At 47.3% G+C, this 72,089-nt stretch overlaps 2 long non-coding RNA genes across 4 annotated transcripts; one reads left to right on the top strand and one right to left on the bottom strand.

The window, feature by feature from the left end:
- Nucleotides 1–17,035: 17,035 nt before the first annotated feature.
- Nucleotides 17,036–42,528, bottom strand: LOC137205207 (uncharacterized). 2 transcript variants are annotated; one of them, XR_010934047.1, is made up of 9 exons: nucleotides 42,310–42,528; nucleotides 40,885–41,006; nucleotides 38,105–38,191; nucleotides 36,846–37,011; nucleotides 34,029–36,326; nucleotides 26,374–26,504; nucleotides 23,150–23,285; nucleotides 19,957–20,065; nucleotides 17,036–18,573 (listed from the first exon to the last, which is right to left on the bottom strand). It is a non-coding gene; the product is annotated as an uncharacterized lncRNA (long non-coding RNA). The 2 variants fall into 2 exon arrangements; XR_010934046.1 differs by having other exon boundaries at nucleotides 34,029–37,011.
- LOC137205208 (uncharacterized) lies at nucleotides 41,620–56,985 on the top strand. 2 transcript variants are annotated; one of them, XR_010934048.1, is made up of 3 exons: nucleotides 41,620–42,002; nucleotides 46,353–46,483; nucleotides 55,005–56,985. It is a non-coding gene; the product is annotated as an uncharacterized lncRNA (long non-coding RNA). The 2 variants fall into 2 exon arrangements; XR_010934049.1 differs by lacking the exon at nucleotides 55,005–56,985 and adding an exon at nucleotides 49,145–49,846.
- The last annotated feature ends 15,104 nt before the right edge of the window (nucleotides 56,986–72,089 follow it).

Raw genomic sequence — 72,089 nt, 5'->3', positions numbered from 1 at the left:
ACACATGACTGCATCCATTATGTGTTGATTTTCTAGTTTCATTCTCACAGGCCAACCTTATTCCCCAGTTCTTAACAACTCCTTTATATCTCACCTATACAATCAATGAGGGAGCTGATATTTTCTGGTAATGAATCAAAAGAGTGAAATAATCCAGAAAAGGTGAGAAGGTGTGGTCTCTGCTCTTGAGAAACTTAAAGTTAAAATGGCTTAAAAAAATAATAATAAAGGGGGCTTCCCTGGTGGCGCAGTGGTTGAGAGTCCGCCTGCTGATGCAGGGGACACGGGTTCGTGCCCCAGTCTGGGAAGATCCCACATGCCGCGGAGTGGCTGGGCCCGTGAGCCATGGCTGCTGAGCCTGCGTGTCCGGAGCCTGTGCTCCGCAACGGGAGAGGCCACAACAGTGAGAGGCCCGCATACCGCACACACACACACACAAAAGTACCATGGAATACAGAATAAAAAACCCAATCCCTCACATTTGCATAATGTTTTGGCCTTTCTAGGAATCATCAGAAATCACATGATTTTCCTTCAAAGCATCTAAGAGCAAACAGTTAACACTGGCTGACCATTTCCTATCTGCCTGGCACTCATCGAAGCATTTACATGTTATAATAATGAAACAAGTTGTACTTTCCAGAAATGGCTGCCATGGGACTTCCCTGGCAGTCCAGTTGTTAAGACTCCACACTTTCACTGCAGGGGCCACGGGTTCAATCCCTGGTCAGGGAACTAAGATCCCACAGGCCACGCAGCACAGCCAAAAAAAAATCAAAAAAAAAACCAACAACAAAAATGGTTGCCACAATACATCCCATCCTACATGCTCTTCTTATGACATGATGTTGCCATTCCTCTCATTGAGGTGGGATCTGTGTCCCTTCCCTTGAATCTAGACGAGCCTTTGTGACTGCCTTGACCAGGAGACAATGTCACAAGTGAAGCCAAATGACTTTCAAGTTTGTCATAAAAATGCCATGCTCTTCTGCCTTGCTTTCTTGTTTGGGAACCAGTTGCCATGCTGTGAGGAAGCCCAGGCCACATGAAAAGACGACATGTAGGTGTTTCAGCCGACAAGTCCATCTGGGATCCCAGCCAACAGGGCAGGTATGAACAGCCACACATGTGAGCGAGGAAAACTTTGAGATGCTTCTAGCTCTAGCTCCAGCCAATGCCTGGCTGACACTGCATGAGAAACCCTGAGCAAGAACCACTAGCTGAGACAGGGAATAATAAAATGCTTGTTGTTTTAAGCCACAGAATTTTGAGGTGATTTGTTACACAGCAATAGATAACAAAGACACATGGTTGTTTCGATGATGATTTGATTCCCTATGTCCCCTACTGAAGCGTAAGCTAAAAGAAAGTGGGAACTGAGCTCCTCTTATCCACGGCTGTATCCCTAGGGTCTAGCAGAGAACACTCGCTCATTAAGAATTTGTTAAATGAAGGAACATGTCATTGCTCTTGATTCTTACAAACCACTGGAAGAGGTCAGTAAGGTAGGCACCCTTATATTTGTAGATAAGGAAAACAGCCCAGAGACATCAAGTGACTTGCCTAAAACTACACATCCAGTAACTGTAAGAGTAAGACTAGACCCCTAGGACTTCCCTGGTGACACAGTGGTTAAGAATCTGCCTTCCAATGCCAGGGACACGGGTTTGAGCCCTGGTCCAGGAAGATCCCACATGCTGCAGAGCAACTAAGCCCGTGCACCACAACTACTGAGCCTGCACTCTAGAGCCCACGAGCCACAACTACTGAGACTGTGTGCCACAACTACTGAAGCCTGCACGCCTAGAGTCTGTGCTCTGCAATAAGAGAAGCCACAGCAATGAGAAGCCTGTGCACCGCAACGAAGAGTAGCCCCCGCTCTCCGCAACTAGAGAAAGCCTGTGCTCAGCAATGAACACCCGATGCAGCCAAAGATAAATTAATTAATTTTAAAAAAAGACTAGATCCCTAGTCTCCTGACTCCTCCAACTGGTGTGCTTTCCCCTGTGCCATGCTGATTTCAAGCAGATCCCATGTACATAGCTCTGTGTAACTGTCCTAAAGTGGGTGGTACCCTGGAATGATGGCGACCAGATGAATCCAAGCCTGGCATCCTTCCTGGAACAGGTAGTCTTTACATTAGATGTTGAAGCAAGCATGGAATATGGCATGACTCTGAGAACTGAAGAGCGAATTCCAGGGGGAGAAGAAGCATTTTGAATGACTTAAGAGTCTAAGTGAACTGGGCACGTGTAGAGTTGGCAGTGGCTTTGCTAGTTAAAAGAGAATGGGCATGAGAAGTCTGGCATGAGTAAAGATAGGGAATCAAGGGCTCTAGATTGAGGGGGGGCTCCTCTACTGAGCTTGACATCTGCAGAAACCCCGAGTTGTCCTCCTTCTGGCCCAAAGTAACTGTCTACTTTGGGGGGATGCTGGCCCCAGAAAGGGATCTCTGTTCCTAGCGCACCACAACACAGATGAGGAAGATGACATGACTCCATCCGTCCTGAATACAGAGGTGAAAGACCAGGGGAGGGGAGAAATGCTCTGCGTTTTCTCCGCTATTCCTTCTCTTCTAGGCTTCCTGAATTTGACAGTCTCCATTTTATTACCAATGGAGGGAAAAATGACAACTAGGATTTCTTTTGAATCTTGGCAACAGAGTTCAGGCTTTTATTAGCATGCAATAAAAATGGCATTGACCTCAGGAACAATCAAATTAAATCCTGGTTGGCTTGGAGTTTAACATCTTAGCCTTTGGAAGTTCACTTACCAAGTGATTTACTTCCTCAGCTCCTTTAACCCAATATACTCAGCAGCTGACCTTCCAGTTGTTGCCATTTATCTTACCTCAGTGATACAGATCACAGACAGACCTGAACATGGGTCTCAGAAATGATTCATTAAAGATTAAACATGTTTTAGACATGCACACCATGGAGCAGTGAGAGGCAGCTTGGGGGATAAGAGTGCTGGGGTGGTCTCAGGAGTTTGGGAGGCCAGTCCTGACCGTGCCCTAAACTTCTTGAAGCCTCAGTTTTTCCATCTGTCAAAATGGGAATTGTGTCACATTAGCATGGAGGACTACTCCCTAAAAATAAAATTCCATACTAAAGTATTTAACTTGTCTCCATAAGAACGTACTGAGTACTTTCCATGAAGAGATTGAGATCCCCAGTGGATTATACAATGGAGTCCCTGTTCTCAAGACTCCCTGTCTACTAGGGGAGATAAGACACATATAGAACAGCAGCCAATAAAGGCAGGCAAGAGTAACAGAATGAATTGTAGAGGCAATAAATGCTGTGATCAGTAAAGGAGGCTGCATGGAGGAGGTGAGACTTGATGTGGGCCTTGAAGGTTAGGCAAAATGTAGGTGGACAGACAAGAGTCATATGGATTTAATCTACAGCAAAATCTGCGATACTTAGTTTATTATTACATAAACATTAGTATATTTACAGCCATAGCATATTCAAAATATGAAACTGCTATGTGGGTAGATTACTGTTTGTTTAAAAATATTTGCTACCACCCCTACACTGCCCCTTCCTGGTTCTCTTCCCTATAGGAAGAGTATACCTCCTGCCCCACTGATGTCAGCGTTGAATGTGACTTCATTTCCCAATGGAAGTGATGTACATCATAAAGCTTTGAGAGCCACTGAGTGGTTCCTCATTGTTCTTTTCCTCTCCCAGAAGGTAAACATGCCCCAGAGAGGTTCTGCCTCTATAACCCGAGTCTAAGAATGAAGACATGGAACAGAGTTGAATAATGAACAAGTAATATGAGCGAGAAATCACCCTTTGTGATTGGGATTGCCTGTTACACAGAATAATTTAGTCTAAGCTGACCAACACAAGCTTCGTGCAGAAAAAGCTGACATCGTCAGTGTAAAATAAAACATGTGCTCCTCCTGCATGTCTCTTATACTCTCAATACGCCATTACAACACTGTTACACTTCTGACACGAGGTGTGTGGGTTTTCTGCACACTAAACTATCTGGATTTGCAGGGGAGGGATAAATTAGGAGTTTGGGATTAACATATACACACTACTATATATTAAATAGATAACCAACAATGACCTACTGCATAGTACAGGGAGCTATACTCCTATAAGGGAAAAGAATCTGAAAAAGAATATTATATATATATATATAATATATATATATATACACACACAGACATATATATAAAACTGAATCACTGTGCTGTATACCTGAAACTAACACAACATTGTAAATCAACTATGCTTCAAAAAATGTATATATATATATATATATATATATATACATATACATATTTACATAAAAGATTTTAAAAAACCAGTTCTGTGACACCAGCAGGGTATCCTTCAATTTAATTGAATTCTGACACTATTTACCTGGAGATAGTATCAGATCCCACAGGCTAAAGGCTCAGTCCCACAAGATTGTCCCCCATTCCTTTTTCAGATACCAGTTGCAAGTCCAGGCTGTCACTGTGCTTCTGAATGACCAGCTATATAGATCAGAGATTCCCACAACCCCCTCCTCAGGCTTGATTCATTTGCTAGAGAGGTTCACAGAACTCAGGCTCAGGAAAACATTTTACTTACTAGATCACTGGTTTATTATAAAAGGATATAACTCAGGAAGAGACAGATGGAAGAGATACACAGGGTAAGATACATGGGAAAGGATACAGAGCCTCCTTGCTCTCTGGGGGGGGCCACTCTCTCGAATCTCCACGTGTTCACCAACCTGAATGGTCTCTGGACCCTGTCCTTTTGGGTCTTAAGGAGTTTTCATTACAGAGGCACGATTGATTAAATTATTGATCATTGGTGATTGAATTCAGTCTCCCCCTGAGGTGGAGGGGGAGCTAAAAGTTGCAACCCTCTAATCACATTGGTTCCCTTGGCAACCAGCCCCCATCATTAGGTTACCTATGGGCTTTCTAAAAGTCACCACATTAACATAAACTCAAAAGTGGTTGAAAGAGGCTTGTTATGAATAACAAAATGCACCTTTATCGTTCTAATCACTTAGGAAATTAAGGTTTTTAAGGCGTTCTTATCCCAGAAAAGGAAGAAGAAAATATATTTCTTATTATAAATTACAGTATCAGGATTAGTTACTTATTGACCACCTACACTGTATGAAGCCCCTCAGGAGGAGCTGGAAATGATAATGATGATTTTTTTTTAAATCAGTAAAAGTATTCATAACTACCCTCAGTATTGAACTTCACAGTTCACAGAACACTAGCGTACATTATCTCAGCCAGACCCGAGGACAGCTGAAGTTCAAAGAGATTAAAGGCTCACCCCAGTTCACACAGCCCAAATGTAGACCAGCCCCAAGCCAAGCTGGATCTTGGGACTCCCAATCCTATGCTTTAAAAGCACCTATGATGGGACTTCCCTGGTGGCACCGTGGTTAAGGTTCTGCGCTCCCAATGCAGGGGCCCCAGGGTCCACCCCTGGTCAGAGAACTAGATCCCACATGCATGCCGCAACTAAGAGGTCTCATGCCACAACTAACGAGCCCGCATGCCGCAACTAAGACCCAGTGAAACCAAATAAATACATATTTTAAAAAAAGTAACAAACCTAGTTTAAAATGAAGAAAATATTTGATTCTAAAAACAAAACATAAAAAAAGCACTTATGATGTACACATTGCTACATTTAAAATAGATAACCAACAAGGACCTACAGTATAGCACAGGGAACTCTGCTCAATATTCTGTAATAACTTAAATGGGAAAAGAATTTGAAAAAGAATAGATATATGTATAACCAAATCACTCTGCTGTACACCTGAAACTAACACAACATTGTTAATCAACTATACTCCAATATAAAATAAAAATTAAAATGAAAGAAAAGAAAAGCACCTACGACCCAGTCCCTGGCCTGAGGGAGCTTAGAGCAAAGGTCGGAGTTGAGACCGCCTCACAGGTGCTCCAGCACCACCAGGAAGCTTGGGCTAAAAGCCAGCCTAGCTCTCAGGACCTAGTTGGATCTGTCTCCAGGGGCCCTAGAGCTCAGCCAACAGCTCTGGGGCTACAGGCTCCCCTGGAAGATCTCCTTCCTCTCCAGTCCACTTTACAAGCTAATTCTGAAGGGTTTACTTACCTTGGTGAGGGGGTCAAACCATTTCCTTGAAATGGTCTCTGCAACTGCCCCCTCCCTTCAGTCTGATTTATTTTCTGTGATAAGCTCTGGGGTTGGGATGCAAGGAGTGAGGGACTTAACATCAGAGGAAGGCAGAAAATGAAGGAAAGGAGAGAAGGGGGAACAAAGAATAAAGGAAAAAATAAACAAAATGAGCTCCCTACATGTAACCTGGGAGGTTCCTACGGCTCTGAGGAAACGGAGGTCCTCTGCCCTCTTCCACTCCCATACCACACCTTTACCTTTCTGGGGTCCTCCATCCTGAGTGAGGCTCCCCAGTTATGAAATGCAGAAGTTGCAGAACCAAACCTGGTAAGTGAGGCCAGCACCCAAGCTGGCTTGATATGAAAGTGTGAGTGCATCAGCCACTGCTCTCGCTCTCCACTCCTGCACCCCACAGCCTCAGGGCTGGGCTTCACGCTGTGGTGTGGTTTGACCAGAGCAGGTGACTGGGAACTATTAGGGTACTATTAGGTCCTAGCTTCTGGGACCACTGACTGACGGACGAATGCTGGGGATCAGAGTGCCTTCCCCACTCAAATTTGACTCTTACTGGATTGCAGCCTCCTTTGGGCACAGCCTTTCATACATAATGAAAATGAGTTGAGTTCACATACACCCTGTTCTGAGCACTTGTTATGTGCCACACACTGTTCTGAGTTCTTTACATGGAATTAACTCAATTAATAATCACCCCTCCTACTATTATCTCCGTATTACAGATGAGAAAACTGAAAAATTCTGGTACTATCTGTAGTGAAATGATCAAAGGAGGTGTCCTTAAGACTCCTGAAGGAGCGTAGGAGATTGGAAGGACCAAACCTGACCAAGTGTTTGGCGATCTGGTAAATAAAGGGCAAGCTGGCTGGATGTCCTGAGCCAGCCCCTTTTTCTCCAGCGAAAAAGAAATTCACCTGAGGGGGACTTCCCTGATGGTCCAGCAGTTAAGACTCCACCTTTCAACGCAGGGGGTGTGTCTCACATGCCTTGTGGCCAAAAAACCAAAACAGAAGCAATATTGTAACAAATTCAATAAAGACTTAAAAAAAAAATGGTCCACATCAAAAATATCTTAAAAAAAAAAAAAAAAGAAATCGGGCTTCCTTGGTGGCACAGTGGTTGAGGGTCTGCCTGCCTATGCAGGGGACACGGGTTCGTGTCCCGGTCCGGGAGGATCCCACATGCCGCGGAGCGGCTGGGCCCGTGAGCCATGGCCGCTGAGCCTGTGTGTCTGGAGCCTGTGCTCCGCAACGGGAGAGGCCACAACAATGAGAGGCCCGCGTACCACAAAAAAAAAAAAAAAAAAAGAAATCCACCTGAGTGATGGGCTATCCAGAAAGAGAGTTGAATTAGGAGTTGGGGGACCTAGAACCCAAGTCATGAACCTGTCCCTGATCAATAGAGTGACCTTGAACAAGTCATGTTACCTCTCTGAGCCCAGGCTCCCTACCAGTGAAGTGGGAGTTGGAGTTGGGGGGCCAGCTCACCTCCTTTGATCATTTCACTGCAGATAGTAATGGCCCCAGAATTGGTCAGTGTCCTCATCTGCAGTAGGGGTGGGAGTTATGACCTAAGGTTCAATGACGCCTCTAATTGCTGGCTCTGAGCTCTGCAGAGCAGCTGGCAGTGGCGTTCCTGGGAAATGAGCTGGAGGCTGCTACAGTTTGGCAATTTCCCTGAACAGCTGGTGTGGAGAGCAGGGAGGGCAGGACAACCTCTGAGACTCTGGCCAACTGCAGTGTATATTAAGGGCAACCCAGATGGCCGCTAGCCAACAACCCGTGCTGTGTAATTTGCAAGCCGTACTTTCTCCTTCTGAAGGTCTCTCTCTCCAGGATATGGGGAAGGAAGTCTGTCCCTTTCCACTTCTGCACCTGCGCACCTGAGCAAGGCCTCAGCCCGAGCCTCTATCGTCCCCTGGATCCCATGAGTCTCCTCCTTCCCCAAGGCCAATCTGTGGCCCCTCACGTGGGCTCCAGGACCACCATGCCTCCTTGAACAGGTTTTAGAGTAGGGGGTCGAAAGGAAAAGCACATTCTCCTGCCCCACCTTTGTTCCAAATGTGGATACGGGCTCTTTTTTTTTTTTTTTAAGGCTGTAAGGTTAAGAAAACCGCTGAAGGCTTGGGGTTGACAAAAGAGAGTTAAAATTACACAAGGAAAACAATTAAGTTGGAGATTGCCTACAGACTCTCCTAGAGTCCACTGACCCATGGCCTGGGGTGCCCTGCATGCCTCCCCCCAGCCCCACACTGCCTGCCGGCCACCATCAGACTGCAGAGCTAACCCAACTCTCACGGGCAGGAGGGCCACTGGCCAGATCTCCCCTGCCTGGAGTTCAGGCCCCAACTCTGTTTTCCCCAAGAGAGAAGAGGAAAGCCTCTCTTCCACCACGTGAAATTCTGCCATGAGTGGTGGTTCTGTCTGCCCACTAGAAAGAGAGCCTTCTGTATTGGTATGCATAACCATTGCTTTCCTCTTGTCTCAACCTGTCCATGCCGGAATAACGCCAACCTTCCCTCTGCATGATCAAAAAGCCCAGTGTTTTTCCCAAAATAAAAAGCAGTCTATTCCCTTAGGTGGATTTCCTTTTGTCCTCTTGCTAAACAGAAAACAGCTGAGGCTTTGAAATGACTGTGTCCCCTGCTTCAAGCCTTCTAGATTGCAGAGTCTGATACGAGAGCACCCCATCACACAAGTCATAATCAGACATGAGGAACCACATTTGGACCAGTCATGGTTGAAGGCAGAAGGTGCCCCGTAGCCTTCAGAAGCAGATCCTTCTAAGAGTCAAGGTTTTAAACTAAGCATAGAATTAGAATGGCCTGCAAGTCTGTAGCACATGGCTTCATCAGCCAGCAGGACCAAATTACCCCTGTGTTTATTTTTTTAAAAAGGCATTGACCTATGAATAAACAGCACTTGACATTGAAAATTGCCACTTAAATACCCAGCTCCTCTTCCCGATTACAGCAGCCTTAGGAGCTCTTCCAAATTGTCACCTAGCATGAATATGACAGCAAACAATGCTTTAAAGGTAAGTAATCTGCTCTATAATTATTTTAGCTGCTGCAACTGCCAACCAGCAGGATCACTTATGAGAAAGGCTGCAGTCCTCCCTTATTAAAGATGCATGAATATACAGTCTCTTGATTGTGGAAATAATCAGCAGACTATCTAATGCAAGAAGACTTAGCCACAGAAGAATTAATTCGGGTGAAACTGATTAAGGAAAAGAGGGTAAAAATCTATCTGTGATGATTCAGGCTCCGATTAAACTTAAGCATTAATTCTCACATTCTTTTCAAATTAAGAGCCTCATCTAAATACTCTGCATTAATATTCCAACATACTCCGCTCTCCCTTAACCAAAGAGAAACACAGGCGTTTCTAATGAAAGCTAAAGATCCTGCTCTTGTTACCCATCAAGCCACTGCATCAAGATTTCAGGAGCCTGGAGCTTTTATTATTTAAATAAAAGACAGCTGGGGACGGGGAGTGAACTCAAATTCTTTGTGGTCTTGAGCACTTAGGACTTTCGTTGGGAGATTCTCTTAAAAGCTAAAGGAAGCATACAACACAACTAATTATATGATAGCTGCCAGAATTCTCTTTGTCTTGCGGTAACCTGCTTTGGTACAGATAAGGGGGCCTTGAAGGGGGTCATATATTCCATCCCTCTCCCTGAGACGGAGCTGTGTCAAACCAGAGACCCGTCCGTAATTATCTGCCGTCTCGTGAGAGGCGGCCGGGCACTGGGGCTCCACAACTCCCTTGGTAACGCGATCAGGCAGCTAATACATTCCCAGATCCTGCGCGCCCTCCCCCTCTTCCCCCAGCAGCCGTTTGAAGGATGTGAGGAGGAGCTTCCCGCATCATTGATTTTTCTCTTTTCACCTTTCTTCCACTAGGAGCCCGCTCCGTGCTTCCTGGCTCTCCCTGTCTAAACCTCCAAACAGTGTTTCGGTTTCACAGGGTCACTGACCTTTCCGTGCTCCTCCAACGACTTCTATCTTTGCAGCTCTGCTTCCACCTGCCGCCTTGCCTTTGGTCCCATGGGCGTTATGGTTGAGTACATCCTTTGTCCGAGCGGGAACTCGAGGCTGAGAAGCAACCCAGACGGCTCGGAGCAGTCCCTCTGCCTGGGATGCATGCCCTCAGCACCATCCGGGGGACCCGCTGGTCCAGGTGCTCTGAGATGGAGGGCTCCGGGTTGCCAGCCTTATCGGAGACATGTGGGGAGACAGAAGTAAAGCAATTTCAAGCCCTTTGTTTGGCCTGAATAAGATCTGGTTTTCCTCTTTCGCAGCCCTGGGAGACAGTCATGGTTCCCATTTCACTCAGGAGACAGACCTGCTTACAGAGGCCTTCAAGCAGAGTCTTCCTCCACCGTGGGGAATCCAGCCAGGTCCCCCCGGGGAGTTTACCAAGCATCACCCTGGGGAGAGGGCGGTCCAGACAGGGAGCAGCCTAAGGGGACCTGGGAGCAGCATGAATGTGGCAGGTTTCCCCTTCCTGGGCCTACAAGGGAGATCCCGTTTACATTTATGATAAAATGTCCACAGTGACCCTCTCCCCACACAGCCCTACTTGCTGGTCTCAACTGCTTCTAGCATAGCTGGGCAGACGTCGGTGGAGGAATCCCAGGTAGGTCACCAAGGAGCTACAGGACTGCTATTACTGAGAGCCTCAGGGAGAAGTCCAGTTACTCAGGGGAGCAGCCATACTATTCGGCAACCGGGCTCCACTGCCCACACCTCCAGGTCCAGGTTCACCACAGGTGACTTTGAACAACAAAGGAGGAAAATGGCAAGGTGGCCAGGCCCTGCCTCCTCTAAGAAAGCTCCTTCACATCTATGTAAATTCCTGGATGCAAATTGTTACGAGGGGGAGGGGCAGAGACCCCCCCCAAAGCAGCCCAGCCCCAAATGCAAATAGTCATGGGGGAGGGGAGGGATGGTCACCCTAACAACATCCATCCACAGAGCCTGGAATCCCAGACTCAATGGAAGTGGCCATGCCCTGCATGAAAACTGCTACAGCTGGAGCCCATCTTCTCCCTCCCCTTTCTCCCCTACAGCCTCTCTTTCACACCGTTCTTCTCCCAAATTTCCTTCAATTCGATTATTAGCAGCCTGGTTCTGAGGACCTACCTGGGACTTTAACCTTGTCCTAGGAACTGAGGAGGATGCAAGAGATAAAGATGGGATCCCTGCCCTCGAGAATTTCACAGGGGCTTCCCTGGTGGCGCAGTGGTTGAGAGTCCGCCTGCCGATTCAGGGTACGCGGGTTCGTGCCCCGGTCCGGGAAGATCCCACATGCCGCGGAGCGGCTGGGCCCATGAGCCATGGCCGCTGAGCCTGCGCGTCCGGAGCCTGTGCTCCGCAACGGGAGAGGCCGCAACAGTGAGAGGCCTGCGTACCGCAAAAAAAAAAAAAAAAAAGAAGAATTTCACAGGTTGGCAGGAGGATGACGTTAACTCAACCAAAGCAAGTGAAAACCATAGTAGATAGTGTATCATAAAGTATTAAATCAGGTGCCACCAATTTCACATTGAATGAAATCAGAGAAAGGGAGCAACCCTTGGGACGTGGGCCGGGGTGATCATGGAAGCCGGAGTTGAAGCTGAATTGGCATCACATGGATTGAGGGGAGAGAGGAAGGATTCCAGGGAAGCGTGGGTCTGCGCAAAGGCCCAGGCTGGAGGGGAAAGTAATCCTGGGGAGTAAGAGAGCCAAGCTTTGCAGGCCTTGAATGCCAGCTTTAGAGGTTTGGGTTTTAGCCTAGACTGTTAGATCTCAAACTTTGGTGCGCTGCAGTGTTGCCTGCGGTGCTGGTTAAAATAAGTTGCCCTGGCCCTTTATGTATGGGGCATTTTAAACAAGCATCCTAGGTGACTCTGATAGTGGCCCACAGTCGAGGTGGCTGCAGGTCCTCTCCTCGGCATTTTGTCCCTCCTGTGGGTAAAGATGGGCTTTGTCAGCACCATGGAAACCATGAGGCTACAGAGGATTCCCAGCTTCTGTTAGGGTGTTGATCCTTGTCTCCTAGGAACCTGGAGGCTGGGGCAGTGGATAATTTTGACTACACAGTAGCCAAAGGGAAAGCAGTCCTGATGAAAAACAAAATAGAAGAGTTACACCTGTAGAACAGTGGAGAAGCTACCTTAGATCCTGGGACCCTGTGGGCCCCCTCTTAAGCTATCCCACTGAGTAAAAAGTGGAGCCAACAAAGAAGTTTGGTGGAGATATTTTTTATATGATAAAGGTGTTCAGCTCTAGGTTTCTTTCAATAGCCATCGCCCCTTACCGTCGTAACATGCATCGGGTCCCAGACCTGCCCTTTAATTCATGGATTTTATGGTAAGTTACTGGCCCTCCCTATTAAACCTACCTGCTCAACTTCTCGATTTCTACTGGGAAATTTTCAAACCTAGAGAAAACTTGAAAAGATAATGCGGGAAAACCTATAAATCTTTCATCTAGACTTACCGAGTGTTAACATTGTCATTTGTTTTTTTTCTGTCTTTATACAAGTATATAAATATTTATATAAATATGCACATATTTTTTATATACTATATACATACACTTTCTTTTTACAAAAGCATTTAAAATTCACAGATATCCTGACACTTCATCCTAAACACTTAAGAACCATTCCTCCAATAATTCCTCCTATAAGCACAATATCCTTATCACACCTAAGAAATTTAACGTTGATACAGTAATATTAGCTTATAGAACATATTTAAATTTCTTTGATTCTCCCAAAATATTCTTTATGGCTTTTAAAAAAAAAAATCCAGGATACAATCAAGATTCACACAGTATATTTAATTGTCATGTCTCTTTAGTTTCCTTTAATCTAGAACAGTCTCCCTGCCTTTGTTGTTCTTGTTTATGACATTGGCATCTTTAAAGAGTCTTATAAAATGTCCCACAAACTGGATTTGTCTGATTTGATCCAGGCTAAATATTCCGAGGCAAGAATATACTACGAAAGTGAGGCAGTGGCCTTCCCGTGGCATGCCATGGTGTCAGGAGTCACGCCATGGCTGTTTGTCCCATTGGTGATGATGAGAAGTTGGATCACTTAGCGAAGGTGTGCACTAGACATTTTGACACCTGGTTTCATCTAAGCACCGCACAGATCTTATTGATCAGTTCTGCCGGATTATAAAGTGCTTGAGGGCAAGAACTGAGTCTTCTCCTTTGGAAAAGAATGCTTTCCAGTTTACCAGACTCTTTCATATAGATTATCCTATTTCCTCTTCAGACACACTGATGGAGAGATTTTTACTCCCATTTACAGGAGCGCAAAATTTCACAGTGCTTGGGAACCCTGATGTGGAATCCCAGACCTACCCTTTAGTTAATGGGTTTTATGGCAAGTTACTTAACCTCTCTTTTAATTCTCTGTTTGCTCAACTCTAAGATGGGGATGATAATACCTTCCTCCCAGAGTTGTTGTGGGGACTAAATGAGGGTACCAAAAAGAAAGTGTTCGACATAGGTCTTAGCACATAAAGAATGCTCAAAAAAATGAAAGTGTTGTATGGATAGAGCTAAACACATCACACACACAAACACTCAACATGCGTGTCTACACCAATACTCGGGGAGGTAAAGGTCTGCCTTGTGGTCACTCGGCTGAGCAAAGAGCAGAGCCTGGGTTCAAGCCCCATCCCCCTGACTCCAAATCCAAATTGTATCCCCATACTCCACACGCCATCCTGCGGCAATGCGCTAGCCGGCACGGCCGCCTAGGAGCCATAGGATCAAAATCATACGAGTAGGGCTTCCCTGGTGGCGCAGTGGTTGAGAGTCTGCCTGCTGATGCAGGGGACACGGGTTCGTGCCCCGGTCCGGGAAGATCCCACATGCCGCGGAGCAACTAAGCCCGTGAGCCATGGCCGCTGAGCCTGCGCGTCCGGAGCCTATGCTCCACAACGGGAGAGGCCACAACGGTGAGGGGCCCATGTACCGCAAAAAAAACAAAGCAAAACAAATCATACGAGTAATGTGTGAAAACTAGACTTGATTTCAAACGTCTTATTCACACCTAATTTCAAGATGCATGCAGCCAGGCACTATTGCTCTGATCATCCAGGGTTGGCCAAGGGGCCCCTCACTGATGCCCCTTCTTCTGCCATGTATGGCCTTCAGCTCATCGCTGTGTCACTTGGCAATCTCATAACATCCCCGAACTCACCATATTGAACAGCAGTCACCGTGCTCCCGGATGCAGTGCATTGTGGCTGGAGATCACTGTGTGTTCAACCAAAAGGTTTCCCCTGCCCTGCCCCTGCAGAGCAATTGGTCTAGAGTAGGGGCAAGACTGGAGAATTGTCCTTGGTTAAAGTGGGGAGGCTTTAGGGTTCCAAGCCAGGCAGAGGTCCCTGAAAGTCCCCTATTGTTTTCACTGGAAATTCCCCTTCCTTCTTTCTACCCCAGCCCCAATCCCAGTCTACAGAGGGGAAAGGCAAGCAGCAGCAAACCATCGTTTTGAGCCAAAGGTCTTTATCCCATACGAACTAGGATGCGTCCAGTTAGGAACTAATCCCACCTGGCTGGGATGGTGAAGTGTGTGTTTGCTGTTCAGATGTGTGTTTGGGGTCCAGGGGAGGGAAAGATCACTTCTAATGAAGATTTCACGGAGATGGTGGGCCGTGGGGAAGAGTGGGTTGGAGCTGGATAGGGAGGAGAAGGAGGAAGGGTCGTCCTTATTTGGGGGGGTGACGCTTGGGGCACAGAGCATCAGTAAAGGCACAGAGGTAGGATAACAAAGGGCCTGGTCTGGGGATCGAGGGCAGGTGTGTGCTGGGCAAGAGTGGGAGACAGGCACTGAGCAGGCGCGAGCCCCTCCCTTTCAGGCGCAGAGCAGACCGTGGCTGTGGAGTGGCTGAATATTTCATTGATGGAAAATTGGATGTGGCTGTAGTACCTGGGATGCAGATTCTGATTTCATGGCCAGTGTACCCAGATGGCTGATTAGGCCATCTCCTAATGGAGGGGGAGACACTGCCACCCTCCTCCCCCAAATTTCCCAGCCCAGGAGGGCACAGATACTGACCTTCCTCCCCAACGCCTCCAGACCCACCTTGGCTCCAGTTACTCAACAGACATTATTTAGCACCCATTGTGTGCCAAGCATGATGTTAAGCACAAAGGAGACACAGATGCCTCTGCCCTGGGTGGCAGCTTGGGGACACAGACCCCCTAACAGGTCTCTAACTGTGGGAAGAACAAAGCACTGTAGAGTTCTGGGGGTGATTCAATTCCCTGGGCCTGAGACTTCACAGAGGACTGGCCCCCTGTGCTGATGGGTTCCCTAGACAGACAGGAAGGGAAAGGATGCTGACCAGCATTTAGCGAGGACTTCATTTTGGCAAAGCACTGTGCTAGGAGTTTGTCCTATACTACAGCCTTCAATCCTCACAGTCATGGTAAAAATAGATATGCTAATTCCTAATTGTGTACACAAAAGGCATTTCTGGTGGGAACATGCACAGGAACACACGCGAAAGAACTTGGGAATATGGGGACCGTTTAGCAATTTGGAGAGGCGGAAGCATTGGAGGCTTAAGGGGAGGCTGGCAAGAAATGAGCCTAGGAAGGCAGACTGGGGCTTTTCACGTCAGGATAACAAATCTGGACTTTAGCCACTTGGCCGTGGAAAGCCTCTGAAGAGTAATGAGAGGACGGTGCCAAATGTCCCTCTAACTCTTTCTGCACTGATGGCCTCCCTGGTCCTGGTCTCCTCTCCAAATCCTAACCACTGCTCCTCATATCAACAGATACTGACTGTACACCTCGACTGTGGGCCAGGCGCTGTGCTGGTTGCTGGGCATGTGGCAGTGAACAAGACAAGGCCTAATGGAAGAGGGGGCAGTAAAGGGAGACAGACAATAAGACAATACCTAGTAACCAAATACACAAATAAATAAAAGACCATGATAGGTGCTATGACAAAAATAAAACACATAAAGGGGACAGAGAGAGTTGGGGGCAGGGAAGGGAGGCTGCTTTTAGTTGTTTTCTGTCCTGTCCATGGAGCTCCGGTTGTTACGGAGAACAGGGGTCTTAGAACAGGGAACTGGGTGGGGGGTGGTCAATTTCCCCCATTGCAAATTCTCTTCTGAAAGGAAGTTAAGTTCTTAGAGAACCATGGTCCATGCTTCCAACATTCCTGGGCCACTGATGCTGCCTCTCCCCAAGACCCAGGCAAAGAGCACCTAACTTTATAAACCAGCGAGAGGCGTGGGCTGGGGCAGCCAGGGCGAGCAGTGCCTGAATCCCAGAGCTGGAAAGGAGGACCGCAGAGACCACACAGAACAGATGGTAGATGTTTGGAACCCATTTCCAGAGATGGCTTTCTTTCCCTTCACCCATGAGCCGCTACAGAATTTCATCTTCTTGGCAGCCAACAGGGTTCTTCTTTCTCTGAACCGACCCCTCTGCTTCAGGGCCCAGTCTTGGCCATTCCTCACAGGCAGGGAGAAGACAGACTTAAACCCAGGCCAGTGGTCCTCAGAGAAACCAAGTCTGTCTGAGTCATCTCTTCACAAGCTCACAAAATCCTGAGCCCTTTCAACATCTCTGATTACCCGCCCTTGGTGGCCAGACCGATGTTTGTCCTGAGAGTGAGGGAGGAGTACGTGGGATACTGGCGGGGGGGTGGGAGGGGGAGCTTACCATGCCCCAGTTTCTGGAACATGGAGCTGGAAAAGCCAGGAGGGCTACGCTGTGGACCTAGAAAGCCCAAGGAGGGGCCCTCAAAAATGAGCCGAGTGTCAGAACTGGAACAGACCTGATGGGACGGGGGTCTACACGCCTGAAGGGGATGGCGAGCAGGTCAGACTGGTGGGGCTGGATCCCAAGCAGGGCCATCCCGGAAGGAGATTGGGAAACCAGCAGATGCTAGGCGAGGCTTGGAACAAGAGCCTAGCTCATGACTGCATCAACCTGGAGGGAGGAGGGAACAGGTTGGGGAAGGGAAGGGTGAGGTTGGGCCCTGGACAGCCTGCGGGCCCGAGGCTGTGTCGGGGTCTGGGCTGAAGTTAAGACGTTCTCCTAAATACAGAGAAGGAGGCAATCCATGTTGGCCGTCAGTGTCTTTCATCCCTCAGAATAATCCCGCTGGGTCTGGTCTTATCACAGCATTTTTGCCCTCCTGCAAACATGGAGACAATCTGGGGCCCTGGAAAATAATTTGGTAGCCCCCTCACGTGCTTAGAGGACCTCTTTCCACCTTTCCACTCTCCCTGGGGGATTTCCTAAAGCCCAGCCTTCTGAGAGCTGACAAGAAAGGAGAGCGTTTTCTTGATTTCACAGAGCAGAGCATTACGCCTACCTACCAAAGCTCAAGATGATGCAGAATTTGAGGCCGTGTGTGTGAAAGAGTGCAAATCCATCCTCACAATTTTTCTGAGATTCCATCTCAAGCATCCTTAGGCTGAATAATGAGGAATTCAGCACTCTTCCCTACCCACTTCTCTCTCTCTCCACACACACACACACACACACACACACACCCTCCCCCGCACCCATCTCAGAATCTTCTCTTTTTTCTGCCGCAGTCTCTGCTTCCTTCTCCTCCTTCCCACCTCCCATCTCAGCAGGAACACACCAGGACCAGCAGCCTCCCAACCACAGGAACAGGTTTCTCAGAAGGAGTAGTTAATGCAGACCTGACCACAAAGTCAGTGCTGCCCTAAGCCCATGCCTCAGTCTCACCACGTCTAATGTAACCCAAGGAATGACGCAATTGCATCCTGCAGCTTTTACCCAAACAGGGCCTGGGGTTGCCCTGGAGAGCTGGCTCTGCTGCTGTTTTAGGAGCCGACCTCACTTCTTGTGGCAGGAGCCGCTTGGTCCCTTCCCAGGGATCAGCTGCTCCCATGGGCTTGGGAAGGGCACTTATAAAATGGGGATTCATAAACAGGCTGCAGAGGGTCCCCAAACTGAATGCACACGTGTGCGTTCTGTCTGATTCTCAAAGGAATCAGAGACCCTCCGAATGGTTTTACTAGTCTGGGGCAATAGGTAAAACAAGGATTTGAAATTCGCCTCCTCTCATTTCGCTCCCCAGTGCGTGTGAGTTTTATGCAATTCCTCATCTAAAAGGGAAGCCTGAGCCCATGGAAGTCGGGGGTTTAACATCCTGAATATACAGTTCTTTGGATAGTCACCAAAAGAAGATCTGAGTAGGAGACATGAGGTCACCTTCAGGGAGGAGACTCTTGAGCTGTCTGGAGTGAGGGGACGAGGAATGAGGAGGATCGGCGGCCTTGAACCCCACAAGGAGAGGCCAGAGAAACTTTCTGGGATGCAGTCCAGGCTCTGCCTCGAAAATGCAGCTCCAAAAGAGACGCTGTGCAGATTCCAAGCTGCCAAATCCCGGAGGCCCTATTGGACAACCCAACCTCCATCAACCCAGATGGTACTGGGCATTCTGGGCCCTACCCCCCAAGATCAGGAGCCCAAAGTGCAGAGCCACTGCAGAGTCAGATGTGAGAAGCTCAACACCAAGCCCCAGCTTCCCTGACCTCCCACGGGAGGCGTAAGAGAGAATGGGAGCCTCCACCCACCCACTCACCAGCCTCTGAATCTCTTTAGTCCTTGGCATTGGTAATTAACAGCCGGGAAGTTATGCATCAACCTCAGCGAGCTAATGTGGCAGGAGCTCCCTCCTGACAGCAGAGCTAATAAGAAATTTGCTAATGCAATTGATCACTTTAAACAGCCATATGTCAGCGGGGATGAGTGCTTCTTTGCAGCAGCTCGTCTAATTGTCAGAGCAGAGCAGCGAGCTGCTCTCCAAAGGGGGTGAGGATGATGTCTTCACTGAATCAATGGTGCAATGCAGCAGGCAGGGCCTGGGAGGAGGGGGTGTGGTGCTGAGCACGAGGCCCCCAGCTCTTGCGGCTCCCAGGAAGCCAGTCTCTGCAGGCCTGTTCTAAGGACATATTAAGAGCCCTGAGCTGCAGCCCCTGCTGGAAGCTGCACTTGCAGTCTCTCAGTTTATGCCGCAGTATTAAAATAAGAAACAGCTCTGTCTGCAGTGACAGCTGATCTCAGCCTCAGCCCGTGAGTGTCAACACTCCGGACCCCACTCAGGCTTCTGCTGGGGGCAGGGCTGATACCTCCGGCGAATTTGCTTTTTCTCTCCCACACCCTGCAATGACTCCATCCACCAGTTCTGAGTCAGATGCAGGCAAAGAAGATTGAAAATCCACCTCAGGGGACTTCCCTGGTGGCGCAGTGGTTGAGAATCCACCTGCCAATGCAGGGGACACAGGTTCGAGCCCTGGTCTGGGAAGATCCCACATGCCACAGAGCAACTACGCCCGTGCACCACAACTACTGAGCTCGCGTGCCGCAACTACCGAAGCCCGCGCACCTAGAGCCCATGCTCCACAACAGGAGAAGCCACCGCAATGAGAAGCCCACGCACCGCAATGAAGAGCAGCCCCCACTCATTGCAGCTAGAGAAAGCCCGGTGCAGCTAGAGAAAGCCTGGTGCAGCAGCAAAGACCCATCGCAGGCAAAAATAAAAATAAATAAATAAATTTATTTATTTTAAAATAAAGAAATCCACCTCAGGCCCACCAAAGTCTGCTCCCAGTTGAGACAAAAGGCAACTTTCTCTGAATACCTGGTGTTTGACAAAAACAAAGTACGTTTTCCAGAAGGGGGAGAAACCTCTGCTGTGGGATTTTGCTTCCAACACTCACTCCAAACCATTTGCCCTCCAAGCAAATCCATAGAGAAGCAAGAGAATCAACTGACCTCTGTGGGAATGGAGCTCAGGGCTACCAGGAACACTGTTGGAGGGATTAAGGATGTCCACGTGTCTGGATCCCCACTGCTTTCTGGAATAGTCCTCACTCTCAGTTATCTGTGGGAATGAGGGGAGGGTGGGGAGAGGGATGAGGGAGGACAGGCCACCAACATGCAGAGAAACGTCATACCCAGTCTCGATCAGTTCAGCTTTCCTCTGAACCACATGTTGATCCTGATTGTTCCCCATCCTTTACATTAACGCTTTGAATTTTGGGTGGAGACAAAGAAGACAAAACACAAGGACCCAGGTCATAACCAGTGTGTGTACCACACCCAATAACCCAGAGGAGCCTAGTTCCATGTGTCGGCAGTGCCTGACGCAGCAGGCTGCCTTCCTACTCAAGACCTTCCTTGGCCTGATGACTCCCCTAGCCTCTGGGGTGAGGGCGAGGCCAGGTACCAGGAACTGGTGCAAATTTCTTTATGAGTCTCATCTGTAGGAGAGGAGGTTTTGCAACAAGGCCCCCCAGTGAGTTGAAGCCACCTGTGTGTCTGTGAGCAACCTGAAGGCAGTGGGCAGTGGGCAACTCCTCTGGCTTCCCAGAATGCCCTGTCCAGCACCGGGGCAGAGCAGCCAGGGCGGCTTAGGGTCTGAGCAGCACAGCCTCCAAGCCCTGGTCCAGGGGCTTAGCGGCCAAGGATACAGGAACAAAGAGGACCATCCTCTGGACCTGCTAAAGCTAAGGGTCCCAGGGGCCCCTTTATGTGCCCTTGAAAATGTACTTTAATATCTAAAGTCCTATTCTCTTATTAAAAAAATTATTTTTTTATTTTCTCCTGGTTCTCCTCCCAACTTTATTTTTCCCAAATCAATTTTAATACTATTTTGGCCAAATTTAAAACACTGATTAGAATGACACTGAATTAGATTTATTTAGGGAAAGATTTTCACTTTTACAAAATTGAGTCTTTCTATTCAAGAGTATGGGCATGTTTTGCCATTTAAATAAAGCCTTGCTATCCAAGGACTTTTAAAAACTCCACATTGGCTCTGTATTACCTCCCTTGAAGGCTCATTGCCAAAGGTCCCATAGACTGTTTCTCACCAAGGCGGTAATGTGTTACTTCATCCTTGGCACTGAGGTGAATTACACTCTAAAGAGAGCTTCCTGGGTGCCTTAACTGAAACCAAAGGCAATGGGACAAACGGCCACCTCAGGGTGTCTTGGCTCTGTGACCTCTAACAGAGATCCCCTCGACACACAATCTCTACTCCAAGGCCAACAAAACTAAAACACCCCACACTTTCACCTGGTCAACAGTGAGCACCTCTGGGTCCCAGGAAGGAGACCTAAGGGAAAAAAGGCCCCTTCCTTTAAACCCAGGGTTGGTGGTTAACTTGTGAACAGGTGTTAGTACAGACTCTCCCCCCACTCACACTTTTCTTCAGTAACCCCTCTGTAGGGCCAGCTTCACGAGGGCGACCTTGTTGTTGCCCAGGGGCTGGTGGTTAGATGGACCCTGCGCTTGGCTTCAGGCTATCCTGTCACAATCTTGGAATTCTTAATCATTTTGAATAAGGGACCCCACATTTCCATGTTGCACTGGCCCCGGAAGTTACATAACTTGTCCTGCTCCTCTGCAACACTTGCAGGCTCAGAGACGGTCAGGACCAGCCCAGGTCACACTTGGAGGTGGCTGGCATTCGAGCACAGGCCAGTCCAGGTGCTAAGCTGGGCCCCCGGGGCCAGGATCTGTGTCCGGTCGCAGGCAAGTCCTCACTCCCACCTGTATATAGGCCTGGCTGATGGACTTTTAAGGGACACATAACAGGGGACTCGATGCTTCCTTCCTGGCCTCCTCCTCCCTGCCCGCCTCCCAGGGTCCGGGCTCTAACAGCCCACTTAGATAATCCTCGGCAAAACTTGCTGACTGTCATCTGGACTGCTTCAGGTACGGGCCTGCTCAGTATTTCCAGAGTTTAGACCCCAGGAGCGAGTGAGCAGTCTGCGTTCTCTCTCCAGACTTCTGCCTCTCTCAAGACCTCCTGGGAGTCTGGGTCAGCAGGAGAGAGCACTTCCAGACCATTAGCAGGAGCACATCCGGTCTCCTGGGCCAGAGGAAGCCACCGCAGTGGGAAAGAGAAGGGCCAGAGCTCCTGGGACATAATCCATGAGGGTTACTCAGCCACCAGTCAGTGCAGCTGGGAAGGAGGATGAGGTGGGGCTCCAGCCTGGAAAGCTCGGGGTCACATGTGCCTGGGAACCCTAGGATCTCCCCTCCTTCAGATCCCTCAGCCAGGAGGATGGAGCTAGCTTGGGCAATGAAGGAGTCAGGGTACCACCGGGAGGGAAGAGGCTCAGGGAACTCCCCATGGACATGCACTTTTGAAGGAAGCCTTTCTTCCTGAGGCCCAGCCATGAGGATTCTGGCAGCAAGAGAAGGATTCGTCTGTAACCTCCCAACTGGAGAGGTGGAAGGAAAATGTTTAAGTGTTTATTTAACTCCATCTCTCCATTTACACATTCATCCCTTCATTAATTTAGCACTTATGTGAATGCTTATTTAGGGATCAGTTGTGCCAAGTGCTATGAGGACTATCGACTCACACGGTGGAAAGAAGGCAAGAGTACTCTCTAGGGTCCCTTTTATAAGAGCACGAATTCCATGCATGAGGGCTCTATACTCATGACCCGCTTAATACCTCCCAAAGACCCCACCTCCTAATACCATCACATTGGGGGGTCAGGATGTCAACATATGAACTTGGGGGCAGACACAAACATTTCATAACAGATTATAAGCTCTGTGGGGTGGGGACCATGTCTGTCTTGCTCACTGCTGTATCCTCAGCCCTTGCCCAGAGGGTGGCACATAACTGGGGCTCAGTAAATACTTCTGGAATGAATGGATGAGAGATCTGACTGCTATTTGGAAGCTCTATAAGAACTCAGAGAACATCTATGTGGGCTGGAAGAGCTGGTGTTGACTTCATAGATGAGACATAAACACAGAAAAAGTTAAATAACGACACAAGACGACAGTACAATAAAGACGACAAGGCAGTATGTGACACACGTCAGGCAAACAGTGCAAATACTGTGCGTTAAAGCAAGGAGAGTGTATCAGCTATGTTTTTGTCAGCAAGTAACAAAAAACCTCAACTCAGACTGTCCTCAACTGCAAGGGGATTTATTACCCTTCATAGCGCAGGTTCAGAGGAAGGGCAGGCTCAGAGTGTTGACACCGCAGCTCACGGAGTCCTTTCCCTCCTGCTCTGCCATCCTCGAGTGGGCTTCATCCTCATGTTGGGTGGCAGGATGTCCACAGCAATTCTAGACATGGAAACATCCTACTGAAGCAGGACAAACTGTCTCTTCCCATGTCTCTTTCCCAGGAGCTTTCCAGCAATTTCTCCCTGCATCTCACTGGCCAGAGCTGGGCCACATGCCCAATCCCAGGCTGACTATTGGTGAGGGGAGTAGGATTCTGTGACGAGCACAGACCAGCCACAATCCACTCTTGGAGCTGGGATGGGATAACTGTCCACTGAGTTTAAATGGAGGAGTAAATATCCCATAGAAATTAGAATCTGTTAGACATGAATAAATGGGAAGATGAATGTCGGCTAAAAATCAACAGTATCCACTGCAGCCCACCCCTTTGTATATCTAACGTCTACTCGCACCATACAAAGAGGTCCCCCTGTGCCGAAATTGTCTAAAAAAGGCTTGATGGAGGAAACAAGATTAAGTTACGTCTTTACAAAAAAGGTAGGACTTGTACAGGTGGAGAACGGGCAACAAGAAATGTGAAGCTGGAGGTGAGAATTAGCCAAGATTGCACCCAGAAAATGCTCCCCCAAGAGACCAAGAGCTACTTAAACCCAGGCAATTCTGTGTAATGGAAAGAGCTGGACTTTGGTGGCAGAAAGGCTTAGGTTTTGGCTCTGCTACTTGAGTTTCTTAACGTCTTGGAATCTCCATTTCCCCCAGTGACGTAGGACTGGAGGGTCTGCCTCCCTGGAATGTGATCGGGATCACACCAGACTGTTCAGGACAGAATCTTGCACACAGAAAGTGCCCACCACATGTTTTTCTCCTACCTTCTCCTTCCTTGGAAAGGAAGGCTGTTCTAGAGAACACTGAGTTGCCAACACAAACTTCAGCCCTACTGTGAAACAGAGGCACCAGCCTGTGCTCTGATGCCAAGAATTGAAGCATGAGTTTTCACTTCTCACTTTAGTCTTAGATGAATGTTGGGCCTCTTCTCGCCTTCTTTATTTCTAATCCTTGACACCTTGTGGTGTAAAATTTGACTGCAAAAATCCAGATGAAAAGCAGAGGACCTTGGAGGCAGAGATGAAAAGAAGGGTCCACCTCAGTGCCTTGGTTAACAAAGGATCTAGCTAAGGGCCTGACTGCCCAAGGAGGTTAGAGCTGTGCTTCAGGACCATTGGGGCCATCACACACCCACGAGAGAATCAGAGAATGTTGTAGACGCTCTTATCAGAGAAATGTACATATGTAAAAAGATTATTGTACATATATTATTACATATTATTGCATATAATTTCCACAGGTTCTGGGACACTCTAAAGTATCTCTTTAAACTCCAGAATGAGAAGTCCTGCATTAGTGAGTTTGTTTGGGATGGTCCAGGCCTGGTTTCTGCAAGCAAATGGGAGAAGAACTGGCTTTGCACCAGTATAACCCCACAGAGTGACCTGCAGCTTCAGGATGGGGACGCCGCTGCCGGCTCCTTTGTTCCTGGCTCCACACTCACACTGGCCTGAGCACAGTCTGGGGGATGGACTGTGCACCCGCCGACCCTTAGGGAGGGTTCGGGTGATGCTGACACTCTTGCTGACTTAAAAGAAACCAGCTCAATGTGTTTTGGATGACGGGTTCTTTGTCCTGAGAGTGATGATTACCTCCCTAAGAGCTCTTAAGAATACAGGGACAAAGAGGCAAAGCCGAAAAGACAAAGACGCAGATAGATCAAAAATGGCACGGAGATTTCAGAACAAAAGCAAAAAAACATCGGGAGAGCTGCCTCGGAACTTGTCATTGTGGCGGCGGGGGAGGGGTGGCTAATCAGAGCCGGGGTCCGGGAAGGGGCAGGTGCGGGGTTTAGGGCTGCGGATCTGGACACCGTGAGCAGCACTTACGTAAGACTGAGAAAACATCGGTTGTCCGGATCAGAGAATGGGGGAGGGGTGCCTTCCGGAGTTTAAGAGGAGGCTGAAGCCGTCCCCGGCCTCCCACCATTGGCGCCGCCTCTGCGGCTCCAGCTCTGCAGCCCCGCGGTCTACAGAGGCCCAAGGACGCCGGCCGCCCTGGCCGAGGGTTAGCTGCTGCGAAGATGGCAGCCGGGCCCCTAAATGGACCTCCCCAGGAGCCCAACTCGATCGGCTGCGTGCATTATTAATGCATTATGTCATCCTTCCTTGCACTCGCTCTCAGCTGCGGAAATTTTATAGAGCAGTATTATTAATTGAAGCAATTAGTGCGGGGGATATCAGCACAGCTACGTCAGAGGGCTGCGGACGTGCAAGGCCAGGATCTCTCCCTCCCTCTCTTTGTGCCCCGCTCTCCCTCTCTCCCACCTCCTCCCTGTGCCTCCCCAGCCCCTCCTCCCTTGTTTCTACCCGCCCCCACTTTCTTCTCTCCTGCTCTTCCAGTTCTCTCTCAATATCCCTCTGGGGAGACTCAGGGTACCCACCACCCTTCCCAGGCTGCAATCATTCCATCTCCAACCAGCACAGGCAGGCAGACAATGACAGCATCACCGTGGCTGACTCCTGGCCTAGTTGAATTAGGATGGAAGACCATCCCTCATGGTTCTTATCTTGGCTCAGAGCCCCTAGTGGGGGTGGCGGGTGGCAGGTAGAAAAAGGAGGGGCTCACTACCTGTCAGACCCATTCATTCATTCATTCATTCATTTTTCCTCTGTGGGTACCCAGCCTTATAGTAGGTGCTGTGGGAAATAAAGAGGAGATAACAGAGCTTAGGCCCCGGAACTGAGGTTGTAACCAGAGAGACCAGACTGGCCACTGAAACAGAGCAAAATAGGGTGCAGCACAGGGTCTCAAGGGAGTGATCCCCGACGGGTTGATTGCCCAGCCCCGTGAAACACCCGCTGTGGCCCAGGAAGTGAGAAGTAAGGCCTAGGAAAGCAAAGGAGCCCTGAGAGGTGAGGAAAGCGAGCTACCGGCAGGCTGCAGGAGGGTGGGAGCAGATGCAACTGCAGCGGAAGGAAGGAAGGAAGGAAGGAAGGAAGGAAGGTGCAGGCTGAGCAGGTTCAGGGCAGAGCTTGGGAGGGACTCCAAGCTGTGCTCCCTGCCCCCCCGGCCCCCCCCCCCCGGCTCCCCTACCCCCCCCCCCGGCCCACCCCCCACCCCATGATACTGAAGCTCTCACCAGCTGAGGCCGAGACCTAGAAGCAACTGGAAAACCTGGCCAGGGGCCAGGACACCAGGATACCAGGGCCCACACCCCAGATCCTTTCATCAGGAATCGGAGACACCTGAGAGGCCACAGGCTCAGGTTCCCTGTAAAATAAACAGATACCAGGATGGAAACATACAGGATGAACATTCACCCTCTGCCCCTCCCCACTCTCCCTGCTCCCCTCCAGGCTCATGGGAACAGGTGCACCTTGTGTTACAGAGAGAAACCTCCTTGGAAATCTGGGGGCAAGTGGTCTGCTTGGATATATTAAGTTTTAGTGGCAGAATGCTCTTAGCTTTTAAACTTGTTTTCTTATGGAAATTTTCAAGCATACACAGTGAGAGAAGAGACTAATGAACCTTCATATTAATATAGCTCAGCTTCAAAAATGATCACCTCATGGTCGGTCTTCTATCCACCTTCCCCCAACTTTTGCGGGGCAGGAGCACGCGCTTTAAGGTAACATGCTCTTGTAAAAAATGGTCTGCTCGGGCTTCCCTGGTGGCGCAGTGGTTGAGAGTCCGCCTGCCGATGCAGGGGACACGGGTTCGTGCCCCGGTCCAGGAAGATCCCACGTGCCGCGGAGCGGCTGGGCCCGTGAGCCATGGCCGCTGAGCCTGCGGGTCTGGAGCCTGTGCTCCGCAATGGGAGAGGCCACAACAGTGAAAGGCCCGCGTAACGCAAAAAAAAAAAAAAAAAAGGTCTGCTCATTTTTCTTCTTTTTTTTTCTTTATTAAAAACAAATGCACGCACACCCCCTCTGACAGACAGATTTTCATATACAGTGCTTATTTAAATGTGAGAAAAGGATCTATCATGGGTTAAACTCTCCCAATGTGCCTGGGCAGGGGTAGGGTGTTAATTGTTTACTCCTCCCAACAGCTGGAGAAGTAGAGATAATTAAACGGTGAGAGGAAGTTCACACACAGTAAATTACAGAGGCCCACAGGGTCCAAGACCCCTGCTGCTACCCTCTACTGCCCCCTATCTCCTTACTCTCCAAGGGCACCCCTGGAGAGGCTAAGGCCAAAATGGGGGGAAGAAAAGAAAGATGTTGGGGAGTGAGGCTATTGATGGCTACCCCTGTGATCTGACCTCAGTTCCCTGAGCTCTGTTTACTCCTTTTCCTGGCCTGGTGGTGCCCACTCCCCACCTTCCAGGACCCTCGTGCTGACCACTTTCACCCCATACCTCTACTGAGACCTATTCCAAGGAAAGGGGCTCAGATTAGTGAGTGAACTACAGTATCACCTACATCAGGGCTGCCCAACAGACTTTCTATGACGATGGAAATGTTCTATTCTGTGCTGTCCAATATGGCAACCACAAGCTACATGTGGTTGTTAAGCACTTGAAATGTGGCCCTACATGGAAAGTCTTGAAGAAGGCAGGATTTTGTCCTCGGGGTGGTAGGGAATTTTAGGAGGTATCTGAGCAAAGGAATGTTTTATGGGAGCAGGAAGGCTTTATGGTTTTATGTGCTTACTGGTTTGATTGCTACCGTTGACCCATCACGGCCTTCCAGGTGATGGACCCTGGTCTAAGCTCATGCACAATCTCATTTAATTCTCAAATACAGCCCTCTGAGGTTGATGTTTTACAGATGGAGAAACTGAAGCTCAGTTATGGTGAGTGTCATGCAGTTACTGAGTGGCAGAAGACATGAACCCAAGTCTGTCTGATTCTGAAGCCTCAGAGCACTGTGCAGCGCTGACTTTAAGAAAATTCAGCTGCTATCAGGACGTGAAAATGGGCTGGAAGAGGAGAGAGATGAAGTGCTCAGAAACAGCACCGGCACTCAGAGCGGCTACGTAAATCCTTGCTCACTTAAATTGAATTGAGTGAAGGTTCTGGAAAGTCTTTAATCCCAACCAGGTTGCCAGGAACTAAATATGGCCCAGGCCTCTAAGAAACCAGTTTTCACCTGGCAAGCTGGGGCTCCACAGCCCTTATAGGCTCTCACACAATTACTGTCCATTAGAGAGGCTAACAAGAGAAGCCACTTGGCAGGCCTGTTCCTGGGGGCTGTGGCCAAGCCTAGGACCGCCTGAAGGGGACAGGTGTGAAGACTTGCTGTGTGAAGGTGGCATTTCCGCTGGTCCTATCCTAGGGCCCTGCCAGTCCCCAGTTCCTTTCCAGGGATATCTGAGCTAACCTCCCCAGCTGGGAAGAGGGGCCTGGACCAGGGGCCTGTAAGGCCCAAAGACAAGGTCAAACGCAGAGATTCAGAGTTCAGGGAAGCAGGATCAAGAGGCTCTGATCTCCAGAAAATCACTTTAAGTGAAATTTGTCTTCACACCCTGGTTCAGCCCTGAGTCCTCTCCCAACCTACCCTCAACCAGAACTTCAGTTTCTCATACCCCCGAGGTCCTCTTGTCAGAAAACTGTCTGCAAAACACATTTATCCTAAGATGTTAGGACATTATAATCATCTATTCCCCTTACAGGAAAGTTGTTCCATGGTGGAATTCCAGGTCCTCAGTTTGGGAGGATGGAATTTGAGTTAAGGTCTAACCTGTTTGTAGACAAGACCAGTCTGGCTGATATGGAAGCAACTGGGAGAGAGTTTCTGAGAAAACAAGTAGGCATAACTAGGCACATCAAATTAGATGAGGTAACTCCTTCAGTCTGCAAGTATTTCCTGAACGCCCCATCATATTCCAGGAGCTGAGAGGCAAACAGAACAGTGAAAGAGACAGCAGGTGAAAGAGCTTTGGACTTGGTGACAGAAGACATACCTGAGTTTTGAATTTGAGCTCTACCACTGATGAGCTGTGTGATCTTAAACAAATGATTGGCTTCTCTGAGTCTCATTTCCAGTTTTCTTTGATTTGGTAGACAGAGCCGAGAGGTTAAGAGCTTAAGCTTTGGCAATAGACAGACCTAGGTTTGAATCCTAGTGTTGTCACTCACTGGTGGTGGGCCTTGGGAAAATTCCTTGATCTCTGCCTCAGTTTCCTCATCTGGAAAATGGGGACAGCAGTTATACATTTCCTGGTTGTTGTAAGAATTAAATATAATAATAAATCTACAGTGCTTCATATACTGTCTCAGATAGAATCTGAATATGTTAATTATTATTATATTCATTGCTTGTTGCCCCAGGATTAGGTGTCAGACGAGGAGGAACAGGAAATGCTGGGAAACTGGGGGATGGATATCAGAAATGAAGCTGGGTCAGTGGGAGGATGAAGCCAAACAGAGATGGCCCAGGCTCAGGACCCAGGCAAACTTACTCAGAGTTGTGCGATCATGCACAAAGGTGATGGCTGAAGGTGGGGGTGGGGGCTGAAATCCCACCTAAACCCCACTCCCTAAACAAGCTTCGCCTGTGCTGGCAGCATCCTGCACAGGGCCAGGCAGGCAATAGGACAAGACCTGCTCTAAGGGGTGGGAGCAGGCCAGCCTCTGGGAAAGGCAGAGGCAGAAGGAAGGCAGTCTCACAGCTGAAGGAGTCTGGTGGCAGCAGCTGGTGTTCCAGGGACAGGACTCAGCTGCAAAGACCTTGCATGAGAGGGAAGGGCACAACTCAGTTCCCAGAGCCTTTCAGGGCTGGTAGGAAACCAAGGCAGGTATTCACGCAAGGGGCTACACAAACATGATGGTCAGCAGGCACAAAGCAAATGGCTCTGATAATGGAACAGACTGCAAGGTCAGGCCGGGCCCGGGCACAAGGTTGACTCTCTCCTGGGTCACAGAGGATGAGCGACTGGGGCCTGAGTTTGCTGCTACTGATGATGCAATGGGCAGCTGTTGATGCTGGAGGGGGCAGGCTGTGGGGACAGGGAGCTGGGCAGATCTATATAAATTTTTTTCCAAACCCTTTGGCAATCGAATGCTCTTCACGATCTGTGAGGCTATGTGGTAGGATTTACCTCTTTCAGGAAGGGTGGCCTCCCTAATGAAATGGTGTTAGGAGCAGGGGGATATTCCTCTGCTCAGGAATATTGCCCTTATGGTTCTCTGTGCCAGTGTAATCTCTTTGGATAAAGTCAAAGGTCACAAGCTCAGATGCTACAGGAGCCAGGCAGTGGCATAAATGGGAGAAGGAGATCAGACATAACGATAGGGAGCAGTAGGGAGTGGTAGGGACTGTGGCAAACCAGCAAGCGGATGTTTTAGTGAAGGTTTAAGGAAAGTAGCAGATGCTCAGCACAACCAACTCTTGCCCAGTGGGAATATATGACCAGCACTTTCAGTTCTTCCAATTTTCCAAAAGAAGCCAGAAACCTAAATTTTTATGTAAAAAAATTCTTTTAAATACCTGTTTTTTAATACCAGCAATGAATTATTATTTACTTTTTTTTTTTACAAAACTCTTGATGTTATCATGATCTGACCAAACCCACAAGCATTTGTGGGTCACACGTGGCCTCTGGTTTGGGAATTCCTCTCTCCAGGATCCCCTGGAGATGCAGCCCCCTCTGAGAGAGGTCTCACATTGGGTCCCTAATCTCTCCAGGAGGGAGTGCTACTCCAATGCACTCTTTCTTTCTCGCCCCTAGGGTGCTCCTTCTTCCTTTCCCCCTGTCAGAGATCACGGGGTAGTAAAGGGGGCGGGACTCGCCCCCTGAGCTTTGGCATTTGTTTTATTATACATTATGGTCAGGGTTACAGGCTCTGTCTCCCAGAGGTCCTTCCCCCAACTTCTACCCCCTCCCCCAACTTCCAATTAGGAAGAGGGTTTGAGACCAGACTGCAGGCCTGTGCCGGCAGCTCTCTGGAGAATGCAAGAGAAATGCAAGATGAAGTCTTTCGGTCCGGCTGCTAAGAGGAGACACACGTGGAACACCACAGAAAGTCTCCATTGTTCCTTCCTTCCTTCCTTCCTTCCACGGGCACTGACTGGGCTCCAACTGTGTGGCCTGTAACCCACTGGGGAGAAAAGACTTTGACTCCACCATGCTAAAGCTGTAAGCATCTTTTTGGATCATCTACTTATGGTTAATCTGGAGTTTTCGATCTCTCTCCCTCTCTCTTTCTCTTTCAGCAGCATTTTAGAAGCCTGGTCCATTAATCAGATTAAGGTGGGTTCTCTGATCAAAGCGGTAGGGGAAATCCTGAAGTTCCTGTCCACTTGGTTTTCCTCCCCACCACCCAACCTCCCACCCCCAACCCCCAACTTCCAGCCTTCTGTGAAGTCTCTGAAAAACCCTCCTGAGAAAAACAGTTTGAAAAATCATTAATCCAGTCCAACCCCTGAAAATCCCAGTTTTGGAAACTGAGACTCTGAGAGGTTAAATTACTTGCCCAAGGTCATACAACTGCACCTCCTGATTGCACGCAGGTCTCTTTCTTTGGCCACCGTCCCATAGTAGTGTAAACTCAAAGTCTCCAGAAAGGGAAGGTAATTGGTGGGAAAGCTGGAAGGCAGACAGCTCAGCATGGGCCCGCTCCCCTGTCAGGGAGGCAGGAAACTTGAGTGGAGGCCCTGCTGGGTGGTTGAGGGGGCAGAGGGTCAAGCAGGTGTTAAATTCCAGAAGCCTAGAGATAAGCAGTGTGAGGCCAGTGGAAAACTGGGATGGGGCTAGGATCAGGTTTGATGTGGAGGAAAGGCCTAGGGGGCAGGCTTTGGGTGGAGGTAGAGTTGGAAGATTGGGTTTTTTTCCCTCTCAGTTCACCCAGTTGAACCTGCGGATGGACCCCAAGCGTTTTCAACTTTGAAAGCACAACAGAAGGCTGCAAAGCCCAGGCAGACAGGCAGGCACACAGTCGAGTGAAAGTGGTGTATTAAGTAAGCCTTAGGGCGGCAGCTGGGTTGCATTAAAAATGAATCAAGAGGGCCTTCCCTAGTGGCGCAGTGGTTGAGAGTCCGCCTGCCGATGTAGGGGACACGGGTTCGTGCCCCAGTCTGGGAAGATCCCACATGCCGCGGAGCGGCTGGGCCCGTGAGCCATGGCCGCTGAGCCTGCGCGTCCGGAGCCTGTGCTCCGCAACAGGAGAGGCCACAACAGTGAGAGGCCCGCGTACTGCAAAAAAAAAAAAAAAAAAAAGAATCAAGATAATGTTTGAATGGAATGCTGGGGAAAAGGTGCTCTGAGGGTGGCCAGGGCTGGGCAAGGTTCCAAAGCAGGGCCAGGTCAGCCCCAGAAGCCAACTGGTGGCTCCCAGTATCTATGCAAACGAGACAGGAAAGGTGGAGGTAGGCTTGGAGAATGCCCCTTCCTGGGAGCTTCTGGGGACTTTCATTCTCTTACCCACAAAATGGACACAACCATCTCAACTCAGCCTTCATACTGGAGGCTGTTGTGAGAAGCAAATGACATCAAGTTGAGACCCACTGAAGGCTTTTACCAAGGCTAGGGTCGCGACTATACATGCCATCAGAGGTGGCGAAATGTGTGCAGTGACCCTGGAGTAAAATTAGCGGGGGCAGAGACTGGAGAGTGCTTGCCCGGCCCGAAGGCTTTCAGATGAAAGATTCTAAAGCCACATTGTGGCCAAATGAAATGCACCTGCCCCGCACCCTGTCCCCGGCACGCACTCCCTGAACTAAGGTTTTAACAGATGATTGCTTAAGGTCTGAGCCTCCCAGTGGGACATATATTCTAGAGAGTCCTCAAGAACTGCCCTGTCCCTGATAATAGCCACTAGCCCCATGTGGCAATTTACATTTAGATTCCAATTAATTAACATAAAAAATTTAGTGAGTCGCACTAGCCAAATTTCAAGTGCTCCATAGCTACATGGAGCTAGTGGCTACCGAACTGGACAGCGCAGATATAGAACATTTTCATCAGCACAGCAAGTTCTGTGGGTCAGGGCTGCTCTAGGACTGTAATCGGTGGAATGATAGGTATTGCGCAGGGAGGTTTCTTCCCTCGGGCTTCTCAATATAATACATCACATATTGGCTTCTTACTCAGCCTAAATTCAAGGTTAATCCTGGAGCCCTTCACAGCTTTCCCACTTCCTTTAAGCCCCAGGCTTTGTTAACTCACTAACTCCTAAGAGTGAAATCTTCATGCTCATTTTGCATCCGCTTAGGACGCAAGGTCTACTGGGAGAGGGCAAGGGTGACAACTGCTGTTTTCCTCTTCTAGCCAGAGATCTTCTGAGGTTACCATGTCTTCCACTACATTAATGATTAAGAGCAGGAGTTTCTGAACCCTAAGGGAGATGGCAAGAATGACAGAACTGAGGGAGACATTCTGGGCCAGTTAGGACTGAATGGTACCCAAACAGCCTGGTGGAGGTGGCCACCTGCTCTCCTACCAGGGAGGTAGGATAGCAAAGTCGTGACGAGCACATCCCAGCTCCTCCACTTACTAGCTGTGTGACTTGGCCTTTATATACGCTCTGAGTCTGTTTTTTCATGGATAAAATAGAAATGGTACTTACCTCAGAGGGCATTTTAAGGATTAAATGAGTTAATGGAAGGAAGGCACTTAGAACAGTATCTGGCCTGGAGTAAGCATTAGTAGTAGTAGCAGTATTTGATTATTTGTATCATGGCCTTGATTGAGGTTGTGAATAAGGCAAGTTCACATACTCAGTGCACTGGTATCCTCCCAACCCTCCCCACACACCTGCTAGATTTTTCCATCATGGCGCCTGTTGAATGCTTAATTATTTGTTTCTTCAATTTTAAGAGCCACTGCTGGGCCCCATCACCAAGGACTTACCCTGCCTTTGCCCCACCGTAGAGCTCCCTTGGTTTTTCCAACACTGCCTCTCCAGCACTCTGACTACTGCCCAGGCCAAGCAGTAGGCTGCCTCCCAGGCCCCAGGGCTCCTTCGGGAGAGCAGCACAGGCTTGTCCTTATGCATAGCAGTCGAGGGTTGGTCCTGAAGGTCCACGTGATCCAAAACCAGTGCATCCAGACACGGGTACCTCAAAAGGAGAGCAAGTGAAGCCAAAGACAGGTTGAGTCAATCAGATTCCTTCTCTCCAGAATTTGAATAAAGGAAGACCCAAAGACTGCACAGCTTGTTAGCAAGAAAGGCTAACGTTGGGGACTTCCCTGGTGTCACAGTGGTTAGAATCCGCCTGCCAATGCAGGGGACACGGGTTCGAGTCCTGGTCTGGGAAGATCCCACATGCCGTGGAGCAACTAAGCCCGTGAGCCACAACTACTGAGCCAGTGTGCCACAACTACTGAAACCTGTGCGCCTAGAGCCCGTGCTCCACAAGAGAAGCCATTGCGATGAGAAGCGTGTGCCGCGATGAGAAGCCTGCGCACCACAACGAAGAGTAGCCCTCCACTCAACGCAACTAGAGAAAGCCCACGCACAGCAAAGAAGACCCAACGTAACCAAAATAAATAAATAAATAATTTTTAAAAAAGGCTGAAAAATGAGGGGACCACAGAAGTCCACGATGGTCAAATGAGAGCTGAGGGGAAGGGGCAACAAAAATTCCGTATGCAGGAAGAGAACCACACGGGACTCTGGGCTGGGAAAAGAAGATCTCTGGCTAGAAGAGGAAAACAGCAGTTGTCACCCTGTGCTCCACATGTGCTTCCTTGGCACTTGTCCAGAAATGTTGCTTCTTTTGCCTTCTTCTTCACTAGAAGCCTGGAAGGGACATGGAGTAACTATTAGCACAAAGGCTCCGTAAGCACCTTTAGGATGTGCTAGAACCACTAATAGAAAAAAGCAGCCACCATCAAAATAAACAATTTCTGGGTCAAAAATGTCAGCACAAACACAGCACAGAGCACCCTCAACTGCCCAGCAGCTCCTTTCTGGTGGGCAGATGAGTGTCTGGACCCAGGGCCCATCAGAGTGATGACTGCTTTCTCCTCCTGGCTCGAGGGTGTCCCTCCATCCAAGAGAATTGGCTTCCTAGGTAAAGAGGCCACGCTTCAGTCAAGGGTCTGCCAATGTGATTTTTTTTTGTAATATCCTCTGTATCTTTATTTTTTTATTGTTTTTTTTTTGCCAATGGGATTTGATGAACTCACAGTAGAGCAGTTCTCACCCAAAAAGACTCTTTGGATGAAAAGAGATGAGTCAGGGCTTCCCTGGTGGTGCAGTGGTTGAGAGTCCGCCTGCCGATGCAAGGGACAGGGGTTTGTGCCCTGGTCCGGGAAGATCCCACATGCCGCGGAGCGGTTGGGCCCGTGAGCCATGGCCGCTGAGCCTGCGCGTCTGGAGCCTGTGCTCTGCAATGGGAGAGGCCACAGCAGTGAGAGGCCCGTGTACCACAAAAAAAGAAAAAAAAAAGAGAGATGAGTCAACCCAGGTGGCAATGTTAACTCCTTGAGCAAGTCCATTTACCTTTCCGGGACGCAGGGAACTTGTCCACAGAAGAGGAGGAGAGAATATGGAGTAGATGCATATCTGGGGCTCCTTGCATTTTGTTCATTGATCCCAGGGACCCTCAAAAGACACATCTCCTACTTTAGCCTATCAGCCCTTGGCCTTCCTAGCAAGCTAATCACCTATTAAACAAACCACAGAAATCCTGCTCTTTCTTGTTTGTCTCCCCCTTTCCTTCCTCTGTCATAACAAAGGTCTGTGTTGGGGAGCCTCAGCTGGGCTGTAGGGTAAGAACAGTTAATGGGTAGAAGCGGTGACAGGGTCCCACTGAGCAGTGAGGCCTGGCGTCAGCCTTAGTTGTTATGTTGACACCCCACTTACATGGAAAACTGGGTGAGGCAGCCTGGCATGTTGTAGGTACCTCTGGGAAAACTGCGAAAGGAAAATTTTAAACACACACCCATAACAACCACCACTTCCTAGGCAGTCAGCGCCTCCTCTGCTTGTGAAAAGGAGCCTGGCCCTGTTTTGGGGGTGGAGGGGTGTGGGGAGAGTGTTAGGCCCTACCTACCTGGGCCCTGAGGCTCTGGGAACGCAGAGGCCATTTTCATCCAGCCTTCAGAAGTTTCCTTTTGTGGCATCGCGGGGATAAAAATATTCCTCCCTGAAGGTGCAACCGCGGCACAGCAGATGTCCCTGACTGAGCACTTGGGAAGGAGCTATTAAAAGGAATGTAATTAGGTTGTCATCCTGGGGCCTCCGAGCCAGGCTTCCGAACGCCATCTTTGTTGAAAGTTTTCCAGACGTCAAATATTTGCGGAACCCGATTTACCAAGAAGGTTGTCCTACACAATAGGACTGAGTGCAGCAAAAGCAAAATGACACGTCCGGTCAACGTTGGCCTCAGGCCCTAAGACTCCTTTGTCTGTGTCTTTTGCCCATTTTGGGTCCTGGCCTCTCTCCCTAATTTCCTCTCCCTTCCTCCACACACATAGCCTCCCATCACAATTTGCTCTTAGGAAAGGCTCTCTCAGTCATTTACCCCTTAGCATGAATGAGGGTAACCCTCTGAGCACTTCTTCCCTCTCCAGGAACATGGGATTCATGCCTGAGCTCTGTACACTTCAGGGAACAGAAGGCTTTGTCTCCTTTTGTAAAAGGGATGTGAGGCACTGGAGCCACGGTGGGGGGAGTGCCTTCCTAGTGACCCTGCAATTGTGTCACAGGCAGCTACCTACTAGTCTGTGTCTGGAGCCAGTCCTGATTCCAAGCTCTTTTCTTCCTTGGAGTCTGTTGTAATCACTCCCCTCCGTTCTGCTTTTTTATCCTGCAGGTTCATCTCCCCATCCGTCTTCTCGGCCATTCATCTATCTACGCATCCGACAGTTATTGAGAGGAGCTGTGCTGGGTGGGAAAGAGAGGGGTGAGCACAGCACCCACGAGCCTTGTCATCATGGAGGGAGACAGCATAGAATCAGAAAGACATTCATCAGATAATTCCAGAAATAAGTGGAAACAAAGGAGAAGGAAGTCCATGGTGCTGTGAGGATGTGTTAGAGAGGAAACTGACCTGTCAGGGACAGCGTGTGTGTGTGTGTGTGTGTGTGTGTGTGTGTGTGTGTGTGTGTGTGTGTGTGTGTGTGTGTGTGTGTGTGTGTGTGTTGAGGGGGATATGTGTTATGTGCTTGGTAATTGGTTCCTTCAATTGGAACAGCTTGTGCAAAGGCCCTGGCTGAGCCTGAGAGGAAATAACACAATTTTCACGAGATCTTTCTCCTACTGGACTTCAGGAAACATCAGGGATTGTGGTTATAAAATTTTAAAAGCAGGGAGAAGGAAGGAGAATCTGAAACCGGTTTCTGAAATCCTCTGCCGTAAACAAATTTCTTATAGGGAGTTGAGAGATGGCTCTACAAACAAACAGATTTTCTTTGGTGGCAAAGAGAGCTGGCCCTGACCTCCTCCTCCTCCCAGAGGCCTTCCCTGATATTTCAGCCAGCTTTTTACCCTTTAGCAATATATCACGGTATTTCCCCAGGTCAAGAAGTACTATTTTACAATAGGATTGTTAATGGCCACCTAATACTCCAGAGTAGAGAAAGCCACAGTTTGACTCAATGAAGCCCCTGTTGTTGGACATTTAGCTTGTTTCTAATGCTTTGCAACCCTAAGTAACTCTTCTATGAATGAACATGCTTGCATATCAACTTTGCCCATTCCTTGGACTTTTGCTCAGGATAAATTTTGCTACATAGTAACAAATAAGGGCCAGTTTTACTAAACACAAGTTTTCTTAACTGCTGAGCCTGTATACCTGATATACAGGTATACATATACGTAGTGCTCTTCCCACTCTGCAGGGATCCTGCTGGGTCCTCATCCATCCACTAAATTTGCAAGAAGGGATGGGAGGAGTCTCAGCAGGAAAGAACCTGAGTGGACAGTGGCTAAGGGCTGTGTGTGGGGGGGGATGATCAAGGGCTCAATCACCACTTACCTCTTTCTCCACCTGTTCTTCCCCAACGTAATGGACCCAGTCTGTCTATGCTGGTGGAGGGCTCTGCCCTGATGCTCAGCACTCCACCTGCGTAGACAGAGCCTGAGAGTGGGAGGGGCTAGGACCTCTAGCAGGGAGCTCTCTGCAGGAACTTTCTCCAGAAAGCTCTCAGCCCTGAGAAGAATTGTGGGGCTACATGGAACATATGCCAAAAGAGAGAGTCCCTGGCGGAGACAAGGCTGAGAAACAGGATACCAATCTGTGGTTTAGAGTTCGTTACAGATGTGTTGTGTAAATCACCTAATCTCTCTAGGCCTCTGTTTCTCCATCCATCACATGGAAGTAATCCTCTTTTATCCCTACTTGACCAGGATGATGCAAAGATGAAGTAAATGAATATATATCTACTTAAAATGAGCTACTGATCATGAAAGTATATGGGAATACACAGGCAGAAAAGAAACCAAGATTGAATAAAGCCATAGAGTATAAGTGGGCTTTGTGTTTTATCCCCAGGGCCTAGAACTGTGCCTGGCATATAATAGGCACTCAGTACCTATTTGTAAAATGAACGAAGAAACACATAAACATCTACTCCATCCTAGACACATGCTAAGTGCTTCATAGGCATTTTCCCACTTAGCCCTCACAAACAGCTCTTTACCATGGAGGTATAAAATACTCCCATTTTGCAGATATAAAAGCTGAGGCTCAGACTGGTTAAGTAACTGCCAAGCATCATACAGCTAGTGTTTGACAGGATTTAAATTTAAATGTAAGTTCTTCTGATGCCATTCTCTCAACTCTTCCCACCTCTGTTATATGTTGCAGGAGAAAACTTGCTGTGATGTGTGCTCATGTCACTGTGCATTAAATGAGATAGTACTTGTTGAAAGCTGCAGCACCTGGCATGCAGTTAGTGCTCTACGAATATATTATAATACTCTACTCATTAATTTCTATTTTTTATCACTGCATTGTAAGCACCTCAAAGGCAGGGGTTATTCCTCTCCACAAGCAGGACAGAGTAGTTGCCTAACATACCAATTAACTAAAGCATTATTTTTGAGTATCATAATGTGGAAGCAGGATTGTTTCCATTAAGGCAGGGCTTTGTGCTTTGTGGACAAAGCTAATCTGACCATGACTTTAATGGGAAGCCAGAGCAGGCCATGACTGTCCAGTGGCTTGGAAACCTGGTGGTCAATAAGGAAATGGGTAGAATCAGACACCAAGGAAAAGAACAGTAACCGTCAAACGGAACTCCCGCTCTGCCCCTCCATTGACACCAGGCGACCATTCTAACAGCCTCTGGCCCCACCCCTAGGGCCTGCAATCTGATAGGCTCAGCAAAGCAGAGGTGGGTGGGGCCTTGGAGAGACTCTGACCCAATCATCTGGCTCCACACTTGCTGCCTGGGACTAGGTGGTACAGGAGGTGACTGGACCCCGCAAGAGAAGTCAGGGGTCCTGGAAAACTTCCCTCCCCCCCCACCCAGAGACAATGCAGGAAAAGAGACTTAGTCTTTCAGTCTTTGGCTTTGCACTTTACTAGCACTGAGCCTCAGTGCCTTCATCTACAAAATGGAATAGTAATTCCTTTTCCATAGGGTTGTAACAATTAAATAAAATATAACATGGAAAATTGCTTAACATAGGTACCTAATTCATTTCAAGTGCTCAAAAAAAAATCAGTTGCCTCTGGATACCAATGTGCCTGAGGGCAGGAACTATATCTGAATCACGGCTTGCCTGGGTGCCCTAGTACTTTTAATTGTTCATACAATGTTGAAGAATGAATGCCTGAATGGCTGGAATCCTCCATTCATGCTTCATCCCATCTGGTTAGCTTTGCCTGTTTTTAGTCTCTCAAAAAATCTCTAGACGATTTAACACGCTAATCTTTTCCCCCACTCCCAGGAGGGCCTGGGTACAACATGAAGGCCTGGGTACCTGGGGAGGAAAAGGGGCACTTTCATAACAAAGACAACTTCATGGTGTGACTAGCCCCTCCCTGGCTGCTTGCACCCTCATTTTGGACCTTCTTGCTCCAGGATGCTAGGACAGTGGCTTTGACCCACTGCGGGCTATATGAAGGATATTAAAGATACATCAGGCTGACAGTGAGGATTTCAGAGGGGCTGAGTTGCCCTTAGGGGTGGAGTGCTGTGTTCCAGTTAGAATTAAGGAATGAACAATTTAGATGAGTGGTTAGAATTGGGGCATTAAGATTAGAGTTTGGAAGTCAACTGGAGTTAGGGTTTGGTTATTAGTTACCATTGAATTTCTGAATGAGAAATGGAGAGTTGCTAGTAGCCAGATATGGTGGGGGCCATCTCTTTGATCTAAAATTTAAAATGTTCTATTCCAAGGACCTGCCTCCTTCATTATGGGGAGCCAGAAATTTCTCTCTTCTGACTGGCTCCTCAACAGGCCTGAGTGTACCTGCAGACTGAGCAGGTTAAGCATCTACTGCATCTCAGGTGTGTCATCTAGCATATATGGTCTCCAAAGTGTCCAGGACACAGACCCCTATAATGAAGCTGAGGAGACCAGGATGTGAATGATCTGGTCTAGACCCACCCCTGCCATAGCCCAGTGACTTTGGAGGAAACGTAAATCTCCTAGCCTCAGTTTTTCCATCTGGCAAATGGATGTAACCTCAGAGGTCTGTTTGGAAAACCTCAAGTGATCGTGGAGGAAGAACTTTGAAGTGAACATGCTCTCTGGCAGAGTAAGCTGTTCCAAAATGAACTATAAAGCAATGTCTGGGTAACTTACCCTCAGGAAAGGCTGAAGATCCTCCTTCCCTCCATGAAATTCCAGGTTTTCCAGCCCTTGCCACACTCAACCAGTCTTTCCCAAGACCATTTCTGGCAGGGACTTATGCCTCTGAACAGGAACTGACAAAGAAGCAACTCACACCAAAAACTTCCCAGGCTCCTAGTCCTCCCCAACACACACATGCACGCACGCACGCACGCACACACGCACACCAGCCAGCTCTGGGGCTGCAGTATGTATGACGAATCCTATGAGACACATGGATAAAGTGAGGACTCGACAAATATTTATCACATGAAGGAATGAATGAATGAATGAGGGTGTGGGTGAGTAAGTGGCTGCATGAATGAGCAGACACACCCTTAGAGAATGAGATGGCTTCCTAATCCAGGATACTGAGTGCGCTCAAAGAATGTCATTTGGGGCTTTCCTAGTGAGCGCTCCATGACGGAGCCATACCCTTTTCTTTTCCTCGAGCCCCATATGTCTTATTTTCTCCCCAACTTCATTGTGGGGGACTATGTCCTAGACTCCTTTGGGACCAAATATGCTAGACTCAATATGTGGTATATAGTAGTTGCCCAATAAACGTGTGATGAACTGAAGTGGAAGATAAATAAGACTTGGACCCTTACACTTACACCCTCTCTCACTTACAATTTAGTGAGAGAGAAAACATAGGCATATAAGTACTGTATGACAAAGCATCACAGGTAACTGGTACCAAAAAAGAGCCAAGGAATATATGCTATAGGTCAGAGCTGAGAAAAGTTACTATGGGTTGAAAAAGCAAGGGAATGCTTCATGAAGGAAGGGAATGAGGTTTAAAGGCCACACCCTGAAGGAAGAGAAAGATTCGGAGGCAAGGGAGAAGGTGATGCTGATAGGGACAAAGGGCTGTGCCCAGGAGGAAGGCCAGTTCAGAAAACCTGAGTAGATTTCGTGTAGCTGGACAGCAGATTCAAGCAGAAGAGTGCGGCATGTGCCACAAGTAGGTGGTGGCGACTGTAGGAGAAGGGATTTGGATCCGGAAGCTAGTGAGGGCGTGTGAGCAGTGGAAGGAAGTGCAAGGAATGCTGTGAGGCGTGGAAAGATGATCTGGAGGAGACAGACAGGTAAGCAGCAAGGTGAGCGGCAAACCCTGCTGGGAGGTATCGTTCCAACACAGGACTGGCCAGAGCCGAGTCTTGGGCAGAGAGACCACTTTCCATTTCTTTCTTTCTCTCTCTTTCTTTCATTCATTCAGATATTAATTGCCCCCTAGCAGGCCCCGTACAGGTAAACAGCAGATGCCTTCCCGCCTTTCCCGGGCCTGGGTCTCTACTCTGGGCCCTCACCCGTGTGCCCAGCCCCAAGGCTTGGGGCCATACGGGCCAAGGGCGAGGGCTGGGTGTGGAGGTGTAATTGGCTCTGACCTCTCACCTGCAGCTTCTTTCCACGAAACCTCTAATCCCCACGGTCCGGGGTCCCAGGCCCACGTCCTCCTGATCATGCCCCACCCTGACCACCGCCGTCCCCCACCGGCCACACCTGAAAGGGAAGGAATTGCGGGAACGGGGGTTGGCCTGTGGACGGGGCGGCGCCACCAGAATACGGGCTGAGGCCGCGGGCCGGGGCAGGGGGCTGAGGGACGGCCTAGGAAGGCGCTTCCCGCAAACGGCCACACACGCCCAGAGGCTGGGTGGGGCCGTGAGGCGGTGGGGCGCGCAGCCGACCGGGCGGGAGGAGGGGCGGGGGACGGGGAGCGGGGCTCCGGACGCGCCGAGCGGGTCCTCTGCGCCCCCTGCCGAGCGCCGGCCTCCACTGCACGTGCCGCCGCCGCCGCCGCCGCCGCCGCCGCCGCCCCTGCGCGCCAGGAGCGGGACCCGGCGGCGGGCACGCCCCGGGAACCCCGCCGCCGACCCCTGACCCCTCCCTACCGGTCCGCGGTCTCCGCGTTCCTCCCTGGGAGAAGGGAGGTGGGAATTGGAGGCTTTTTTGTAATGGAAATACAGGCGCTCGCGGAAGTCCCCTGGCCTAAAGCCCTTTAGGAGCCGGCCTTACCAGGTGCTTGAAATTCCACCATTAGAGATACCATTCTTTGGAGGGGTGGAGTGGTGACGTCTTCAACTTTTATTGGATATTTTAACGGTGAGGACTTACCAGATATGCCTGGGAAGGGGCTTGGAAGGAGTAGGTAGGCAAAGTCGTTCATTCCTTCTCTCAGTCAAGCTTTTATTAGAGATCATTTGCCAGGGCCATCCTGAAGGTAACTCAGAGCCAACAGTCATACTGTGGCAGTGCTGGGTTGTGAAAGGCTAGTTTCTCCTGTCACGTTTTGCCTTTTATTAATCACTGGATAATTGAGCCCCCCTACTCCGGGAAGTCTGCCTTGACTTTTTGGGTGTATGGTTACAGGCAAAGTCAGTATCTGTCAGTTTAGCAGGCCAGGTTCTCTGTTTATTTCCCACGAGTTCTGTCTGGTCTCTCCAGGCTCATTCGGTGACCAGGGACAGAAAATCCTCGTCAGCTGGGGCACTTCTCTAAGGGACAAGAATCAAAATATAGAGTACAAGGAGCCAACGCTCCCATTTCCTGTCCAATCAGGGATAAGCCCATGCTCTCCTCAAGAGCCATTTGCATCTGGTCCCACATTCCATATGACCTTCGTGAGCACCCAGCCTGGACAGTCTGTTCTCCAAAGAGAGCCAGGAAGTCACATAAGATCATGAATGCTCCTAAATTTAAGTTAGATCGTCTCTCTTCTCAAATCCCTGCCATGGCTACCCGGCTCACTTGGAGTAAAAACTGAAGCTTCTACCTTGGCATGAAGGGTCAAAGTGCTCTGGCCCCTCTCCTACTGCTCTCCTATCACTCACTCCTGTGACCATATCAGTCCCCTAACTGCTGTCCCTTGAATTCAACAGAGACACTTCCACCTCAGACTCTAGCACTTGCTGTTCCCTCTACCTGGAATGCTGTTTCCCCAGGTGCCCACGTGACCCACTCCCTCCCCTCCTTCAGATCTATATTTAAATGCCACCTTATGGAGAGGGGCTTTCCCTGACCGTCCCGTCTGAAATAACACCATCATCCTCTGTGCCCTTAGCCCCCTCGATTTTTCTTCTAGCGCTTATCACAACCTGACATGTTACTTATTTCTGCTTATTTGTATGTTGTCTGCCTTCCCAACAAGAATGTAAGCTCCAACGAGAACAGAGAACTTTATCCGTTTGTTCCTCATCCAGCACCTAGAAAACAGCCTGGCACATAGTCAGTGCTCAATAAATTTGTGAAATGACTGAATGAGTGTGTCAGGCACTAAGCCAAGTACGGGTACAGGCCATGAATAAGACTGGGCTCTTGCCCTTGAAGAACAGATGGGCAGACAGGCAAATAATTACAAACCAGAGTGATGAGTATTCTATCCAAGTACAGATGTATGTGAAGTACACTCGAAGGCTCAAGGAAGGAAATAATTCACTCTGCCTGGAAATCAGAGGAAAGCACAAGGATGACATCATCGGGTGGAGGAGAGAGGGAAAAGGCATTCCAAGCCGAGAGAAGAGCGAGAGCAAAGGCAGAGGTGTGAAAATATGAGCTAGAGCAAAGGCAGAGGTGTGAAAATATTTGACTAGTTTGTGGGGGCGTAGCAAGTAGGCTGGCCTGGCTGGAATGCAGGATGCAAGGCAGGTGTGGCAGGGGATAAGTTTGGAAAGACAGATTGAGGATGTATTATTAAGGGCTTGTTAGAATGATGATGATTGACTCTCTAAATTTCAGAACCGTGCCAGGCCTGTGGGGACATTTCAGGGCAAAGAGCTTACTTCTAACCTCAGACAGGGCACCACAGGAACAGCCACGTCCTGCTGCTGGGAAAGGCCTGGGAACACAGTGGGGGTCTCCCCGGGGCCTCAGGCTAGGCTCTGAGGATCCATGGGAGCAATCTGGCAGCACTGCTTGCCTTCCTGTTTCTGATCTAAACAGGACCCTCAATAAGGACTGTGCCCAGCTCCATGGAGCCCAAGAGTCCTGGGCTACATCACCAAGAGTCCAAGTTTCAAAATGTCCTTATTTTCCAATCTGACTCAAAAGGGTGGGGAGTGGAAAAATTATAGACAGCAGCCATCAAGGGACATTGGCTTAATATAACTGGTGACCTGGGAAACGAGAGAGGCAGAAAATAATTTCCCTCTCAGACTGAGGAGCAGAGAGGGCCTCTTACAGCTCACTCAAAATAAAGACTTTTCCATCAAGCAGAGGGAGAGCATTTGTGTGTTTGCAGGACAAGAAGATTCTTTTCTTTGGCTTCCTCCTTGGTTATGTTGTTCCTCCCCCACCCACCCATCCCCTTCTCCTGCCGTCTCCGCCCTCAATCCTTCTCTCCTGACTTTTCCTTTCTTTTTCTCTTTTCCCGTGTCCTTCCACCCTGCCCACTTCCCTGCTCTCCTCTCCTCCCCTCCCTCCCTATTCCTTTAACTTAAGCACGAGACAGCTATTTAAAACTGTTGAGGGATAATTATTTTAAATGGAAAACCATGACTCTTATGCAACTATAAAATGAACACGTGGCTTCTACTTCATTTAACTAATTAATTAATGAGGGAACCAGTAAGATGTTACAGTCAGTTCACAGAATCCAAAACACAGACCCATTTATATAGACAATCAAGGATGGGGGAGGGAACTTGCTAACTGATGCGGAGCTGGCATCTTCGTTTGCATTCCTATGAACAGGATCTTGTGCCTCTGCTGCAGCCCTCCATAAGTTAACATCCATCTCTACAGGGATGCAACATCATGAATGACAATAAAAGGCGCAGATCCCCATAGAATCAGACAACTCAGGAAGGGTCCTCTAGTCTAGACAACAGTCTAGACAACCCCTGACATTCCATTGAAAGGATGCCCAAGGACCTTTGCCCATTTCAAAGTCTTTCACCATTTTTCTTGACAAGACCTCAGAAGAGTACAGGAAAGAGAGGTGGGAGCTGGTTAATTTTCACAAGACTCCAAACTGGTCTCTGTTTAAGGGTGGAAATTGATTCTGGCCCTGAGGCTCAGGCCCAGGGCAGAGGGGAGATGAGAAGAATGGTTGCCTGGCCCTGAGAAAAGCTGTGGGTGATGGGGCAGGTGACTGTTGGCCAACACTCCATAAACCTTCATTCCCTTCCTCCTGCCATCAACCTCAAACCTTGGAGACACAGGGAAGTTAAGGGCAAGGGTGGGGCAAATCCACCCCACATGAGGCCAGACCAGTGGAAGTAGTACTGGGCATGAAGGTGGCCATGGGCCTCCTCCGAGTCAGTCCCACTAATGTCCCTGCCATTTGGGTCTTCCCCTAGATGACAGCTTTCAGGACCACCTCACCAGGCTTTCGGGTGCATCTCCTGGGGTCTGTAGCAGTCGCTACACGGCTCATACCTTTGCACTGATCCTATTGCCCACTCCCAGACCTCACCCAAGTTCCCCCTGTCTCTTCCCAGATGTGGCCTTCCTGGACCTCTCTGTCATTATGCAGAGAACGACCAGGGACATGTCCAAGATGCACCTTCTAATGAGATATGTGAGCTTGGGAGCATGAAGCCGCCAGCGAACATTCCCTGGAGGCCACTGGGTGAGCTGCTTGGCAGATGCTGGGGTGACGGTTGAGGAGGGGATGAGAGAGGGTGGCATTTGCAAAGAAGATGTGATCCCTGCTCTCAGAGAATTTCTAATCTAGCTTGGGAGGCCAAGTACCAAAGAAGCCCCAACAGCTGGTAGCCAGGGGCAGTGTGTGTGGAGAGAGGGATGTTGGGGGCAGGGAGGGAGGCTAGGGAAGCTCTGACCACAGAACCATCCCTAGAGCAGGACAAGGAGACCATCCCTCACCAGCAGAGTTCCTGCAGAATCCCTCATCCCCATGAAAGAAAGGCAGCTACCTTGCTTACCTGTACCCGGAACGGGTGTCTTCACAGCCATATACATAGGGCCTCATCCCCATCCCCCATTTCTTCTTTCCCACCCTTCCAGAAGAAAGAACTGTTTGGCCTGAAGGTAGAAACACCAGGTGGGTAATCAAATGATTAAAAGCATTTCTAGGATACAGAGGTAAGGCAGGTGATGAAACCTGTTCCACCAAACTCAGGGCCTTGAGGCAGGCTTTGAACCAGGTGGAAGACACCCAGGTTTAGTTCTTCTGGCTACTCAGGTAGCAGTGTGATTCAGAGCCAATAATTTCTCAGCTCATCTATCACCAAGGGGGTTGGACCCCCTAATTGATTGATTGACAATTAAATATTTTTATTGTGGCAAAATATTCATACTATAAAAATTTCCATTTTAACCTTTTTTTTGTGTGTGTGGTATGCGGGCCTCTCACTGTTGTGGCCTCTCCCACTGCAGAGCACAGGCTCCGGACGAGCAGGCTCAGCGGCCATGGCTCACGGGCCCAGCCACTCCGCGGCATGTGGGATCTTCCCGGACCGGGGCACGAACCTGTGTCCCCTGCATCGGCAGGCGGACTCTCAACCACTGCGCCACCAGGGAAGCCCAATTTTAACCATTTTTAAGTGTACAGTTCAGTAGCATTAAGTACTTCTACATTGCTGTGCAACCATCACCACAATCCATCTCTAGAATTTTTTCATCATCCCAAACGGAAATTCCATAACCATTTAAACAGTAACTCCCTGTTACTCCCCTCCCCCGACTCCCTAATAACCACTTCTCTACTCTGTCACTACATATTTGACTACTCTGGGGACTTCATCTAAGTGAAATCATACAATATTTGTCCTTTTGTGTTTGGCTTATTTCACACAACATAATGTTTTCAAGGTTCATCCATGTTGTAGCATGTGTCAGCGTTTCATTCCTTTGTAAGGCTGAATACAATTCCATTGCATGTATATACCACATCTTCTTTATCCATTCATCTATAAGTGGACACTTGGGTTGCTTCCAAATTCTGGCTATTGTGAATAATGCTACTATGAACATGGGTGTACAAATATCTCTTCCAGTTCCTGCTCTCGATTTATATATATATATATATATATATATATATATATATATATATATATATATATACCCCAAAGTGGAATTGCTGGTTGATAATTCTATGTTTGATTTTTTTGAGGACCCACCGTAGTGTTTTCCATAGTGGCTGCTCCATTGCTACATTCCCAAAGGTTCCAATTTTTCCACATCTGCACCAAAACTTGTTTTCTGTTTTTTTCTGACAATAGCCATCCTAAAGGATGTGAAGTAGTATCTCATTGTAGTTTTGATTTGCATTTCCCTAATGATTAGTGATGTTAAATATCTTTTCATGTGCTTATTGGCCATTTGTATATCTTCTTTGGAGAAATATCTATTCTGGTCCTTTGCCCATTTTTGCATTGGGTTGTTTTGGTTTTGGTTATTACGGTTTAGGAGTTCTTTCTATATTCTGGATATTAATAACTTATTAAATATATGATGTGCAAATATTTTCTCCCATTCTGTGGGTTGCTTTTTAGTACTCTGTTGATGGTTTCCTTTGGTCCACAAAAGTTTTTAATTTTGATGAAGTCCAAATTGTCTATTTTTTATTTTGTTGCCTATGTCTTTGCTGTCCTATTCAAGAAATCATTGCCAAATCCAGTCTTAAAGCTTTTCACTTATATTTTCTTCTAAGAGTTTTATAGTTCTAGCTCTTATGTTTACATTTAATCCATTTTGAGTTAATTTCATTTATGGTCTTAGATAAAGGCCCAACTTCATTCTTTTGCATGTGGAATCCAGTTTCCCTAGCACCATTTGCTCAATCCCTGATGTCTAAGATCCTGTATCAGTTAGGAATTTTGTTTAGCTTCAAGAAATAGAAGCTGCAGTAGCTTAAACACAGACATTTTTATTATTTCACATAGGAGAAGTCCATGGGTAGGCTGTGCTCAGCTACTGAGAAGGTTCCATGGGGATCTAGGCTTCTTCTATCTTTCTATTCCACCATGCATGACTCCCATTCTAGGTCCACTATGGCTGCTGGAACTCCAGCCAATATCTGTGAGTTCCAGGCAGCAGGAAGGAGGAAGAGGGAGGGATAAAAGAGTACCACTTCCTTTAAGGAGCCTAAGTCCTGAACAATTCCTTAAAATCTCATTGGCCAGGTCTTTTTTTTTCCCCCCAAAAGAGCAAAGTTTATTTCTCTGATCACATTCCTTATAATGATGTACATTGCTACGAACTTCATTTCTTTGTTCTTTCTGTCTGTGTTCATTATAACAATGTGCCTATATTGCTTATTATGTGTCAGGCATTCATCTTGACATTTATGAATATTCTGCTTAATCGTCATAATAATTCTATAAGGGTAGGTACTATTATTTTTCCACTGTGTCATTGGCCAGATCTTAATCACGCAGCTGCAAAGGAGTCTGGGAAATACAGACTCTTCTCTGGGTACAGTGCCATCTCAAATAAAATCAGGACATTCTTACCAAGGAGAAAAGGGAGAAGGAATGCTGGCTTAAATATTCAGAAGCCTCTGCTTTGGGCACCTCATCCATCTGTAATTCTGTGGCAATTTGTCTCTTGGAGAAGAAAATGAGAAAATGGTTGCAAAGTGCTCAACAAAATGCTTTGCTCAGGCTGTGTACTCAAAACATGCTAGCTGGGGCTTCCCTGATGGTGCAGTGGTTAAGAATCCACCTGCCAATGCAGGGGACACAGGTTCGATCCCTGGTCGGGGGAGATCCCACCTGCTGCAGAGCAACTAAGCCCGTGCTCCACAACCACTGAGCCTGTGCTCTAGAGCCCGCAAGCCACAACTACTGAGCCCACGAGCCACAACCACTGAAGCCCGCGTGCCTAGAGCCCATGCTCTGCAACAAGAGAAGCCACCGCAATGAGAAGCCCGCGCACCGCAACGAAGAGTAGCCCCCGCTCGCCGCAACTAGAGAAAGCCCGCGTGCAGCAACAAAGACCCAACGCAGACAAAAATAAATAAGTAAATTTATTTTTTTTTAAATGCTAACTATTATTTTCTTTTATTATTCTCTGATCTCAGGCCTTTCCAATATCTGTGCAGAACAGACAGTTCTCTGCTTTGGAGGTGAAAACTGCCCCCCAGGTATCTTCCGCACCAATGCCTTGAATATACCATTAGTGCTCTAAGTCTCTGTTTCTCTATTTAGGCCTTATTTTCAATCAAAAGGGGGTGAAGTAGGAGGGGCACAGGTAGCCTAAGGAATGACACACTCAGCCACTCTCAGCCTCTGTCTGTCTGATGCTTTTTTGCCAGGCTGCTGGCTGGGATCTGGGCTCCAGGGGAATTTGAGTCAGGAGGGGAGGGTCGTACACAGCCCAGAGGATACCAGATGAGTGTGACACTGTGGTGAGGATGAAAAGTGTAGGAAAGGGGCTGGATGGCTGCCTTTACATATGTGCAGAGGTGAGGGCATTTAAAGGTGGTGGAGGACGCGCTTTGCCCCTCTCTACTGCTCCTGGGCTTATGTGGACACACTGTCAGGCACAGCCCGGTTAATCCCAGTGAAACAGGACAGGATGGGAAGGCCTGGAATCTGAACCAAACCACCCTTCAGGTGTGTGGAGGTGCTGCAGAACCCAGAGAGAGTGCCAGAAGATGTAGCCAAGCCCAGACAGGGGTCGGCAGTATGGTTACAGAGACCTGAGTTCATTCAGGCTGTCTCCAGAGTGATTGGTCAGAGAGAGGAGACCGCAGACAGCGCCATGCTGGGCTGCAAAAGTCCTTCCTGGGAAGACTGTTTGGACCTCTATCCTTGGGGCAAGGTGTCAGCAGGTACACACCGCCAGGGAGAGGAGTGCAGCTGGAGCTGGCCACGTCAGAAACTGGGCCACACGGGGCCCATTTAGTAGCAGAAGAGGGGACCAAAGTCAACTCCAGGAGCTGTGATATTCAGAGCATTGAATCACAGTATGGCCAGACTCCCACTAGTCAGGGCAGACACAGGCCTCAGAACTGGGGCAGGGTCCTGGAAGCCTCCTACTGGGCCAAGGGCCAACCCTTTACCTTGTGGATCATGGGAAGGTCCCGGGGGCTGTGGCACAGGGGCTGGGGGGCTGGGTTGGCAGAGGGCACTCAGGGGATGTGTGGCTGCAGTTCGTTACTCATTGATATTAACATATTTCAGTAGTTTAACCACTGGTACAACTGGAACCATTTATGAATCAGCCTTGACCCCAAGGGGACAATAAGTATTGACTTTCCTACAGTTTAGGGTCAGCGGGATGGACTTGCTCAGAGCTGAAAGAACAGTGGGCTCCTTCCACACACTCAGGCGCACACTCACCCCATTTTATTGGACCCCTCCGTGTAGGGGTCCTGGGTGGACCTTTGGATTTCTGTCTTGGCTGAATCAGCGCTCTGACTTGGGCCCAGGGACAGGTGTGCAGGTACCTGGGGCTGGTATTTGCTGGAGATATGTGAGCCAGAGGCAAGCAAAGGTCAGATTCTGAGGTAAGGTCAGCCTGCAGGGTCAGCTTCCGGGGAGAAGACAGAGAGCACGAACAGGAACTGGGACAGAGCCAACAGCAGGGGACAGGCACCAGGGCCCGGGGACCTCCTGGTGGTGTGCAGGGGGCGACGCCTATGGCCACGTCTGGGGTGAGGGAGCTGTTTAGGCCTGACCTCCTGTTGGTGCTGCCAGACCCCAGGGGAGAGCTAGGAAGAGGCCACAAGAGTCCGTGCTGGCCAGGTCAAAGGCAACCCGTTCCGCTCAGTGGTGAGCGAACGCGGCACTCCCCAGTTAGAAGCATAAATAGCTGTCAGACAGGGTCAATGGCAGCATGTTCTAGACGGACGATTGGGTGACCGTCAGGAATAACTTCAGGAAGACTTAGATTCAAGGGGACATGGTGGAAAGAGAATCTACATGGGACACAGGGGCTCCAGTTTCCTCTCTAAGCTCTGCCATTAACAGGCTGTGTGACCTCAGGTGAGTCACTGCCCAGCTCAGGGCCACATTTCCTCTACCCGCAAAATGAGGGCTCCGGCTTTGACCTCGCAAGGATCTCAGGGGGAGAGATCATGATCAGAGGAAGAGCCAACCCTGAGTGAGTTGAGGACCAGCCAGGGACTGCTCAGAGTATATCACAGTGGGATTTAGCTTCGACATCTGGGAAGACTCCTGAAATTCCCAATCCAGAAAATGCAGGGGGGCAAATGTTGTTCGAAACTTGGCCTGCTTCCAGTGATGCTCAGATCTCAGACACACATCAAGTCCAGAAGCAAGCGGCAGGGCTTCCCTGGTGGTGCAGTGGTTGAGAGTCCGCCTGCCAATGCAGGGGACACGGGTTCGTGCCCCGGTCCGGGAAGATCCCACATGCCGCGGAGCGGCTGGGCCCGTGAGCCATGGCTGCTGAGCCTGCGCGTCCGGAGCCTGTGCTCCGCAACGGGAGAGGCCACAACAGTGAGAGGCCCGCGTACCGCAAAAAAAAAAAAACAAAACCAGAAGGAAGAGGCAGAATTATCTTGAAACCAAAGAAGCTACAGCCTCCTCCACTTGCAAGGGCCTCTTTCAAGATCTTGGAGAGGCCCAGGCCATATGTTCACATTTTTTCCCTTACGGAGCGTATCCCCAAATTGTATAAGGTTTAAGCCCCACAAAACCTGGCCCCAGCCCTGTCAGTTGCCCTGGGATTTGGAGCCATTATTATGGCAGGTGGAGCACGCTGACAAGCACCCATCCTAATCAGATGGGCAAGGCTCAGCAGCAGACAGCAGGCGGCCACACCCGTGGTGGCTTGACATGACTTATTCACCTGTGTCTGACAAAAAAAAAAAAAACAAACCATACACACCTATCCCACTTTCACCTTCATTGTCACATTCAATCTTCCCCACAAGCCTGACCAGTCTTATCACCTGTGATTTAGATGATGAAACTGAGGCTCAGAGAAGCTAAGTTTGCAAGGCTGGCTGGAGACAGAAGCAGGATGCAAACCCAGGACTTTCTCAGGACCAGTCCAGGGCTCTTCAGTTTTCCGATTCAGGACCAGACACAGTCATCCTAAAGCATAGCATAAAGACATTCACCCCAAATCTGCCTGGAGAGTCTGCCAGTGGCACGAACATCTCCACCTTGGTTCTGGGGACAAAGGAGGCACACGTGGGGATAAAGCACATAACATGACTTAGAATCATAGGACCACAACTGTTCAAGAACTTGGGGAAGGAGAGGGTTTTTCGATTTTCCCCTTATTTTCTTCCTGAACTTTGCATTCCTACTCAAAACACAAGTCATTTGGATCAGCTATATTTATACTAAATATAAACACAAATGTTCAAACATGGCAGTAATTCAGTTGGCAATAGTTTCTCTACAATATCAAGCCTGCAAACAACTAGAGGTTTAGGGGCCCAACATAAACACACACACACACAAGCACACACATGCCTCCCTGTGACAACTCTAGTCTCTCAAAGCCACACACCACATCAATAAAAGACAAAAACCACATGATCATCTCAATAGATGCAGAAAAAGCATTTGATAAAATTCAACATCCATCATGATAAAAACCCTTACAAAAGTGGATATAGAGGGAACATATCTCAACATAATGAAAGCTATTTATGACAAACTCACAGCCAATATAATACTCAATAGTGAAAAGCTGAAAGCCTTCCCACTAAAGTCTGGAACAAGATAAGGATGCCCACTCTCACCACTTATATTCAACATAGTATTGGAAGACATAGCCACAGCAATCAGACAAGAAAAAGAAATAAAAGATATTCAAATTGGTACGGAAGAGGTAAAATTGTCATTATACGCAGATGACATGATACTATATATAGAAAACCCTAAAGACTCCACACCAAAACTACTAGAACTGATAGATGAATTCAGCAAGGGAGCAGGACAAGATTAACATACAGAACTCAGTTGCATTTCTTTACACTAACAATGAAATATCAGAAAGGGAATGTAAATGAACAATCCCTTTTAAAATCACATTTAAAAAAAGGAAAATACTTATGAATAAATCTCACCAAGAAGATGAAAGACTTTTATCCTGAGAACTACAAAACGTTAGTAAAGGAAACTGAAGATGATTCAAAGAAATGGAAAGATATCTCCTCCTCAAACCACAACGTTGTGGGAGAGGGAGGTCCAGCCTCCACCCCACATGTGAGCCGGATCTTTAGACTTGGTTTGGTCTGGTGCAACATCCCCACCCAGGAAACCAAAACAGCTGGCAAGGAAAACAGCTGCAGAGTGAGCTGCCCAGATCCCTCCAGTTGCTTTATTCTAATGAGGCCACCTGGGACCCCAGCCTAAATAGGGCCCAGTCTCAGGGGCACTTGAGAAACTATGCATGTGACCCCTCTAGGGCAGGATTCCAAACCTAGGGAGTTTGCGGAGGAGCAGTTTGTAGGAACCGTGCTGACCTTTTTGACCTCACCTCAGAAGGTGGTGTCTACATTCTCAACCCAGAGCACCCCAGCAGACTGGGATTCATTGGAAGGCAGCTTTGAATGTTCCTACAACTTTCTGGCTTTAAAAAGGGAACCCCTCTCCATTCTCCTGTAATTTGGCAAAATGGGATCTCTTCCAGCCCCTTTATATATTCCAATCCAGTTCTTTCCTTTTTTCTGATGGGTGAGTCTAAACCCTTCCTACACTATTCCTCAGTGAATTTTCCTCCCTCTGTCTAATCCCTGCTCATTCCTCTGGCTCTTCTGCCAACAGGTGCAATCTGCTCTTTTGAAGTGTCACAGCCAGGATTTAGGGTTTGTGTTGAGAGACATAGAGGGAAATTCCCAGCTAATTCCATTGAAATGGCCCTTTATCTTATGGCTTATGTAGCAGTCAGCCTCCAAGGTGACCATACAATGGCTCTGCCCCTGACATTCACACCCTTGTATGGTCCCTTCCCACCATGGGCTGACCTGTGTGATCAATAGGGCATTGTGGACATGATGGAATGTAACTTCAGAAGCTAGGTCATAAAAGACGTTGCAGCCTTCACCTAGAATAACTACTAGAATAATTTGGCAGAGTTCCAAACAGTTCTCTGTCCTCTGGGATCGCTTGCTCTGGCAGAAGCCAGCTGCTGTGTTGTGAGGACACTCAAGCTGCCCTATGGAGAAGTCCATGTGGTAATGAATTGAGGCTTTCTGCTAACAGCCAGCATGAACTTGCCACCCATGTGAGAGAGCCAGCGTGGAAGTGGATCCTCTAGCCCCAATCATGGCTTCAGACAACTGCAGCCCTGACTGACATCTTGATCCTGCAACCTTATGAGAGACCCAGAGACAGAACTACCCAGCTATGCTACTCCCAAATTCCTGGCCAACAGAAAATGTGAGATAATAAGTGTTTACTGTTTTATTATTATTATTATTATTATTAGTGTTTACTGTGTTAAATCAGTAAGTTTGGGGGTAATCTGTTACACAACATTAGATAACTAATACAATTAATAATATTATACACCAAAGCAAAAGGGGACAGAGTACAGAGGACTGCTTGGAACTCTGCCAAATTATGCTCGTTCTGGTGGGATGCCCAGGCCTCTGTGGTCCCAGTGATGGGCACGTGATCCCTGCTTGGCACATCGTACTCTGTCTCCTTGGCTCCTTTCTAACTGAAGCTTCTGGAAGTCTGAGTTGAACTTCTTTCTCTTGCAAATGAAAGAGTCCTGAGATAAGAGGATCTCACATGGAGAAAAGCGGCACAAAGTAGAAAGATGAGGAGAACGTTCAAGGGCTCTGTACTTCAGCTCAATCAAAGAGTAACAAGGAAAAAGTTCCTAGTAACTGGAATGTGCATTTCCTTAACTGTTTTTGGTATGAATTCCTATGCCTTACTCTTTTGAAGGGAGAGGGTGACACTATTTGCTTCCACCTATTTAATTAAATGGATCAAACTCAGTATTGGATTTTATGGAGCTGCATTTTTTTCTCCTACAATTAAGGAAAAGAGGAAAAAGTTTGTCTCCATGTTCTGCGTATGGAAATAGATAGCTAAGGGGGGCGGGGGCGCAAGAGTTGGAGAAAGTATGGTCCCTCTCTTTTAATAACTTACATCTAAATAGACAATCACCTCTACTGGGAAGAAATGCTACAATTGCTAGGGCACAAGGCACATGCCGTCACAGCTTCTGAAGTCAGCTGGCCAGACCTTCCAATCTGAGTCTGAAATAAACTCTGGCTGTAAACTTCTAGGGGAGGAACGCTGTAAAACCCACGCTTGCCAGCAACTTCTTAAATCAGTTGCCATTACCATGTTATTGAATGTTGAAAACCATGGTAGCATTCGAATATTTAGAAAACTGCATCAGGAAACTCATGGTACTAGTGAATGGTTTTGATTTTTTTTTTTTTACAGTATTTCTTTTTCCTTTTTGAAAAACTTGAGATATAATTTACATACTATAAAACTCACCATTTAAAGTATACAATTCAGTGGTTTTTAGTACAACGTTGTGCGACCATCACCACGATCTAATTCCAGAACATTTTCATCACCCCCCAAAAAGCCCAGTAGCTCAAACTATTAGGTATAAAATAAGCTAGGATGTATTGTACAACACAGGGAATATTGCCAATATTTTATAATAACTATAAATGAAGTATAACCTTTTAAAAATTGTATATCACTATATTGTACACCTGTAACTTATATAATATTGTAATCAACTATACTTCAATTAAAAAAGAAGACAAATATAGGTATCTTACCTTTAACGTCGCATTTGTCCTAAATATTGGACTAAACCCAAAGAAGAGGTAGAAGACATCAAACAGCATTACTGATGCGATATCCAACTGTTGGAAGAATGCATTCACAATTATGTTGTGTTTCCATGCTTTTTTGGATGTGAATTAATTTATACCAATGTATGTATGTAAAATCTGACCAGTCACCATAAATTATTTGTTGTTTAATACAAAATTACATTCAGTTAAATATGCACGGTGTCACTGAAAGTTGTATCAGCGCCATGAAAACAAGTATACTATTTCGTAGCCTGCTTCCAATGAATTTCATTTCCAACTGCATGCATCTGATCTCTCCTTAGGCACTGCATTTTCTGGGATTTTTGTTGAGCTGTCACATATATTTCAGAGATGGCATGGTTGCTAATGTTAAAATACATTTTAAACTTGGGGCTCTTGGACTGAAAATCAAATCCATTTTTTATTTTATTTGAAACCATTGGACATTCATTGCAGTGATATATTTTTATGTTTCAGTCAATTCTTCAGCGTTCAGGGCTGATTATATTGTTGGAGGTTCATCTAAGACACCTCAGTTCTTTCTACTGCTGTCTACTTTGGACCATATTGCTAACGATAAGCTGCTGTGAACGTGTCTGTCAGAGACTGTGCAGGCTAAGAGAGAGAAGAGGAAAGAAATCAGTCCCATTTACAATTAATCAGCAGCTCCAATGGGAGAAGGTATTAAAAGTACTATTATAGGGCTTCCCTGGTGGCGCAGTGGTTGAGAGTCCGCCTGCCGATGCAGGGGACACGGGTTCGTGCCCCGGTCTGGGAAGATCCCACATGTCGCGGAGCGGCTGGGCCCGTGGGCCATGGCCGCTGAGCCTGTGCGTCCGGAGCCTGTGCTCTGCAAGGGGAGAGGCCACAACAGTGAGAGGCCCGCGTACCGCAAAAAAAAAAAAAAAAAAAGTACTATAATTTGTCATGTATTTAAATTATTCTGGCCTTCTATTACCCTGGTAATTGTGAAATGACAATGATACACTTGCATACTTTCCCAACTGCAATGATAACAATAAAAAATTCTTTTATGTAAAGAAAACAAAACCAAAAACCTGTACCTGCTAGAAGTCACTTCCATCCCTCCCTCCCTCCCCTCAGCCCCTGGCAACTGTTAATCTACCTTCTGTCTCTACAGATTTTTCTATTCTGGACATTTCATATAAATGGAATCATACAATATGTGGTGTTTTCTGACTGGCTCCTTTCATAGAACATGTTTTCAAGGTCCATCCACGTTGTAGGAGGGATTAGCACTTCGTTTCTTTTTGTTGCTGAACAAGATTTCCGTTACATGGATATACTACCTTGTGTTATCCGTTCAACAGCTGATGGACACTTGGGTTGTTTGCAGTGAACAGTTGAGGGAAGCCTGATCTACACTGAGTTCACAATGATTATAAATGCTATTTCCTGTCCCCTCTCTCCTTGCCATAGAACTCCCCCAGGAAGTGGTATACTCTGTTGCTGCAGTGCAGTGTTCAACACGTATATTGTGTTCTGTAAGCATGAAATCAGCTACATAGCTCTGCATTGATCACAGGAAGCCCCATGTCATGAAATTCCCCCACCGGGCATTTTTCTTGGTGTTCAGCCAGTGTAGCTATTATTGCAAGCCTACCCCAGTGAGCTTGTGAGAATTCCCTCCCAGCCCTGGGTCCTGCAGAGAAAGCCCTTGGCAACCTCCCGTTTCCAAACTTATTGATAGCAGATGTTTTGAACCCAGTTTTGAAAGCAAATGTTTTGAAAGCAAATGATTGCCCTGCCCCAGCATAGAGATGAAGTAGATGACCATCCTTGATTGGCTACATGTGGAGAGGAAGCAGAGTTGTGCGTGAGAAGGAGAGCAAAGATGATGACCAGGAAGGAGTTCTTTTAAGAAGCCACATTACTCATTCAGTCTGTAAGTATTCAGCCCTTCTGTGGTCCTGTCCCTGCACGAGGCACTGTTGGGGAGAGCACGTATCACTTCCTTTGAAAGACTTTATGACCTGGATAGGGAGGCTATGAAATATCGCAGTAAAAGATGACCAAGGGCTTCCCTGGTGGCGCAGTGGTTGAGAGTCTGCCTGCTAATGCAGGGAACACGGGTTCGAGCCTTGGTCTGGGAGGATCTCGCATGCCGCGGAGCAACTAGGCCCGTGAGCCACGGCTGCTGAGCCTGCGCATCTGGAGCCTGTGCTCCGCAACAACAGAGGCCGCGATAGTGAGAGGCCCACGCACCGCGATGAGTGGCCGCCGCTTGCCACAACTAGAGAAAGCCCTCGCACAGAAACGAAGACCCAACACAGCCATAAATAAATTAATTAATTAATTTTAAAAAAGATGACCAAAAAGCCCCAGCTTCTATAATATAGACAGGAAAACTGCTTTGCACACACACAGAAGTGAATACTATGCCAGCGAACCAAAAGTTTGAACCTTTGAAAGGGAAGATAACTGCTAATAAGAGAAGTATAAAGAAACTACAACTCTGCTTCATTTACTAGGTGATTATTAAGAAACTAGAAAAAGCTGGGTATGCCATTTATTAAGCTACTACCTCTCAGCTCCCCACCCAGCCTTTATACTCCACCTGTGATGCTGGCTGGGCTGTATACAAGCACTCTTCTTCTTAGCCATCTGCTCCTGATCGCCTCTACTAGTAGTGGGTAATTGCAGGCACCTGCAAGGCTGGAGCAGGGACATGGGATTTGCTCCTTCCTGTTTGCTACCTGTTCCTGACAGCGTCACCCCAGCAATGCATCTTCACCTGGCAGTGGTCGTTCCTTCCAAGGAGCAGCAGAGTCACCTTCATTGCACTCCCCTCAGAGGCACTGGCAGGGTTCGGACTGCAGCCCCTCCTCAGAGGCTAAGTTCCAGCTCCACAGAACCCCTCCTCCATGTTCTACGTTTTAGTAATCCCAACCTCTTTGCTCTGTCCCCTCAGCCCAGCGGTGGCAGGAGCTCCCCACAGTTCTTACATCTGTGATTAGTTGGTATTTTCTTTTTGCCTTGTCAGTTACCTTTTTACAACTAGTCAACAATGATTTATTCTGAACTCTGTTGAAATAAATGGGATGGTTTCCATCTCCCAATGACCTCTGAACCCTGACTGACAGAGTGGAACCAGAGAAGCTGAGACAGATGCTTTTGACCAGGGATGATAATTTGTCTAATCCATATAACCAGTATCAAAAAATTAGAAAGTCCAAATTAATTCGGCTTTCCAAAGAAAACAAAAAAAAAATAACCCCAAATCTTACCTAAAATGAGATGTACCTTTACGTTACACTCCACATTGCGATAAAATCAGGATGAAGCATCAGCTGTTTTTAAACCAAATCAGTCTTATCTGTTCAAGGATTCACCTCTATTAAGGGTATTGGTGGGCTTCCCTGGTGGCGCAGTGGTTGAGAGTCCGCCTGCCGATGCAGGATCCCACATGCCGCGGAGCGGCCGGGCCCGTGAGCCATGGCTGCTGAGCCTGCGCATCCGGAGCCTGTGCTCCTCCCACGGCAGTGGGAGACCCATGTACCGCAAAAAAACAAGACAAAAAAAGAGTATTGGTGAATGTGGATCCAGATATAATTCTGCATTCATGCATCAAATATTTAAAATACTTCATAGAAGTTTTCCTTAGTACTTTTTAAATGACTGTGTATTGACTATATTTTCTAATTTTCTGTATTAATATTCAAAATGCTTTGGCACTTGAGGCCTTGATCCTAGACAGACTGCCTCTCCCAGGACTAGCTAATTCCTAGAGAGTAAACACCCCCTCCTGCATTCACACCTTTGATATACAAATCAACCAGTCCAGAACCCACACCCCCAACCATCTCTTTTATTCAATTGTCACACACCTAGTCAATATTATCCTGGCACTAAGTCACCTCAGGGTTAGATACCAGGCAACTAGGGACCACCTCTACAACCCAGAGCACACCAAAGTTGTTTATCTAATACTAAGCTTACTCAACATACCTACCCTGTTTCGCCCATTCCTTCCCATGAAAACCCCAATGAAGGCTCTGGGTCACGCTTCCTCCCTTCTGTCTCCTAATGGAGCCTGGGGCTTCCCCACCTGGCCCTGCATGTCATGCCCTGCCTCTAGCTTCTGTGAGTATAAACTTCTACCCATGACAATCATTGCCATGTTTGCCCGTCTTACCATACTTGATTGAAACAAAACCTCAGTGCATTTTTAGAACAGACTGCTAATTATTAGCTTGATACCTATTTGCATTTCTTTTCCTTCTCTTGAGATCCCTATAATGAGTACAAATGACAGATTCCTATCATCTGTTATCCCAGCTTCCCCTAATGAAGCCAACTACAGATATACAGGGCTACAATTACAAACAGATGGTCATAAATGGGCAATTCCTTTTCCTCTGTGGGGAGGGGCAAAGGTTTTTCTCATTTACAGATACACAAACAAGAACCACAAGTGTCAGTACTACAACTTCAGCCATGGGTCAAACACAAATACCGACACTGACACATATGCATTCAGGAAAAAACAAACAAAAATAAACTGCAGGTAAACAACCCTGAAAGTGCAGAGCTGGACAAAAAGAAAGCTGTAGGCTACTACCTTCTCCCCATCCACTCTGGGGATCTTTCATGGTTCCATCCCACAAAATTCCTTAAGCAAAGAAATGTTGACAGAAGCCTGCAAGCCCAGGTCTCTACTTCACCTTTGGAAGCTTCCACAGACTTTCCAGCACAAGCCATGGTACCACAGACCCTAACCCAGGCTTCTGTTAAGGAACCATTGGCTGAAACCGCCTGCCTTGGCCAGGCACGATGGTAACCACTTGCCTGAGTTGTCTCACACAGGAGGTCCTGATAAAGACCACGATGCTGCCACAGAAAACTAACCAGGAGAATTCTGGAGGGGCCAAAAGGAGGGAGGACACGTCAGCCCATAGTATGTCTTGTAAAACTAACCTGGAAGCATTCGGGAGAGGCCAAAAGGAGGAGGGAGAAGACCATATGTCCTGCCAACCTCCCAGAAACCCTCAGGAATCCAACTTGGCTGGGAGATGAACATGCCACCAGGAAGAACCATGAGTCAGATGGCCAGAGACAACCCAGAGAATTACCCCATTACCATAAAGTCTGAGGCTGCGAGCCACGTGGCAGAGCAGGTCTCCTGGGTTCCCTTACCCTGCTGCTCTCCGCCCGGTACCCCTTACCAATACAGTCTTTTGCTTTGTCAGTACGTGTGTCTCCTTGGACAATTCATTTCTGAGTGTTAGACAAGAGCCCATTTTTGGGGCCTGGAAGGGGTCCCCCTTCCTGCAACACTTCCAGTCTCTAAGCTGGAAGATAGGTGTTCAACGTCCAACCTCGTCTACCAGGCCTTTTCTCTGGTCAGGACTTCTGGGGCCCAGACCTTTCAGATTCTCCTCTGAGAGCCAATAACTAGGTCCTACAAGTTTCCAGTGGGCAGATACACATGACTTTGAAAACCACATTTTCTGTTTCTAATTTTTGAAAGACAGACATCTTAACCACAACAGACAGATAGGTATGATCATCAGACTTGGATGCATAAGAGCTATGAAAATGAGTCAAATACGCCTTATCCTGGCAAAAATTCACGGGTTGGTTAAAGCAACTCTGACACAAGAATGCTGGGGAGGAACAAAGATCTCAAAATTATATTTTCTGTGGGTTCTTCGTCTAGGGGCTGCTCTCTACTTTAGGGAGTTCTTGGGAGGCAATAGGACCTCCCCAAACTGTGAAATTGTTAAAATAACAATAACAATCAATTGTTCGTCAAATGCAGTTATATTTCTTCAGAGAATCTGCAGACCCTCAGCTGGGCCTATTAGGGCATATTCTCATATGATATTAAAGGTCACACAAATATCTCTCTGTTTTATTTCCAAGTTTTGTATTATTTTTTCCTAACAAAACTTCCTTTCTGGAGAGTAGAAGCAGCAACCATAAGGAAAAGCAAGTTCAAGTGCTGGATTTTCTGGTTCCTCAGAAATGAGAAAATATTAGCAGAAACACTAATAACATAGATGCTAAAAGTGTTCACAGGCTTTGAGTTCAAAATTCCACCTCTAAGAGCTTATTCTATGGAAGTATTCAGAGCTACTTGTGCCTGAAGCTTCATGCCCAAAGATGTTTATTTCAGTGCCTTTGACCATAAAGAAAAACTGGGGACAGCCTAAAGGGTTCACTGATGATGTGTAGTAGAAGGCTTCGACTCCTTCAACAGGTTCAATTTTATCCTGACCCCACTCCTTACCGACCGACTACGTGCCCTCAACTCCTAGCATTTACTTCCTGGTCTATAAAGTCAGGACTAACAATGGTCAGGCTTGGATTACCCAATATACAGATATGTTCAGGCACTGGTAAAGCAGGGGCACCAGAGACAATGCTTTCGAAAAAATGTCATGTTTGATAGAAAGGGAAAAAAAACACTCAAATACTCAGAATAGGAAATGTACACTTTCGTACACTGATTTTGTGTTTTGTTTTTTAGTTTATGAATAATCTTTAGTTAGGTTATCTTAGGCTCAGATTTTGGGGGTCTGCGAATTAAACTGACAAAAGATAGATTAGCAAGAGAAAAGATGGATTTTAATCACGTTTGAATGGGAGTTCACAAAGAAGTGTGGTTCAAAGAAGCAATTAGAATTTGGGGCTTATATACCATCTGTCAACGAAAAAATTAATCAGTCGATCTAAGAAAGAAATGGAAAATTTTATTTGAGCCAAACTGAGAATTATAACCCAGGTACAGCCTCTCAGAAAGCTCTGAGAACTGCTCCACCCATTAGAGGTCGAATCACAGTTACATATACTTTCTTGAGACAGAGGACCGTGCCCTAAATGACATATTATTGACAGTTTATACAATCCAGATCTACATGTCCAAGAGTAGTGGGTCATGGGTCATGTGGCCCCTTACAAGATTAAGAAGGTTATCTCCTAAAAAATATTGACTCTTGATGAGATTAAGAAGGGATGTTATATATACACTACCAAATGTAAAATAGATAGCTAACAGGAAGCAGCCGCATAGCACAGGGAGATCAGCTCGGTGGTTTGTGACCACCTAGAGGGGTGGGATAGGGAGGGTGGGAGGGAGGGAGACGCAAGAGGGAGGGAATGTGGGGACATATGTATACGTATAGCTGATTCACTTTGTTATACAGCAGAAACTAACACAACAATGTAAAGCAATTATACTCCAATAAAGATGTTAAAAAAAGACACTTTTAGTGCTTCCCTGGTGGCGCAGTGGTTGAGAATCTGCCTGCCAATGCAGGGGACACGGGTTCGAGCCCTGGTCTGGGAAGATCCCACATGCCGCGGAGCAACTGGGCCCGTGAGCCATGGCCGCTGAGGCTGTGCGTCCGGAGCCTGTGCTCCACAACAAGAGAGGCCGCGATGGTGAGAGGCCGGCGCACCGCGATGAAGAGTGGCCCCTGCTTGCCGCAACTAGAGAAAGCCCTCGCGCAGAAACGAAGACCCAACACAGCCAAAAATTTAAAAAAATTTAAAAATTAAAAAAAAAAACACTTTTATACAGTAAAAAAATTAAAAAATAAGAAGGAATGCTATTTCCTAAGGAGATCTGGTTAATGCAGATGCACAGTATATACTACAGGGGAGGGAGGAGGCCCAAACGGGCAAAGAAAAATTGTATATTTACATTTTTCTCGTCTTTATGAATTTTATTTCATCACATCTTAAGAGATGAAGGGGAGAGGAAGAAGGGCACCATATAAGAAAGGTAAGTGGGCCCTTAAGGGTGGATGAGAGGTACAATGGTTTTGTGACCATGTCTGTTTGGGCGTGGTGCTGACTTCTCTCAGATTAGAGTTGCTCCTAGAAAGGGGATTTATGACAATTGAGTTCTTTACAGTTCTTCTGGGAGGCTCTGCTTTTAGGCAGATAAGGGATTCAAGAACTCAAAATATTCCCCTTCTAACTCCAAAAAAATTTTTATAACTTAGTCACAGAGGTTTAAAAGAGGACCCCATCCATCTTCTCATAGGCAGGCCTCCAGAGTCAGTGATTGGGTGTTACAGGGAAAATCTACTTCAGAATTTGGGAATGAGGAAACAAAGACTGTTCCAGATGTCGAACTGAAAACGCTGTGACTAATGGATCAGAGAACAGATGTCACCGAAAAGAGGCTCAGCTGGCCGGCAGGACTGGACTGCAACCTGATTAAGTATATTAACATATGGAAAGAAAGAGTCACTTGGAAGGAGGGCTGAGCTACTCCCCTACTGCTTGCCTTTAAAGCAGACTGCCCACAAATGTTTATGAATTTGAATTGGAACGGAAATACAATTTACCTCCATGTATTATCCATCAGATGCCAGACATCGTGCTAAAAGTCTTTAGTGCATTATCTTATTTGAGTCTCATGATAGCTGAAGCCAAGATTATTAACCCATTTAACAACTGTAGAGAGAGGCGAGTGTTGCCCAAGTGATACCTCCAAGCTGTCAGGTGGCAGAGCTAAGACCAGACCTCAGAATCCAAGCTCCTGTCTTCCACGCTGCCCTCGTCCAGTCTCCATCCCAGGTATCCTTTGCCTGGACCTCAAGTGGTTTGCTTGGATCCCCCCACCCAAACTTCTGCTCATTTTGACAGTGAACCAAAGAAGTGGGAAGTAAATTCAGCTTTCCTGCCCCCCATTTGGGTGACCCACAAGAACATAAATCTTGTGGGGTTTTTAACATCCAAGCTGCCTAAAACCTCAGACATGTCAAACCCGAGCATCGCTGTGGAAGAGAACCAGAAGGTCCCTGTCTGAGCCCTGATTCTGCAAGCGATTACCTGGGTGATATGAGACAAGTCGCTAAGCCTCTCTGGTCCTAATTTTCTCATTTTAAAATGAGAGCAGTAGACGTGCTCACGTCTGACCAGATCAGTATTATCATCCTGGGATTCTGTAGTTTGATAAAAGGGGTAAAAGTCTCCATAGAGGTAGAGGTTGCAAGGTGAGAGTCAGAATCCTCACTAAAGTGTTTCCAGTTCCAGTGATGGAGCTATTTTTAGATTTGATCTGGTTCTCTCATGCATGATACATGTCGTAGGATGGTTTTCTGGGTCAACCTTTCTCAAATAAACTGTCATGTAATCCATGACCGGGACAGTTGCCACGATACAGTAACAACTTTTCCCCACGTTAGCACTGGCTGTTTTAAAATTGCTTTACCCCACTTACAGACCAGACTTCAAAGAACTGTGATGTAGGGGATCCAGTGTCTTGGTTTTGAAAGGGCTATCCTGGAGGGAGTGGTTCTAGTCTGTCATATGTGGAGTTTCTCCTCCAACCTTTATTCATGCATTCATTCAATAGTTTGTTTTTCTTGTGTGCCTACTTTGTGCCAGGAACTTAGAAAAGGATAGTGAGCAGAAATAGACAGAACCCCTACCACCAAGAAGCTTACACTGAGGGAGAAGACATTAATCAGATAATCATACAAATTTTAATTGTGACTGCAACATGTGCTACAAAGGAAAAGCGCAGGATGCCCCGAGGGCCTAAAACTGGGCGGTCAGAGAAGGCTTCCTCTGGGAGGTGCTGTTTGAACTGAGTTCTAAGGATGAGGAGTAGTTTAATAGGTGCCAAGAGAAGGGAAAAGCATTCCTGGAAAAGGAAAGAGGTCTTTAGAAAGAGGAATTATGGGACTAAAAGGAAGCCTGTATAGTGGAGTACAGAGAACACGAGAGTGTCACGGAGGAAAGACTCTTTGTCTACCCTCTTAGGATCTGTCATGGGGGGCTTGTGAATTAAACTAACAAACAGACAAAGAACAAGTTAGCAGGAGAAAAGAAACCACTCATATGCATGATGGGGATTACAAAAGAAATAGGTCAATAAATGGTTAAAGTTAGAGGCTTATGTTCCTAACTTAGTAGGGAAAAGGGAAGGGGAGAAAAGACCTCTATGGGAAGAACAAATGGGTTTCTTTAGAAAAGACAAATGGGTTTCTAGAAGAACAAATGGGATATAAAAAATGTTGTGATACCATACACAAAAATAAGCTCAAAATGGATTAAAGACCTAAATGTAAGGTCAGAAACTATCAAACTCTTAGAGGAAAACAGAGGCAGCACACTCTATGACATAAATCACAGCAAGATTCTTTTTGACCCACCTCCCAGAGAAATGGAAACAAAAATAAACAAATGGGACCTAATGAAACTTCAAAGCTTTTGCACAGCAAAGGAAACCATAAACAAGACCAAAAGACAATCCTCAGAATGGGAGAAAATATTTGCAGATGAAGCAACTGACAAAGGATTAATCTCCAAAATTTACAAGCAGCTCATGCAGCTCAATAACAAAAAAACAAAAACCCAATCCAAAAATGGGCAGAAGACATAAATAGACATTTCTCCAAAGAAGATATACAGACTGCCAACAAACACATGAAAGAATGCTCAACATCACTAATCATTAGAGAAATGCAAATCAAAACCACAATGAGATATCATCTCACACCGGTCAGAATGGCCATCATCAAAAAATCTAGGAACAATAAATGCTGGAGAGGGTGTGGAGAAAAGGAACACTCTTGCACTGCTGGTGGGAATGTGAATTGGTACAGCCACTATGGAGAACAGTATGGAGGTTCCTTAAACAACTACAAATAGAACTACCATATGACCCAGCAATCCCACTACTGGGCATATACCCTGAGAAAACCATAATTCAAAAAGAGTCATGTACCAAAATGTTCATTGCAGCTCTGTTTACAATAGCCAGGAGATGGAAGCAACCCAAGTGTCCATCATCGGATGAATGGATAAAGAAGATGTGGCACATATATACAATGGAATATTACTCAGCCATAAAAAGAAACGAAATTGAGTTATTTGTAGTGAGGTGGATGGACCTAGAGTCTGTCATACAGAGTGAAGTAAGTCAGAAAGAGAAAGACAAATACCATATGCTAACACATATATATGGAATCTAAGAAAATTAAAAAAAAATGTCATGAAGAACCTAGGGGTAAGACGGGAATAAAGACACAGACCTACTAAAGAATGGACTTGAGGACATGGGGAGGGGGAAGGGTAAGCTGTGACAGAGTGGCATGGACATATATACACTACCAAACGTAAAATAGATAGCTAGTGGGAAGCAGCCGCATAGCACAGGGAGATCAGCTAGGTGCTTTGTGACCACCTAGAGGGGTGGGATAGGGAGGGTGGGAGGGAGGGAGATGCAAGAGGGAAGAGATATGGGAACATATGTATATGTATAACTGATTCACTTTGTTATAAAGCAGAAACTAACACACCATTGTAAGGCAATTATACTCCAATAAAGATGTTAAAAAAAAAAAAAGAGGTTTTGATAATGGTTGTTCATTCAGGTACAAGTGGTCTAACTTCTTCATGGTCATAAAACTCCCCCAGAGAGGGGATTATAGTAGGTTTACTCTTGGTCTCCTTCTTGGGAGTAAAGCCACCCTGAAGAAGGAATATGGGGCAGACTTATTTCCCAGAAGTTTCTGCTTTTAGTCAGAAAAGGGAAGCTCCGAGAAAGCTTCTTTCTACATCTGTTGAATCCCTAATGTCTTCACCTTAAAATAATCTTCATACCAACTCTGGGGTCCAAGCTGGGTCCCCACAGGAGACTGCTGCAAGGTTATGCCAGAGAGGTAGCAGGGGCTAGATAACACACAACACGGTAGGCTATGTTAATTTCATCCTTTTCCTCGGAGCAGTGGGAAGAATTGAAGGATTATAAGCAGAGAAAACTACCGGATTAGATTTGCATTTGTTGAACTTGGGGTGCATTTAAGAACTCCAAGAATTGATGATGAATAGGCAGCTAGCTGTATGTACCAATTTGGAGCTCAGAGGAGAGCTCTAAAGACCTTTGTATGAGTCATCTACGTATAGATGGTAATTACAGACCAGTGTGTGGAGGAGATCACCTAAGGACAGAATGTATAGGAACATAATGTTCCTTCCCACCCACCTGTAAATGAAAGAAAGAAAAAAGGTTGGGGGCGGGGGAAGGAGAGTGAGAGGAAGGAAGGAAGGAAAGGAAGAAGGAAGGAAGGAAGGAAGGAAAGAAAGAAAGAAAAGAAAGGGAAAGGAAAGGGAAGAAAAGAAAAAGGAAAAGTTGTAGGGAAAGAAGGCTAGGATGCAGGAAAGCAACCCCTTTCTAGGTTTGCAGATAAGACCTCTGTGAAATTGTAACTAAATTATTACTATTACTTCATTGCAGCTTGGACCTTGGAGTTGTCTCTTTATCTGACAAATGGAATTAAAAATCTTTACTTTAGCTACTTTTAAAGGGGCTGCTGGAACTCAGATGAATATGAAAATTCTTCAAAGATACAAAGTCTTATAATACTGCTATTGTTGCTGTTTTTCCTAATATTATTATCATATCATTGTTGGCTGAGAAGGGAAAGAAAGTGAAGCAGAGGAAAACAATTTATTGTAAGTTTACTTATATACTACACTGGGCCAGCCAATCTGCATTATTTTTTTAAATTTATTTATTTTATTTATTTATTATTTTTGGCTGCACGCGGGCTTTCTCTAGTTGCAGCGAGCAGGGGCTACTCTTCGTTGTGGCGTGTGGAATTCTCACTGCAGTGGTTTCTCTTGTTGCAGAGCACCGGCTCTAGGCACACGGGCTTCAGTAGTTGTGGCTCGTGGGCTCTAGAGCACAGGCTCAGTAGTTGTGGCGCACGGGCTTAGTTGCTCCGCGGCATGCAGGATCTTCCTGGACCAGGGCTCGAACCCGTGTCCCCTGAATTGGCAGACGGATTCTTAACCACTGCGCCACCAGGGAAGCCCTCAATCTGCATTATTAATCCTCACTACAACCATAGCAAGGTAAGTACAATACCCCTTTTTATGGATGAGAAACTAAACTGAGGCTCAGCAAGGTAAAGAGATTGCCTAAAATTTCGTAGCTAGGACATAATAGAACTAAGATTCACACTCATATCTGACACCATTACCCATGCTTTTCCTTTTTAAAAATTTTTTCTCCCCTAGTTTGCAAACCATCCCCTCACTCCCAAACACCCCCCACCACCACCACCCGGGACACACACACACAGATTTTTCAGCTCAAACAGTGTAATACAATCAAAGTAAATATCGAATGTCACAGGGTCATAAGGTCCGGCCTGGGCCACTCCCCCAGCCTCCTCCAGAGGGGTAAAGCTGTTATTCTGACACTGAGGAAATGAAGAACAGGGTCACCCTGGGTCCCAGCTGCCTGCCATACAGTTTGACAAACAGTGTTACATTGTTTATCAACATATATATCATCACAGACTTTTTATATGAAGGATTGGCAGTTGTTTATCTAATCTAAAAGAGCTAGAAATTTATAAAATTCCCATCTCAGTGCCATGCTGATCAAATCCTATTACATCAAAGGTATGCCCAAACCTCAGCCAACCGTTTTTCCTTTAGTATAAGAACAACTCTCAATGGAACAGCAAGGAAAAATTTTGGACCGTATAGGTGGATAGTTATTCAACAAATATGCACTGAAAACCTTAAACACTATGGAGGAGATATATATATATATATATATATATATATATATCCTGCCCTCAAAGAGCTTACACTCTATATATCATATAGCAGCCATCCTACTGGTCATTGCAAGTGAGAAACAGCTGCTCTCGCTTTAGTGACTAGGGAGGCTGAGGACAAATTCACAGGAGCAGAGCTGCTTGAGTTTTGAAGAAAAGGCAGGGTCCAGATGGGTGCATAAGGGAGCATTCCAGGCGGGGGGACCACACCAACAAGGTACAAGGTTGGAACTAAGAAAGGGAGGGTTAGGGGGACTTCCCTCATGGTCCAGTAGTTAAGAATCTACCTTCCAATGCAGGGGACGCAGGTTTGATCCCTGGTCGGGGAACTAAGATCCCACATTCCGCAGGGCAACTAAGCCCGCACGCAGCAACCACTGAGCCCTCACACTCTGAGCCCACGGCCCACAACTAGAGAGAAGCCAGTGTGCTGCAATGAAGATTCCACGTGCCACAACTAAGACCCAACACAGCCACATAAATAAATAGATAAATAAATAAATATTTTTTAAAAAAGAAAGAAAGAAAAGGCAGTTAGGAATGGGGACAGGACCACCTGAGGGGAGCAGGAGTGCGTGGTGGGAGCCATGTCTGGACATGGGGGTGAGGGGCACACCACCACAGATGCATTGACTACTGAGTCAGCTTAACCCAGGGTTCCTCAGCCTTGGCACTGTTGATATTTTGGACCAGATTTTTCTTTCTGTGTAGGAGGTGAAGTTGGGGAGGATGGGAGCCTCCTGTGCATTGTAGGATGGTTAGCAGCACCTCTGGTTTCTACCCATTAGATACCAGTAGTACCCTCACCCCCAGTTGTCCCCTCCACTCACTTGTGACACACAAAAAATGTCTTCAGACATTGCCATATGTCCCTGGGGAACAAATCATTCACTAGGTTGAGAACTACTGAGTTAAGGCATTGTGATGGTGCACGTGAGCTGTGTGTGGTATTTCTCAGGGTCAACACATTCCTCCATTCATCATCAGGGCTCCTATCCTCAAGGCCGTGTGACGGCAACCTGCAGCCCATACAGAATCTATCCCCCTGTTGGACTCCGGGATCCAGTTGTGGATGGTATCCTTGTTCACCAGCCCCTACTTCAACATGCCTAGAGAATGCCTCTAGGGGAGAAAGGACGGGTAAAAGGCAGAAAGCCAAGGTTAATGAGGGTGGCCTGGTATCCCAATGGAAATGAAACACCTAAAACAAAGATACTAGACAAAAACACATGAAAAGCTCTGAAGCAATTTAATATTAAGATCAAACCTCACACTCATCAGGGTGACCTACTATCAAAAAAAAAAGAAAGAAAAGAAAACAAATGCTGGCAAGGATGTGGAGAAATTGGAACCCTTGTGCTGTTGGTAGGAATGCATAATGGTGCAGCCACTGTGGGAAACACTATGGAGCCTCCTCGGAAAATTTAAACTAGAGCTACCATATCATCCAGCAATCCCACTAATGGGTACGCACCCAAAAGAACTGAAAGCAGGGTCCTAAAGAGATATTTGTACACACGTGCTCATAACAGCATTATTCACATTAGCTAAAACATGGAAGCAGGGCTTCCCTGGTGGCGCAGTGGTTGAGAGTCCGCCTGCCGATGCAGGGGACACGGGTTCGTGCCCCGGTCCGGGAAGATCCCACATGCCGCGGAGCGGCTGGGTCCGTGAGCCATGGCTGCTGAGCCTGTGCATCCGGAGCCTGTGCTCCGCAACGGGAGAGGCCACAACAGTGAGAGGCCCGTGTACTGCAAAAACAAACAAACAAACAAAAACCATGGAAGCAACCCAAGCGTTGATTGACCAATGAATGGATAAGGAAAATATGGTATATACCTACAATGGAATATTATTCAGCCTTAAAAAGAAGGAAATTCTGCAGTATGCTACAACCTGGATGAACCTTGAGGACATTATGCTAAGTGAAA

Source organism: Pseudorca crassidens, chromosome 14 (assembly GCF_039906515.1).
Source record: "Pseudorca crassidens isolate mPseCra1 chromosome 14, mPseCra1.hap1, whole genome shotgun sequence".
Classification (NCBI taxonomy): Eukaryota; Metazoa; Chordata; class Mammalia; order Artiodactyla; family Delphinidae; genus Pseudorca; species Pseudorca crassidens.
Note: the sequence above shows the minus strand (reverse complement) of the source record. Positions and strands in the feature narration are given on the sequence as shown.